Source organism: Octopus bimaculoides, chromosome 12 (assembly GCF_046866305.1).
Source record: "Octopus bimaculoides isolate indiv1 chromosome 12, ASM4686630v1, whole genome shotgun sequence".
NCBI classification, from domain to species: domain Eukaryota; kingdom Metazoa; phylum Mollusca; class Cephalopoda; order Octopoda; family Octopodidae; genus Octopus; species Octopus bimaculoides.
This window is the reverse complement of record NC_142939.1, coordinates 7,836,730-7,908,818: the sequence shown is the minus strand read 5'-3', so window position 1 is coordinate 7,908,818 and position 72,089 is coordinate 7,836,730. Positions and strand designations below refer to the sequence as shown.

The window sequence follows — 72,089 nt, the reverse complement described above, 5'->3', positions numbered from 1 at the left end:
AAAATTACCTAAAATTTGAAAAATTTAAAAGTTATTAACTCTTTATTTACTGATTTATAGCAAACATGAATTTCATGACAATGATTACCATACAAATGTCAATGGTTACCATACATTATTATACCAAATATGAAACAAATTGGAGCAAAAATTGAAGAAATTGGAAAGTGACTGCCAAACAGAAAAGATCCCAAAAATGTTAAATGCCAAAATATATTTCCCAAAAATTAAAAAAAAAGTGGATAAAAGGTAAAAATTTAAGAGAGAAAAACAAAAACACAAAAGTAAGTGATGGCTTTTATCACTTCCACCATGAAAGTGAATCTGTCATAAAAGATATCTTTTTCAGTGTAGTACCAATGTTTGGTAATATATATTCTTTGTTCATCTGGATTATGGGACACTAGTAGTGCTTTCATAGTATGAAGGGCTGCAAAAGAAAAGGATAAAGAAGATTTTGATACTATCATTATTATTATTATTATTATTATTATTATTATTATTATCAGTAGTAGTAGTAGTAGTAGTAGTAGTAGTAGCAGCAGCAGCAGTAGTATATGTTTGTATGTGTGTGTTTATGAAAATGGTAGGGTGTGATTTAAGGATTTTCACTGCTCTCTGGCAGACCAAGCAAGAATGAGTAGAATTTGAGACAAAAGTTTGATACAAATGTTTAGTAATTCACATATTCAAGAGCATCTTGAACCACCAGCACTTTCTTTGGAACCAAATCAGGGAGGAAAAGCAATTCGAATAAAGAAGGGATGGTGATTTGAATCAGAAAGGAAATGCAATTTTAATCCTGAAGAGATTGTTTGTATCAAGGGGGAAGATCAATACTAAATACCTTTGTTCCCAAAATAACTAAGAACGAATCAAGAAATTCTTGGGGCAAAAATGCATTTCAGCAGAAAATACAAATAAAAGCTGTTAGATTATATAAAACTATTAGGAAATAATACATACCAATCAAATGATTTGGAACCGCATGGTGGACATACATTTTGTGGCTGGTCACATGTTCCCGTTAGGGAATTGAATCGTGTTCCATTCAGTTGATTAGTACACTGGGTCAACCCAAGGAACTTCTGTTGACTGCATTCATAGAAGGCAAAGCATTCTGCTTCTGGTGATTTGTAGCGTCCATCAGTTTTGTTTACACAAATATCTTGCATTTCTGCTTTCTCACATTGTTTTGATGAAATGTTGAAGGTCTGACCCTCTGGACATGTTCCAAAATAAATAAACAATCCTTCATGGCATTCATAATACTGGGAGCTTGAAGAATTATAAAGATAAAAGCCAGTCAAACGATTTTGACAAGGATTGTCTTGAATACCGCATGGTTTGATTTGTGATCCGATTCCCTCTACACACCTACGCAGATAAGGGTTGAAAGCATCCTTCATAGAACAAGTACGAAATTCCTGGAAGGCAGATTGGTTGCACACAAAATAATATGTACAACTGCCACCTAAGTCAGCATATAAACCATCCTGTCTCCCCACACAGCTTGGTGGATTACCTGATCCACATGGGGGAGAAACTTGATCTGGTGATTGGCATGTCTTTGAAACAGGATTGAAGGTCATTCCACTACTGCATGGAGTGTAACCTTGAAATTTAGTGTTGTTACACTGGAAGTAGTGATCACAGCGGCCTATTTCATCAGGGTAGTATCCATCAGCACGAAATGTACAGTCGGGTCTCACTCCTCCTTCTTCTTTCCGAAGATCGAGGTACTCAACACACTTATCTTCACTAGGTGAAAATAAAGGTGGTCTTGAGCATGAATGGTAAGCAATGAGTCTTTCGAAATAGCAGGTAATATATGCTCCGGAAGGAAACATTCTTTCTCGTGTGTAATTTCCATCAGGCAGGCCCAGACATGTAGTGTCTCTTATGCAAGGTCTGCAGTGAGAACGCTTACAAGTGAAACCAGAGTAATCACCTTAACGTGGAAAGAAACAAAACAGTAAAGAACAAAATACTTCAGTTAAATTTCAAGAGAGAATCTATTAAATTACAAAATAATAGTAATTTTACTAAATTTTTTCACAAGTCCAGTAATTTCAAAGGGATAGGGATAGTCGATTACATCAACCCCAGTACATGACTGGTACATTATCTAATCAACTCACAAAAAAATGAAAGGCAAAGTTGACCTAAGTGGGATTTGAACTCAGCATGAAAAGAGCTTTAAAAATGCTACTACGTTATTTTGTCCAATGCACTCGTATTTCTACCAACTCAATGCCTTAAGTTGCTTAATAATAATAGTAATAATAATAATAATAATAATAATAATAATAATAATATCTCTGGCTGCCCAGTCCTGGCTAAGAAGGAATATATTCACAGACACGACAGAGCTGGGACCTATATACACTGGAAGCTATGCCAACATTATGGAATAACAACCAAAAAAAGATGGTATAAACACACGCCAGAAAAGGTCACAGAAAACGAGAAAGCAACCATACTCTTGGATATGCCAATACACACAGATAGAGAAATTAAGGCAAATAGACCAGATATAGTTGTCAAAGATCATGAAGAAAAAAAAATGCTTTCTAATTGATGTATCAATACCAGCAGATGACAACGTTTCTCTAAAAGAAATGGAAAAACTTTCAAAATACAAAGACCTGGAAATAGAGATAACTCGAATGTGGAATCTAAAAACAGAAACAATTCCTATCATAGTAGGTGCCTTAGGTATAATAAAAAAATATTCAGACAAATACATAACAAAAACACCAGGACTTACAAATATATATAACATACAGAAAATTGCACTACTGGGTACTGCACACATTCTACGCAAAACACTTTCAATACAGTAAACATAAGAGCACCACAGCAAACCACAGCACATACCCAAGGCGCACAGAGCTGCGCTCGGTAGTGAAGTGAAAGCACGTTATAAAAATAAAACTACTGAATAATAATAATAATAATAATAATAAAAATTTCTACTCTAAGCACAAGACCTTGAAAACTTTTTGGAGGAAGGGGGCCAGTGAAACTGGTACTTATTTTATTGACCGCAAAAGGATGAAAGGCAAAGTCGACCTAGGCAGAATATGAATTTTTCAGGGACCCTTACAATACTATTGTGGATCCTCGATTTACTATTTTGTTGCAGGAACCCTTAAAAATCTATGGACCTTCAGTGGTTATATGAACCTTAATTGAGAACCACTGATTTAGCCTATGCATGTGTTGACTACAATTTTTTCTCTATTTGAAATTTGGACATGTAACCTGGATAATGTAAGACTGGGCGCATTGTGTTTGAGAAATAGATGAGATAGTCATACATGGAATACCTTTGATCAAAGTTCTGTTAAATCAGAGCTTACCTGGGTTTAGAAAATAGTAACAATTTAATAGAAATCTGGGATATGTGTAGCAATGAATCTGCAGATATAATGGGTTGTTTCATAAGTCTGTTCAATTTGGGTTTCCTTGTGGGCTACACAACATCAAGAGCAACAATGAATACAGAAACAGTAGCAACAATGCAATAAGAACAACAACAACAACACATACTTACATCCATCAAAAGGTTCGAAACGGTTACCACAGTTGACATTTGGGATGTCATCACATTTTAATTGTACATCATTGAAAAGTTGAGGGAAAGGGCATTGACGGATTAAATCTGGTTTGTTTGAGCTGCAGTTGTAATACCAGTTGCAGTTGGCATTATATGGTATGAGCCCGTTATAATTTGAGCATGAAAAATCTGTAAAAGAAAAAAATTAGACAAATATATGTATGGGTGTATACATAGATAAACAGGGTGACCCAAAAGTAGGTTTACAATTATCACATAGGCACTTTAAATTTCTCTTAAAACATTGCATTTAAATTGTACCAGGAAGTTTCTGTTTCTGCTTCTATTCTATCTTACAATCATATTGTCTATGCACATCTTAAACAGACAATGTTTAATCTCTCAGATGCTCAAAATGTCCTCCTTCAACATTGCAACATTCTTCAAACCTCTTCAGAACACTCTGGCACTATGTACCAGTCGTGGACCGAAAGGTTTTAATTTCAGCTTATGCATAGGTGTCACAATGATGTTCTTGATATGGATAGTTCTAGAGAAGCACGTTGTGTGGGCTTCTTTGGACTGTTCACAAATGTCATAGCCAATAACATCTCATTTTGTTTTAGTCACAGAAGTCTTAAGGTGTCCAGATTTTGGTAAAAACAAAAACAATTACAAACTGAAAAGGGAGCTTGACAAAATTAACTAAATTAGCATAAAATAATGGTTTCATATTTTTTTGTAATTAAAATCTAAACCATTAATATATGAATGAGAAAGTGATAGCTGAATAACTGTAAACCTACTTTTGGGCCACTTTGTATACACAATACATATATATAGTTGTATGTATGTATGTATGTATGTATGTATGTATGCATGCATAATAGAAATAGAAGCAGAAACTTCCTGGTACAATAATGTACAAATGGGACCCGTGGAAATTCCACAGAATGAAAATGATTAAGAGAAACTGTTTAAGAAAGAAAGGATGATTTGTATTTTTATTTTCATTTTGCTAAGTATTTCACTTCCAATGATATATTTTAATTTCCTTCTACTATACACTTTATATTTCTCTCTTTCTCTCCACTTCTTCAACAAACTTTTTAACCATGTAATTCCCATCTTCATGTCTTTAACATTTCTCTCCTTCTCTTCACCTTTCACTTCCACTAACTCTCTCGCTTAGTATAACTGCCTCTCCTTCTTATTTAATCTCACCACCAGAACATTACCCTCTGTTAAATGTTGTATCCTAAACATATCTCCTCTTTACCTTTCCCTTCCCATCCTACAGCACGTTGTTAACACTTTTCTCTTACTGTCTTTTTCTCTCACTCTTTGCCTCTCCCTTCAACTAACCACATAACACATTTGCCTTATTATACCTCTTTCTCTACTTCTTCCTCACTTCCTTTTTCTCTACTCACACACGCACACACACTCTTACCCCACCTCTCACTCACTCTACCTCCACCTCTCTAACTAAGTAAAGTATAATGGGTGAATGAACAAGTAGATTATTATATAGTTATTTGTAAAAATTAATAAGAATTACGTTTTTGGTCCTTATTTTCTTCTTTAATGATTGGATGTTTACAAATCATATTGTACAACTTGTAAACATCTGATCATTGAAGTGGAAATCATTATCTTCAAGATCCCTTAACTGATGCAGCCAGTCTCTGAGGTACCACTCTAGGTACTGATTAGCTACCGTTCTGTGTTTTGTCATGCATAACAGGATCGTTGTATTGTGACCTGCCCAGTCCTTTGTTGCGAAAAGTTTTTTCCTAGGGTGGAGTTAGGAGTTCAGGAAGATTTACATGAGTGAGCTTTACTTACCCATAACTTTCCGAAAAACGAATATTTTTTATGATTATATCGGAATTTAATATGAAAACAAAATTGGTGGGCTTGCACACATACATAGTAACACACATCACAAAATAAAACTTGAAACTTTGAGATAAATTGTGAAGTCAGTATGTATGTGTGCGAGTCCACACATTTTTTTTTTTTTTTTTTTCATTTCATATTAAACTCGGATACAGTCGTAATCTACACCATCTGAAAGGTATGTTTTAGAAAATTTCATTTAAAAAATACTCCTTTTTCTGAAAGTTATGAGGAAACAAAACTGACTTTTGTGAATTTTCAGAAACTCCCCCTCCCACCTTCAGAAAATTTTTTCCAAACAAATTCTGATGTAATCAGAATTTGCACCAACTGAGGCATAATTTGTAGAAAATTTCATTACAAAAAACAATGGCTTTTTCTGGGAGTTATAAAGAAACAAAATGTAGGTATATAGGTACGTCGCAAGGTAGGTATATCGTTGTAGGTATATCGTTGTAGGTATATAGTTGTAGGTATATAGGTACGTCGAAACAACAGAACGAGATCAATACAGATTAAAACGTTTTGGACTAAAGTCATGTACTGACTGTTTTTTTTGTTTTTTAAGATTAAAGGTCTTTATCAGCTATGGAAGCATAAAGTTTACGCTAAAGAGTTTCGAAGCCACGTTTTTAACCACCACGACTAACCAAGGCAACAATTACTCAACATGGTAGAAATCTCCTTCAATCTCACACTTCATCATCTCGAAACAAAAAATACACATTAGCTAATGTAATTCAAATGACTAGAAAAAGGAATGATAATGACTGAATGTTTTTGATCAGAAGTCTGCTCGAATAGGTCTGACCTGGGACACCAGTGAAATCAATGCTGATAATGATAAAAATCGACTTACTCTTCCTGACTGGTGTTTGCTGACAGTCGTTCAGAGATGAATTGATCTGAACACAGTCTGAACTACCTATAGACCATACATGATCAGATGGACACGCTGACGTTAAGATCGGTTGACCGAAAAAGCAGAAGTAAAACTTGTTACAGTTTTCGGAGTGTCTATCCCATTTTGTCGGTTCGTTTGAAGTACAAGGATAAATTGGATAGTTCATAAGATATGACGTTCGCACACACACGAGTAGAAGCAGAGAGCAGAGCAATAGATTACTGCTGCGATGAAGGTTTAAATACATGTTGCTGAGAGGCTATGTCTTCACATGAGAATTTTCAAGTGTCCTTTGAAATGAATAGAGGAAAGTCGAGAACGTGTAACCACTAGTAAAAAACGAATCGAATGCAGAGGTGTTAACTGAGGTGTTAACTGCAGAAATGAATACTTTAGAAATTACGATTATTCAAAGTGGTAGTGGCGGTATAAAGAAAAATGACTAACATACGTGCAGGAGTGGCTGTGTGGTAAGTAGCTTGCTTACCAACCACATGGTTCCGGGTTTGGCCTCACTGCGTGGCACCTTGGGCAAGTGTCTTCTACTATAGCCTCGGGCCGACCAAAGCTTTATGAGTGGATTTGGTAGACGGAAACTGAAAGAAGCCCGTCGTATATATGTATATATATATATATTTTTTTTTTCTATTATTCAATTGATCTTTAATCATAATTAAATAAACGTCTTTAGCTTTAAATAGTATAGCTTTAACTATTACACCGGTTAAATATGTACTAATTTTATCTTCATTATTATTTTAAACTTAAACTTCGTTCAACTTGTATTTAAAACAATGATAATTTAAAACAATGATAATTTAAAACAATGATAATTTAGGTAAGATGTTTTTTGTATATAATATACATGTTATTATTATGGATGAAGGGATGATTATTGAATGGTTATTATTTTGATATTATGATATTTTTAAAATAATTTTTCTATCTTTATATAATAAGTATTTCATATTAATTCATTTGGTACTTATTGTTGGTTGAGATATATATCTAATTATTGTTCTACTTACGATCTGACGAGTAGCTATATTTTTGAATAGAACTTATTTTCGATAATTTCAATTGATTTTAATCGATTTAAATTTCTTTTCTATTTGAAAATTGGTTATGAAACACGTGTAATCTGTTTATTATATTTATCTTATGATATTTACTTTACTTTATATTATACTCATTTATTGTGCTTTTAATTATTAATTTTTCTATATGTGATAGTGGATTTTCATCGATGAGTTCTTGAAAATTGGTTATTTTCCCTAAAACTATATATATTTTATATATACTTTATCTATAAGGCTCAATTTAATTTTAATTTTTTATAAATTGATTTTAATTGAGTTTTTTACCTGTAATTTTGGATTTTGTCCCTAATAATATTATATATATATATATATATATATATATGTATGTGTGTTTGTGTGTCTGTGTTTGTTCCCCCCCCCCCCATCGCTTGACAACCGATGCTGGTGTGTTTACGTCTCCGTAACTTAGCGGTTCGGCAAAAAAAAAGACCGATAGAATAAGTACTAGGCTTACAAAGAATAAGTCCTGGGGTCGATTTTCTCAACTAAAGCCGGTGCTCCAGCATGGCCGCAGTCAAATGACTGAAACAAGTAAAAGAGAACGGAGCAAACTAATCAAGAGCCATTTCTTGGAATAGGATCTTTTCCCTTTGAACGGCAGATCAAGAAATTAATTTTTTGTAACTAAACACTTTCAGACTTCGGACACTGGTAGAATGTGTCATATAAAGCATCTTTTACTCTTAGTGTTGTTGAGAAAAGTTTCTATTTACGAAATTATTTCGTGTTAAAGTTGTCGTATTTCGGTAATTTCAACCAATCAATAACGTGTATTCAGCTGAATAAAATTACTGCCGTTGTTTGTCAACAACAACCATCGGCGGTGTGTATTTCATTTGTCACTGTTATTTATGACATCGTTCGTGCGTCTGTACTAGTTTTAGCTTTAGGGTTAGAGGGTTAAGGTTGGGGTTTTAGGGTTAGGGTGTGAAAGTGAAAAGATCATATATATGCATAGGTTATCTTTTCTTGTTTCAGTCATTAGACTGTGGCCATACTGGGGCACCGCCTTACAATTTTAGCTACTTACCACACAGCCACTCCTGTATGTATATTAAAGGAAGAGGAAAACAAAAAAAAGCTCAACAGATCATTTAAAATAGGTAAGTTATAACGGTGAATCGAAGCGAAAGTAAAAGTAAATAATAATGTCTTACAGCTGTTTCTGGGGTATTCCAGGTAATGGATGCGATAAGCTTGTCCTGCCTTTTTTTTTTTTTCGTCTTCATTTAATTTATTCCCGCTGACTCGGAAGTAGTCTACGGATGTCCAGCTCCAGCCCCCATTGTGAACTTGGATCCTAGCCATTGACCAATTACAACGCTCACACACCGTACCTACTAGGTTAGATCATCAGTTGCTCTAGACCCTTCCTACTCTGTGTGTGTGTGTGTGTGTGTGTGTGTGTGTGTGTGTGTGTGTGCGTGTGTGTATGTGTACGTGTGTATGCAAGTCTATATATCTTATTTTGTAATGGCATCCACCCGGGATGGGTTAAGCCGGCTCCTATTGAGTTCGTCGCGTCTTGGATCAAGGTAGTCCATGCACGACTGTCGGTGGCTGATTCTGCTGCGTGTTGAAGCCATTCCCGGTTCCAACGATGAACGCCAAAGACACGAGGGCTGGAAACGAGTTCTATATCCGCTTTCACTGTCAGGAGTCAAACTACTTTATCAAAATATACACACGCGCTGAAATCGAAGAAATGAACAAAGACAAAATACTTTTAAAAAGGTTCAGTTGAATATCGGAACGATTTCATGGTCAGCGCTGTAACACGCTATAAAGTCCCTTTCCAGCGTGTGGCTTTACTTATAGTAATTGCCCTTAATGTCATAACGTATTTTAAAACATAATAAACTTAGTATTAATTTTTTACCTTAATTAGTTTTACACGCTGGCTACTAAAATCTTATACCTACATTTAATTGATAAATATTAAACCGGAATATATTCAGTGCTGAATTATTTTGGTTATACACATGTGGCTGAGATGAACAAGATAGAAATCCTTTGGTCATCCCATTGAAAATCATGATATTCTTATTCGTGTTCAAGATAACAACCTTAAACGTGTTTCACAGACGCATCCCTCTTATGATGCTCTCCAGTATAATCTTATTCTGTGGAATGGACAAGATGAGTATTATTTCAATATATTTCTCGGATTGAACCTGCAACACGATTGCCAATTACAAACAAAATGGTGTCGTCAAATGACTTCTATTCTTATTTGTTTATTGCCCACAAGGAGCTAAACATAGAGGGGACAAACAAGGACAGACAAAGGGATTAAGTCCATTACATCGACCCCAGTGCGTAACTGGTACTCAATTTATCGACCCCGAAAGGATGAAAGGCAAAGTCGACCTCGGCGGAATTTGAACTCAGAGCGTAACGGCAGACGAAATACCGCTAAGCGTTTCGCCCGGCATGCTAACGTTTCTGCCAGCTCGCCGCCTTTAGAATGACTTCTATTCTTACCAACTGATGTTAAGACCAGAACAATCAAATCCTTTCTTCCATAGGCACAAGGCCTGAAATCTCGTGGGAGGGGAGCAGTTAATTACATCGGCCCCAGTGTCTCGCTGGTACTTAATTTATCAACTCCGAAAGGATGAAGGGCAAAGTTGACCCCAGCGGCATTTGAACTCAGAATGTAAAGACAGGCGAAGTACCGCTCAAGTATTTTGCCCGACACGCTAACGATTCTGCCAGCTCGCCGACTTTCAGAACAATCAAATCAATTACACATGTCAAATAAACTTTATTTTCATTTACATATTTTCAACGTTATTTCAATAACCAGCTATACACTCCTCTACAACGACCAGGTTTCATTACAAAATGAAAATAGTTTCACACTTTCAATTTCAACCAAAATTACAAAGTGTTACATTACAAGAGTAACGATGTGTGAATAATGAAAGTAATGTTTCTCCGAACTAGTCACATGTGTATTATAATAAGAAAGTTGCTTATTATCTATCTACCAAACAAACTATGTTTTCGACTCAACAACTCTTTTTTTACAACTAAAATAACTTCGGCAACAAGGTTGGGTCGCACAATTTTGGGGTCATTTTCGGACAATATTTTGATTTGCTTCTAATGTATCACTTTCCTCCGATGTTTCACACATGCATAGATTTCTACTCAGACAAACATTTATGAAAACGTACACATAAATATTGTATTAAAATAAGACACAACCAAAAAAATAGCATTAAAAGATATCCATTTTTCCATATGTTATGAGAAAATACAGCCTCACTCACTCTCTTCCCCTCTCTCTCTCAAGAATAGGCACACTCGGTGTTTAGGGTTAGGGTTACGCCGAAAAACGGGTGGTGTACGTATTCTTTACCTCCGCCTATTTATGTATGTGTATAGAAAACAGAGAGAGAGAGAGAGAGAGAGAGAGAGAGAGAGAGAGAGAGAGAGAGAGAGAGAGAGAGAAAAGAGAGAGATAGAGAGAGAAAAGAGAGAGAGAGAGAGAGAGAAAAGAGAGAGAGAGAGAGAAAGAAAAGAGAGAGAGAGCCACTTGCACATATACTCACATATTATTTGTATTATATATATATATATATATATATATATATATATATATATATATACATACATATATATATACGTGCATACATATATATATACATGCATACATATATATATATACATGCATATATATATATATATATACATGCATATATATATATATACATGCATATATATATATATATATATATATATACATACATATACATATATACTTACATATATATATATGGGAGAATTTACGAAAAAAAACAACAGACGAGGACAAGTGGTGTAAACAACAAAAGGATGTATTAGTTTAACGCTCGGGAATAGAGAATGTCTTTAACGTTTCGAGCTTCGCTCTTCAACATACATACATACATATATATAATAAGGGTGGCTTATTAGTAATTTTTCAACCGAAAGGCAAAAATATATACGTCATTAAAGCGACCGAGGGTGGTATTCAGCACCAGTATTGCTAGAAATAAGAGCCAAAATAACTCATAGCCACAATAATTACCATCATATTGACTGATAAAAGAAGCAAGAGCATAGCCAGATCACCACAGATTTCGCATCTACATTAATGCTCGTCAGTGGCTCTTACCGTCGCCTTGGGTTAAACTCAACTCAGTCGCTTTAGTGACGTCTATATTTTTGCCTTTCAGTTGGAAAATTGCTAACATGCCACCCTTGTTATTTATAATTTATACCTTCACCATTTATGAAATCAGGGTATGATTTCTACGGTGATCTTATAAGCTGACAAGGCGAGTTAAGCTTAACCCAAGGCGCTAGTAAGTACCACTGACGAGCATTCATTCACTGGTCATCTGGCTATGCCCGGTGTTTAGGAAGCTTGCCTCCCTTGTTAGTCAATAAGATGGTGCTTATTGTGGTTATGAATCGTTTTGATTCTTATTTGTAGCAATACTGGTGCTGAATAGAGCCCTCAGTCGCTTTACATAGATGTGTGTGCGTGTGTCTGTGTCTGTGTTTGTGTGTGTCTTTGCCTTCCCACGCCACTTGACAACCGGTCTTGGTACGTTGACGTCCCCGTAAACTAGCGGTTCAGTAAAAGACACAGATAGAATTAATACTAAGCTTCAAGAAGAGTCCTTGGACTCATTTGTTCGACTAAAACCTTTCGAGGCGGTGCTCCAGCATAGCCGCAGTCAAATGACTGAAACTAGTAAAAAATATATATAAGACCGGTATGACATAGCCCTCGTTACTCACTGCTCCCAAGACAATTATAGACGATGGGAACGTGGGATGCATAACAGTGGAGACTTTAATGGGGCTTTTTGATCTTCGACAAAGCTTTTCTCATCCGGGCTTCTCGGGATGCTTCAGTTTGTTCAGTAAGCGTTTTGACCGGATCACACGGTTTTCCTGGATCTTATTCGTCATGAACTGCTCTTTTCTAACAACTTAAGATTTGTCTCTGATATCTCTATGCACCATACCTCTAATCGTTGACACCGATACATGCAGATGATTGGCAACGGCCGACATTGACTTGCCAGGAATCTCGTTGACGATGCCCTGGACTTGCTGGTCAAACTTTTCTGACAACGTCTATCTTTCTTTTGCTTTTTTTAGTCACAGCAAATGCTAGGAGCCCTTTTCTGATCTTCAACACAAAGGATCCTTGTGACATTTAAAGTTACAATATCAGAATCACTATGATTGGCGGCTAAGGCGACGAGAACGGCACGCCTTCTCATCGTCTGCGTCAGATTCGAAGCTTCCTTGTTATGGCTGAAAAACAGAGATAATATTTAGTTAAAGTAAGATGAGGAGCTGGAAGAATCGTTAGTACGCTGGGCAAAAATGCTTCGTGGTATTTCACCTAACTTTAGGTTCTGAGTTCAAGTGTCGTTGGAGCTGACTTTACTTTCATCATTCGGAGGTCGATAAAATAAGTACCAGTTGGGCACTGAGGTCGACGCAACCGACTTACCCGTACCCCGAAATTTGAATTCAATATTTAGTTAAAATTCGGGTCTCTTATGGTTCTTAAAACTTTAGATCTCAAATAACTAATGTACCCAAGTGTGCGTGTGTGCATGCGTAACGAAAAGATATTTCTGATTTTTTATAATCACCAGTGTGATGATTCGGTCGAGTTGAAGTCGATGGAAAACAAATTCTGGTTTGATTTTAAATACAACAAACTGCAGTGTCATTACAACGAGCGACAAAAAAGATATTTGCACTGAGTCAGGTAGTTCAAATTTTGTATGAGATGTTATTGTTCTCATTTCTAGTCACTTCAAATTTTGTATGCTTTTGACAGTACCCGTCATCGTGTGATTTTATAAATGGTAGCTGGGTTTAGCTGCGTCATCGTTGTCATCATCAGTTGGTCTTGATACTACAACGAAGCATGTCCCAGTACTACTTTACGAACACTGTATTTAGTGGCTAAGACATGCAAAATATATAGCTGATAACCCTGTCAGATAAAGCGCACCAAAACTGTAATTGTTTTTTGACTACCCCATATATTTTTTTATCTAAGAAATAGACTTGTGTGGTATTGAGCTGAAGCTGTTGAGAAGTCGAAAGTGGGAGAGTTCGTATGTCCTGTCAGGAGCCCCTGAGTTCAGAAGTGCTCAAGAGAGCACGCGCAGCGGGGACAGGAAGAAAGGCAGTGTGCAGCCGGACAGCTGGAAGAGTGGACATGTGTGAACGACCACGTGGGTAGTGTGAGAACGTTTCCCCCGAATCGAAAGGTAAGAAAGCCTCAATTCTCCTTTTTCTATTTTCTCCTTCATACCACAAGCTATTTCGGCTCATTGCGTTGCGTCAAAAAAAAAAAAAAAAAAAAAAAAAAAAAAAATCTACTGTCTACGGTAAAATATGGCATCAAAGATTAGACTCGGCAGCGACGTGTTGAGACTTTTCTATGCCCAAAGGCGACGTGGTGGCCTGGATAAAGAAAGTGAAGCTAGTAGCGAAATTGCAGAGGATACGGGACGTAGCCAGCCTCCTACTGTTGTATCTAGAAGTGCATTGAACCTGTATCTAGAGATGTCGGAAGACGATCAGCAAAAGATCGAAAAGATCGAGGAACGGCTGAAAGTTGCTTACACGGAGTATAGTAAGCTCGGAAGCGTGAAATGTAGAGGAGAACAGGTTGACGACTATGCGAGCGAGATTAGGAGATTGGTAGCTTTAGCAGAGGTTTCCAAGGAGACAATGGAAAGAATTGTAAAGTTGGCCTTTGTGACCGGATTTCCCCCATCACAACTCAATAAGTTTGCAGCAGCTACTGAGTATCGACACCATGCCGGTGAGCGAGTTGATAGAGCGAAGTCGTGTCATGACGCAGAATAACATACGTAATGTAGTTAGTACGACGACGGAAACGAGAACGACAAAGAGGCGAACGGAAGCTGACGGGAAGAAGAATGAGACAAGAGAAGCTGGGTGAAGGATGAAGGGACATTGTTTCAGGTTTCGGGGTCCTCATATAGTCAGAGTCTGCACGGAACCAGAAGTGGTGTACTACCGGTGTGACCAGCCTGGGCACATTGCTAACCAATGCAAACAGGGAAACGAATGAAAGGGAGCTATTGCGCTGGTAGCTACCCAGTCAACCGATTAGAGGCGCACTCGCGGTCACTGCCAATAATAAACGTTTAAGTGGGGTCGAGAGATGCTTGAGCCCTTGTGGATACTGTACTAGTTGCACTACGACCCAGGTGACTGTAAAAATAGTAACTAGCTAGGGCAGTAACCCAAATCTGAGTGCAGTGGATGGCGGGAAGGTTAGGTGTAGAGGCTAGGGCGGAATACAGTTGATAGTGCAAGTGAAGGTTCAGGCAATTGTTGTCGACGAAGTGGTGGACGGTGTTGACATAGTGGTGGGAATGGACGTAATTGTCCGGTTGGATGGCGTAAAAGCAGGCGAGAAGGGAGTGGAATTCGACAACCGATGTGCTGCGTGATATGAGTATGGAAAGGCGGAAGAAGGCTGCGAGAGCGACAGAACACGTGCAGAAAGAGGAGACGATGTATGCTACATTGAAGACGAGGACTTCCGGGCCAAATTCGATGGAACACGACGGACGGTAGAATACTTCTGGAAGGGAGAACCTCCTGTGTTGTGAAACAGGGTGTGCTGTTACGAACACACCCTCGAAGGAGGAGCCAGGAATGAATTCGAGAGGGAGGTGGATCGATGGATAGAGGAGGGTATTTTGAGGCCATGCGAAGGAGAAGAAAAAATGGTGTGTTGCTCTTAATGGCTGTGGTCCAGCCTACAAAGGCAGTCATTATATATATATATATATATATACACAAACACACATACATACGTCGTCGTCGTCGTATAACGTCCGCTTTCCATGCTGGCATGGGTTGGACGATTTGACTGAGGACTGGTGAAACCAGATGGCTACACCAGGCTCCAATCTGATTTGGCAGTGTTTCTACAGCTGGATGCCCTTCCTAACGCCAACCACTCAGAGTGTAGTGGGTGCTTTTACGTGTCACCGGCACGAAGGCCAGTCAGGCGGTACTGGCAACGGCCACGCTCATCTCGCTCGAGAAACCTCATGTGTCACCCGCACAAGAGCCAGTCCAGGGGCACCAGCAACGATCCCGCTCGAAAATCCCACAACAGCCCCACACAAGAGCCAGTTCAGGGGCACCGGCAACGATCCCGCTCGAAGAAATTTCATGTGTCACCCGCACAAGAGCCAGCCCAGGGGCACCGGCAACGATCCCGCTCGGAAGATTTCATGTCGCCCGCACATATATATATATATACACACACACACACACATACATATATACACACACACACACATATATGCGTGTGTGAATATATACCCATACAGTACTTTCAGAAGTCAGTTTTGTCATGATGGGTGGGTTTTCAGAAGCTCACATTGTCAGATAGGCCAGTCCTTTGTTATTTCATTTGTGAGACTCAGTGTTCTGATTTCAGTACTGACCACTTCATCCCAAGTCTTCCTGGATTTCTTTGTCCACAAGCACCAGCCATGTTTATTGATCAGTACTTCTCTATACAGCTGTCCTCATCCATAGGCATTATGTATCTGTACCGGCACTGTCTTCTTTCTTGCACACTACACCTGATTCCTCTTATGCCCAGTTTTTCTTACAGCACATTTATACTATGACATTCATGCATGCTTACACTGCCCATCCAACAGAGCATGCTAATTTCATTTCTTCCCAAAGCCTCTGTATTCAAGACCCATGTCTCACTACCCTGCAGTATTGCACTTCTAACACAAGCATCATATAAACTGCTTTTCACTCTGTGGAAAAAGACCTTTGTTGCCGACAGTGGTGTCAGCTCCTTGAATTTCTTTCCAAACCATTCTTACTCTGCTCCAACTACTATGCTTTCAGAGTAGTCACCTCCTTTGCTAATTATATCTCCTTAGGTAACAAAAGCTATTAACTACATCTAGTGAGCCGCCTGGGCATTAAAGCCTTTAGCATTCAGATTACTCTGCCAAATGCAGTGCTTATTTGTTCATATTGCTTTGAATTAATCATACATTATCTCACAGCTTTAAGATTTCAATGATGTGATTGTTTAATTTTAGAATGAGGTTACAGGGTAGATGTGAGAGGCTGGATCTGGCCAGTTTGATGATAAAGCATGTTGAATATTTTAGCAGGACATGGCCAGCTTTACCTCTTGCAGATGGGAAGTGGTACTGGTCGCATCAAAACCTGTGTGTATGTGAGCAATGCAATGTCTTGCTCTGTGCAGCACCATGTCTTTGAATATACCACACTGAGAAGAATCTGTAAAGACACTAGAAAATTCCTTGTAGGCACAGGAGTGGCTGTGGTAAGTAGCTTGCTTACCAACCACATGGTTCAGGATTCAGTCCCACTGCGTGGCACCTTGGGCAAGTGCCTTCTACTATAGCCTCGGGCCAACCAAAGCCTTGTGAGCGGATTTGGTAGACGGAAACTGAAAGAAGCCCATTGTATATATATATATGTATGTATGTGTGTTTGTGTGTCTGTGTTTGTCCCCCCAACTTTGCTTGACAACCGATGCTGGTGTGTTTACGTCCCCTTAGCAGTTCGGCAAAAGAGACCGATAGAATAAGTACTAGGCTTATAAAGAATAAGTCCTGGGGTTGATTTGCTCGACTAAAGGCGGTGCTCCAGCATGGCCGCAGTCAAATGACTGAAACAAGTAAAAGAGTAAAAGAGTAGTTACTGAATGGCCTAATACCAGTACACAGCACAAACAATCAGTACTAAATTCATTTGCAAGGGGTCAAATGCTAAAGGGTTAAGGGACTCAGTTTTCATTGCGCAAGTACAAACTGATCCAGTCCCATCTATCATGTATTGAAGCCTACATTTTTGTATAGTCTGCCAGTGATTCGATTACATCTCTTGTAGCTGAAATAGAAAATACATTCAAATGGGATAAAATCAAAATTCTGTTTGAGGTTGGTAATTACTTTCAGGTGTTAAATTTAATATCCAACAGAAGAACTGAAGAAAAAAGGAAAATTGAATGATGCAGGAATCTTTGATTTTGTTTACCAAGTTACACAGTAGATTTACATTCTCTGTGTTGTATGTATTCATTTTTTTCTTTTCTTTTTTTTTTTCTGTAACTGTGTTTATTATGTTTTGTTCCCCTGCCCACTCCCTCCCCCCACCCCTTCCTCTACAAACAATGTCTTTTAGGTGGTTAACAAGTCCAAAGCTTTGTCACTGTCGAGCTTGGAAGTAACTAATGCATGCTGGATCTTTGGTTTTTGAAATCCAAGTTCCACAAATTGTTGATGAAGGTGCAAGTAGCATTCCGCCTGAAAAGACAAAAAAGGGAAAAGGTTATGTTTGTTGATGTGTGTATATAAACTTGAAATACATATACATAGATGAGTCTGTATATTTGTATATATATATATATATATATATATATATATATATATATATTAAAACAAAAAGTTGAACTCTATAGAGTCTGATGAGCTGTTCACAAGGTAGCAGCTTTTGTTGATATGAAACCATTGGTCACTATGACCAGAATTTAACTTATTGGTTTAATACTTGCTGCTCTTTTTTTTAGAGTGTGCTTCTTTTCTTGATATATGTTAGATTGACAATATATATATATATATATATATATATATATATCTATATATATATATATATATATATATATATCATTGTCGTGTATTTGTATATATATATTTATACTACAACATTCATATACACAAAAACACACACACATGCATATATATATCTACCCATGCTAGTATGGAAGGCAGATGTCAAATGATAATGGTACGTGATATATATATATATATATATATATATATATATATATGACAAAGAGCCATCAATAAATGACCAAGGTTTAATGAAATGATTTGGATGTCTTACTTTTTGGATATCATTTTCAAATAAATGTAAAGCATCTTCAACCAAGTGTGGATCATATCCTCCTTCTCCCAGTTTGTCAACCATACACAGATGATCAATCACCTGAAAGAAAAAAAAAACATTCAACATTGAAGTCATTAGCATCAATATTAGAAAACATCCCCTGCATTTATACTGTTCTACTACAATTACTACTAACATCACGCACACCTACTCAAATTAGGGTATATACTGCATACAATTACCATTAAGAAAGAAATGAAAACAAAGTTAGTGAGAAACTTTAGGGAGAGCTGAACAGCAGATCATCAGAGAAAAAGGACCCCCTTCAGACAACTTCTTCTCTAGTTCTGGTAGTGACTCAGTTATTAGAGGAAGGTCATCAGCATAAAGGAGCTCCCAGTGGTATTCTATCTTGAATTCCTCTGTTACTGCCTGGAGGACTATGATGAGCAAGAGGGGGCTGAGGACTGACCCTTGGTGAACTCCTACTTTTACCCGGAATTCTTCACTATACTCATTGCCAACACACACCTTACTGACAGCATCCTTGTACATTGCTTGTATAGCTCTCACCAACCACTCATCTATCCCTAGTTTCCGCATTGACCACCATATAAGGGGACTGGGGAGGGGTCTCCTGTCAAAGGTTTTCTCCATGTCAACAAAAGCCAAGTACAGAGGGTTATCTTTGGCTAGGAAATTCTCCTGCAACTGTCTTACCAGAAATATAGCATCAATGGTGCTTCTCCCTGGCACAAACCCAAACTGCAACTCATCTAAATGAACTCTCTCTCTATAAATCCAAAACACAAAATACATGAAAATATTGGTATGGAGTTCATGTTCTTTCTGACATTCACATTATTTCAATTTGTGTACAGACTTACATAAACACAAATACTTACATCTTTTTCTTGTAATCCTAATTTTTGGACAGCCCTCGCAACTCTGGCCCGAGGGAACCCCATGGAAAGATATTGCTGGGCAAACGTCTGAGCTTCTTGTGACAATGCAGAGAATGGGTCAGTAGCCTGAGTGTAATCTGTGGGACTGTCATCACTACAGCTTGTGTCTACCGAGCCCTGTGACACCTGGCCATTGGACCGTGCTCGGATTGGTGGTAGTGGAGAGTGCCGACTCCAAGACTGAAAGATAACAAACATGGTGTAATTCAATTTGAAAGAAATCACTACAAAAAGAAAATGCATACATAACGACTGAAACCTAAAGCAGACAGTTAATAATTTTCATAAACAATACAATTTCAAGAATATAATTTTTCAGATTGCTGATTAACCTCATAGATCCTTAAAAGCACCGAGTGATGGTACTTGTACCAGTGGAGTACTAAGAGCACCGTTTGAGCGTGATCATTGCCAGAGCAGCTGTCTGGCTTTCGTACCAGTTGCACGTAAATAGCGCCATTTGAGCGTGATCATTACCAGCGTCGCCTTCCTGGCACTTGTGCCGGTGGCACGTGAAAAGACATTCGAGCGAGATCGTTGCCAGTGCCGCTGGACTGGCTCCTGTGCAGGTGGCACATAAAATACACCATTTCGAGTGTGGCCGTTGCCAGTACCTCCTGACTGGCCTTCATGCCGGTGGCACGTAAAAGCACCCACTACACTCTCAGAGTAGTTGGCGTTAGGAAGGGTATCCAGCTGTAGAAACTCTGCCAAATCAGATTGGAGCCTGGTGTAGCCATCTGGTTAACCAGTCCTCAGTCAAATCGTCCAACCCATGCTAGCATGGACTGCAGACATTAAACGATGATGATGATGATATGTTTTATGTCTAAAGGTAACAGTGTGTAACACAATTTTTGTCCTTGGGTAGCAACTGTTATTTCCTATTTGCTTACCCCTAGGAAGTATGAAAAACAGCTAATATTTCCTTCAAAGTTTGCGTTTATTACATTAGTTCAAACCCCAAAGAATTCCTCTCAATACATGGCTATGATGCTCCCCCACTAATCCTGCTCATCATCAGAGGTGCATATATTGTCAGCCACAAAGGGACACACTCAAGTGGTTACAGTCAAACATTTGACAAGCTAATCTGTAGTATTGAGCAGAATATTTGCTATAACGATATTTCTGCTTGAACAACTCAGCACTGAATCTGTCTGAGATGCAACGGAACATAGGTCAGTTTTAAAGCATTGATGTCCAGGTCACAAAAGCAAAGTTTGAAAGGAAACGTAGTCATTTCCTTTGATTTCTAGATAGAAGCAAATAAAAAAGTAACACTTACTGATGATCAAAGAGAAAAAACAAAATTACAATTTTCTTACACAATGTAATGAATTTAACAGCCCCAAAAGTAATAATCTCACATTTTAAAATTAAGTGAAAATTTTCAAATTTGGTACATTGATGCAATTTTTCATGCTGAATCTGATTTGTAATTCCTTTATTTCAGAAAATTTGTTTTTAAATGTTACAGAAGTTTAAAGTTTGACAATTTTCAGAGCGATAGCTATCATAAAATGAAGCTAAACACATTATGGCAACAAAGTTTTAAACAAAATGAAAGCAATTTCATGTCATATCAAGAGAGAGAGAGGGGACTGTAGCCTGCATGAGAGACATACATATGCAAAGAGTGAGAGAGAGTATGGTAAATATAGAGAAAGAGTATGATAAATGTATAGAGAGTGGGGAAAAACGTAAAAACAGATAGGACATATAGAGAGAAATAGATGTGGCGATCTGAAAGTCAAATTATTTCTTATATCAAATTATATTTTTTGATTACTATTTACCGAAAAGCTTGCCTTTGAGATGTAGATTTTGAAAATCAAATCTGTTTTTCTTGAGGACGCAAAGTTCAGAGCTCTTCCATGATATACAAACAAGCATATGCTCTCATTTATATGGAGTGTGTGTGTGAGTGTGTGTGTAACTTACACATAATAAAATGTGTCTCTCAACAGTCATGTTATGGAAAGAAGAGTAAAACAGAGTGGAAGTGGGGGAACAATCACAGATGCTAAAGCAGGTGAATAGTATTCAAAGGCTCTGCTTTGAAGATGCTGATATGTTAATGTTGTAATATCTTGGTTGAAAACATTGCCCACATAATGTATAAACAAACACACACACACTAACATATACATGTACATATAAATACATATATAAATACATATATATATTCTGGTCCCATTGCTAGAAGATGGTAGGGGTTTGTTCCCCTGCTCACAATATATCGGATGCAACTGTGTATCGTTAACCAGCTAAAAATCGCAGTAAATTCCGCTCAAACAGAACAGCCATGTTGAAGTGGCTACAAACATTACTTGCTAGAATAGCTACTACAATCATCTCTTCGAGCGATTTTAGAACTAGCTTTTTAGCTTGTTGCAAAATCAGCAATCCCCAATGTTACTATATATATGTATTCATGTATTGTTCACAATTGAGTCTACATGCTATTTTTTGTAGAATTCCAGATTCAACTCCAACTTTTCTTGTAATATCACACATCTAACGTCTCATACGCATTTTATTTCCTCTCCAACAAAGTGCTCAGAAAAGTTAGTTAATTCCATATGTAAAGTGAATACATGGAATCAAATGAAAATTAAAAATGACAAGTTTGAAGTTGGAATAAAAAATAAAAAAACAGTTAAAGGTTAAAAAAAAAAAAGAATTGAAACCTGATATGAAAAAAATGTTATGGAATTGATTTTTGAAGAATATCAGTAAGAAGAAAACAACTATTAAAACATTTCAGATGTAGAGTGAGTTCATGTAATTATGGAAATGAAGGGTCACATTTTCACCCCAACCCCATCACACAGTTTTCAGCCCTTTCTTTGAATATCCTAGATTTGAACACTTACAAGAGGATGGAAAATATTCTGATATCCATACCACAACACTTGGGTGTTGGTACCTTTTTTTTCATTTTAAACAGGAGAGAAAATGGAAAAAAAAAAACAAAACATTATTGAAAGAACAAAGTAAAAATAAATATCCTCACCTGTTTCCTCGGTACTGGAGACGCTGGGGACTTAATTTGCTTTCTTGGAGCTGGTTTAGAAGGGGAATGGAAGGGGGAAACAGTCTCAGCATCTCTATCAGATGACGCTTGATGGATGTTTGGTGTACTGTGGGTACTACGCAATTTGGTTAAATCTGTTCTGGGAGGGATAGCTGGAGGGTTAACAGTTGTGTCAACATCAAACGCTACAGAATGTCTCGACCTCTGTGGTAAAAGACAGTTTTCATAATTGTCCGTGCTAGAAATGGGAAGGTTTTCGTAAATACTTTCATTCAGTTGATTAGGGTCAAGAATACTCCCAGTGTTCTCCTGACTGGCAGAGAACTTCTGGTTGAAATAATTAGATAAAAAATTAGGTTTGGATTCCTCATCTAATGATAATTGTTTTGTAGTTAATTTTGTTGCATCATGCACCAAACGACCATTTGCATAAGAGACCATTACGTAATTATTGCTCTCTCGTTTTTTCTGGGAACTAGAAGAGGATTTTTTACGGTAAGGTAAATTACCATAAACAATGTTTCTATCTGTGTTTTCCCCATCTTGGAAATCTGTTTCAGACTTGTTTCTAGTAATTTCTACATTAGAACCTTCATCGTTTGCCAAAGGTTCTTCGGCAGTTATTGGTTGTAATGCAGGAACAGGATTGGGTGATGCACTATCAGTTCCTGCAACAATGCTATCTGGTAATGGTAATGGAGGCTTATTAATAACAACATTCTCATAGTTCCCTTCTGGTGACTCCAGTGACTCAGCAGAGTTCTGAAATACTTGGTTCAGTTCTTCAAATTCGTTGATTACTTGTCGCTCAACATTTTCAAATGGGTCATCCTCCTGCTCAAACTGTGTGACGTCTATCTGTGATTTTGTGCTACTGGTTGTGTTATCTGTGTGAAATGCATTGACACTTGGTTTGATTGGTGTTGGTGTAAGGATTTTGTCGGCCATATGAATATTAACGTACACACCTTCAGATGCTAAAGGCATGGGAACAGGATTCTTCAGTCGACTTTGAGCATTCTTTTTCTGAGCATGGTATTCTTTCAAGGTAGCTTCTCTGTTTTTCTTCATCTGTTGCTGAGCTTTTGCCCAGAGAATAACACCTTCTTCAGTGTGAAAGAAATACTGTAAAAACAAGAAAAGGAAATGAAGAAAATATTATTAATTTTCAGAGAGTCGTGAATAACAATATTCATTTCCTTCTTTTTACATTCTGACTTCAAATCTTTGTGATTGATTTTGATTTTGAATCTGTTGATGGATAAAATAACTACAAGTCCAGCACTGCAGTGAATATCATTAATTGTTTATAGAATTTATGGTCTTGTATGTATGTTAGAAATCAATTTCCAAAAATTGATCCACACCAAAAAATATTTTATCATATTCTGAGTTACTGCCGTCTTAGATAGATCAGAGGACCATGTCTCCCTCATACAAGCCATTTTTGGCATGTTTTCTATATCTAGATATTCTTCCAAAAACCAATCGCTCTACTGAATGTACTTGATGTATTTTATTATGGCACCAACACTAGAAAGATTATCATATCTTTGACAGGACTAAAAGCTCCAAGGTAGTGGGTGATTAATTCAAAACAATTTGAATAAATAGGTATTAAATTTTGACAGAGTAATACGAATACCAAAGGGCTAAATTAGTTAAGGATACATCTGTCAATTAATGCTACAACAAGCAAAGATTATTTATATGGCTCTCCCACTGCCATCCACAAGAGTCCAATATTTACTAACCTCATCAGCAAGGGCACTACGATTTCGTCGGCGAAGGAGTTCCTTAGGAATAGAAACCTAGCAAGAAAAGAGAAAAACAAAAAATAATTTTTAAACTTACTAACATATCACCATACGAAAATATTACCATACTGACATTCCATCTATCAGAATTATATATAAAGAATGATCACTTTAATTATGTTTTTTTAATTATGGTAGAATATTTCAATGTTTCCTGGTTTTTTACTGTTCAATAACTTGTTTCTGCTACTGCAGGGAAAAAAGCAAGAACTATGAAGAAAAGATTGAATGCAATTATTAAAAAAGCAACAAGAACAATGTTATACAAGTTATAAAGTTATAAATTTAGTTACATATTGAAAGAATTAATGTGAAATAAACTGTCGTTCAGACAATATGTTACACACGGAGAAAGAAACTCAATGAAGAATCTTTACCAGCAAGAAATAGTAGCTGAATATTCTCCAAAACACACTCTATTGTCTTAGGGAAAAAAAAAAGAACACATTGTATATTATAGTGCTTCACTGGAAATAAAACAAGATGACTATAGCTGAAACCTCTTTGGTTGTAGTTCTATTGATAACATCTGACCCAGGGTTAAGCAACAACATACATATATGGAGCATTTTATAACATATAAACTTTGAAAAGAATTTTTTTTTTTAAATAAAACTAAAATATTTACCTTGTTGGGCACTTTAAAAGTGGTCCCAATTCTAAAAGGGATGCCATCAAGGGCAGAGTTAGCAGAAGCCAAACCTGAAAGATATAAATTGAATAAATAATTGCAAGTACATTGTATTATTTCTTTTTATATCATAAATATCAAGGGTCAGGTTAGTTATTTTGGCTTTAAGTTACAATAGATCATCTCTACGATGCTGGTGTGTTTACGTCCCCGTAACTTAGCGGTTCGGCAAAAGAAATCGACAGAATAAGTACTAGGCTTCCAAAGAATAAGTCGTGGGGTCGATTTGTTCGACTAAAGGTGGTGCTCCAGCATGGCCACAGTCAAATGACTGAAACAAGTAAAAGAGTAAAAGAGAGATATACTCATATATTTTTAGTTCTATTTTTCCTGTTTGGATCAACATAATTGTATGTATGTGTGTATATACATGTGTGTGTGTGTGTGTGTAAATATTACATATATACATTCACATTCTGTGTGATAGTTCAACCTTTGTTCTATGTGCTGCACTGAAGGAACACTTATATCTCAACAACACAGTCTACTCACCTGTAAGTAGGTACACAGAGCTGTGTTATAATTTACTACTGTAAACAGTAGCAGCACACAGACAAACAAGTGTTTTAATAAGATTATAATCTATGTTTAACCATTAGGACACAGCAAGGAACAGGCATAACCATGTGCTTCGAGAATTCTTTCTCATTGCACAGTGCTTAGGCAAGTATCTTTAATTCTAATCTTAGGCTCACCAATAATAACTTGCATGTGAAATTTGCTTGATGGAAATTGTGCAGAAGCCTCTCTCTGTGTGTATGTGTGTGTGTGTGTGTGTGTGTGTGTGTGTGTGTCTACGCGCGTATGCATACTAGTATAAATCGGTGCAATGAGTTATCTCCCTTTAAGCAAACATTGAAAAAGCTACAAATTAAATCTGATAAAAAAAAGTGGTTTTGTAAAATAAAATCCAGAGATTAAGTAATGGGACTTATAGTTGATGTGATAATCTAAAACTCTCGAGAGCAGTGCACCAGCATGTACACATGCTTAACAACATAATTCTAGTGAAACATTCATTATTTCATCTTTGGAGGGCGTGGCTGTGTGGTAAGAAATTTGCTTCCCAACCACATGGTTCCAGGTTCAGTCCCACTCCATGGCACCTTGGGCAAGTGTCTTCTACTATAGCCTCAAACCAGCCAAAGCCTTGTGAGTGGATTTGGTAGATGGAAACAAAAAGAAAACTGTCATATGTATGTGTGTGTGTGTGTGTCTTTCCCTCACCACCATTTGACCAACAACCAGTGTTGGTGTGCTTATGTCCCTGTGACTTAACAGTTCAGTAAAAGAGACAGAAAGAATAAGTACCAGGCTTTAATAAAAAAAAATAAATCCTGGTGTCAATTTATTCGACTAAAACCCTTCAAGATTGTGCCAAAGCTTGGCCTGTCAAATGACTGAAACAAGTCTCTCTCTCCCCACCCCCCCGCAAAAAAAAATTATAATCACAAATATATCCATGTATAATGATTACAATAGGTCTACTAAATAAAAACTTCAATAATAGCAAGGCATGGTTTTTTTTTTTTTGTTTAAATTTCAAATTGGAATGTAAACATCAAAAAAAGACCACCAGATCACATGATTTCAGCTTTCCTTGAACCCATCAATAATGTGGTTCTACTTAAAATAATGATCCAGCTGTACATTATCTGCCCCTATATTGTAAACAAGCTCCAGAATTACCCAAGTGCATTGTTATATGCTACATCAGATAACCCTGAAATAACACTTAACTGTAAAATGGCATAAGGCTTTATATATCCTGTTATTTTCTATTAGTTTCTGCAAAGTTCAATCATTGGGCTATGAGCATGCAGGGAACTTCAGTTGATTATGTTGACCCCAGTACTTTCGTCTGATATTTATTTCATCAACCTTACAAAAGGGTAAAGGCTAGATACCCAGGTATAAAAGTTCAACACACTGATTATGCCATCTTTCATGTGTGAGTGTGTGCATGTACATAAACACATACATGTAATCGGCTTCCACACAGTTTCCATCCACCAAGTTTCACAGGAAAGGTTTGTTTTTCACCAGCCTGAGGTTATGCTAGAAGACTATGCCTGCAGCGGAATCAAACCTGGAATCTGGAGTCACATGGTAGTAAAGCAAACTTCTTGATTACAGAGCCGTCGTTTGTGACATAAATCTCAAAAACATAGAGTTACAGAAAGAAAAGAGAATAAAATTAACAGCACTGACCATATATGCCACGGGATGACCTGTCAGATTCCATCCTTCATTGAGCAACAGAATTACTGGTTACCATGGAGAAAAAGAAACAGATAAAGGAGATATATATAGTCACACTTATAAATTAAGCAATAATTAATGTATATATAATATATTGTCATACGCTGCCATATATAAACATATATATAATATATTATCATGTTTGTTTGTAGGAACAAAACATTCTCACAATAAAGTACTCAATACTTCAGGAAGTTGTATCAAATATATAAATTCCTTTATTTTTAATTAGCTAGCAGTTTTGTAAATGTGTTTCTATCCTGTAATGTCTTTAAAGCTTTGAGAAAATCTCAAGTGTACAAACAGATTTATAAAGCAATAAGCTAAAGAAAAATAAAGAAATATATAATTCGTGTGCGTGTGTGTTTTGTAAATATAGTTCCAATGAGTTTTCAAAATTGAATTTGCAATAAAAATACAGAATGTTAAGGTTAGATTTGACAATTTTTTTTTATGTCTCCGTTTTTCAGAAATGATTTGATGTATTGAGGAACAGTCAATGGCATAAAGATTAAAGTTGTAGTTGAGAAAAAGTTAACTGACAAAGAGGACTGGAAGCCATCTGAAAACTAGAAAAGAGTTATCTCTATCATCATGATTCATGCTGGGTATCAAAATATCAGCATCATGATGGCTGCTCAATACAGTAAAAGGCTGTAAGATGTGACATGAACATCATGGAAGCAAAGTTCCTCAAACTACAATGGTCATTGGATGTTATTTCCAGCGAGGACGCCGTCATGCTGCTCCACATCTTTGAACACGGCGTTAGGTTCAATTCAGACAGCTATGTGTAAAGCTGCTGGAGAGAGTTGCAGCTGGAACGACATATGTATAACATGAGGATTTGGCTCCTGGCCATAGCTCCAGCGAGAATCACAAGTGGTTCTCAGGGAATATCAACAACTTCACCAACCCCAATTTCTGGCCTCCCAATTACCCAGGCTGTCATTGGGCACAATTGAGAAAGACACCAACTGCTCTGTCTGCAACACCAAGTCCAAGCTGGTGAAAGATCTTCCTGGAGACACATTGAGAAATGCATGTCAGATTCCAGAGCCATCTTGAGGCCATGGTGGAAGTTAAGGGTGGCTAGTTTGAGTAAGCTGTTGGACGGGATACTGTGCTTTCTTTTCCTTTCATGCAAGCTGTCAAATTGAGCCCAAACACCCAATAAAGCAATACAAAAGAAACAATAACAGTAATAAACCACAACAAATATAAAGAAATATTGACAACTGACACACATTCTTTTGAACAAAAGTCTACAAGTATCCTTCTCCTCCTCCTCATCATCATCACTTTAACATCCACTTTTCCATGCATGCATGGGTCAGATGGAATTTATTGAGGCAGATTTTCTACAGCCAGATACCTTTCTTGTTGCCAACCCTTACTTGTTTACAAGCAAAATAATATTTTCCAGAGCCAGACATGTTTTTCACAGAAAACTCAAAGCAAATAACTTTGCGTGTATGATGCCCATTTCAATCAGCGTGGGATGTCTAGACAAAGATACACACAAACACTGTTTCCATCTACCAAATCCTACCATAGCCAGGGGCTATGGTAAAAGATGCTTGCCCAAGGTGCCACGCAGTGGGACTGAACCCAAGACCATGGTTAGAAAACAAGCTTCTAAACCATACAGCCTGCCAGTGTCGCCTATAGCCATGCCTGCACCTCTTGTATCCAAATTACATTTACAGAAACTTCTAATATTTATAGAAAGCAGGTGAAATGGTTGTGGTGGTTTTGTAGCGAGGGTGAAAGCAGCGAAGGTTATGAAATTTTAAAAATTTCAAAAATGATGAAACGGAAAACAACCCCCCCACACACACCCAGCTTCTCAGAAATAAATTTTCAAATTAGAAATAATCTCTTCAGCTCATTTCTCATATCATCTCGCTTCCTTCTCCACTTTTCACTTCCATGTTTTCTCTCTTTTTACTCTTATCATCTCTTCACCCCCACTCACTCCGCTGCCCAGCTTTCCCCAATCTCCTCCCCCCAAAAAAGTATTCATAAATAATTTAGAATATTCCCTGCTTGCCCCATTTCTCTCTCTCTCTCTCTCTCTCTTTTCCTTGATCCCTTTATTTTTCTTACTCTCCATACTCTCTCACCATGTTATTCACTCCTCCCCACCGCCATGCTCTTACCATATATTTACATATGTTCCCTTTCCATTTTTATCCTTCACACTTTTTATAAACATACCCTCACACTTCTTACATGCTTTTGTTTATTCGGTTTAGATTTTAATCTTCCACTACTCACCTCTCCCTCTCTCTCTCACACACACACAGAGTACCTCTCTCTTTCTCCTCCTCTACAGTAAAAGTACATCAAATATGTATATCTCCATCCACTCCTCGTCTGCCTTCATCCATACACACACACACACACACATACATATATATATATATATATATATATATATATATATATATATATATATATATACAAACATAAACACACACGCAAAAGTTCACACATAAACATAATATGTAACACGACTGTTCACGTATATGTACGTTCACACATGTACAAACACATAAATACCCACGACTCTCTCTCTCTCTCTCTCTCTCTCTCTCTCTCACACACACACATACACAGAGCATAATTTCTAAATCTGGAAACCATTTTAAATTATTAATTTAACATCCAGTCAAAAGATAATTCAAGTAAATCATTGTAATTGACGTGTTAATCAGTAATCTAATTAGATAGTTTGTTGGAAAGGGGTGCTTTATTTTCTTCCTAACGCTTCCATTTCATCACAACCAAAACCACTGCCGTAATCATTATCAAGATGTAAACATTAACCCATTTGTCATTTATGCTGGCATAAAGTTCAATGTATGTCGGCTATATATTCTGTTTTTCAACCCTGTCTATGAGGGAGCTACTACTTAGCAAACAACCTGCTAAAAATACCACGATAAATTCTTTGAAATCATGCTTTTACGCACTTGACAAAGGAAAGACACACCGGATAATGTAGTCCTAGATACACTACGACAGACGAAATTTAGATGGTTTACAGTCGGAAGAGAATGCCTTTGAGCATTGGTTTTCTCAATCGGCGTTGAGACTTCGGGCCAAACAAAAACATGAAAAGCAAAAACACGTTGGACAAAGTAAGACTCCATAAAGTACAAAAACAAAAATAAAACAACTCAGTTATCTCCCCCTATGTGTTCCACTGTTAAATTGGTCCTTGCAATTCCGGGTATGGTACAGGAATTCTTATCCGACTTTCAGGAATCCGAGCAATACCATGCAATATACTATACCCTGTATTAACAAGCCTTGTTTTTGAAATTGATTAATCTGCATTGTGTGTTAAGAGTTTTTTTGTTTTTTTTTTGTGGATTAATAAATATTATTAAACATACTCTGCTTTAGAAAGGTATTAATGTGAACCTGTATCTGCTAAATAAAATCATTTTCTTTACTTTTCGTTTAATTTTCATCCTATTTGTTGTTGGCACTCCGTCGCTTACGACGTCGAGGGTTCCAGTCGATCCGATCAATGGAACAGCCTGCTCGTGAAATTAACGTGCAAGTGGCTGAGCACTCCACAGACACGTGTACCCTTAACGTAGTTCTCGGGGATATTCAGCATGACACAGTGTGACAAGGCTGACCCTTTGAATTACAGGCACAACAGAAACAGGAAGAGAAAGTTGTGGTGGAAGAGTACAGCAGGGTTCACCACCATCCCCTGCCGAAACCTCGTGGAGCTTTAGGTGTTTTCGCTCAATAAACACTCACAACGCCCGGTTTGGGAATCGAAACCGCGATCCTATGACCGCGAGTCCGCTGCCCTAACCACTGGGCCATTGCACCTCTACTTTCATCCTATAAACAAGACACTATGTACATTGTACAGAATAATTTTTTTTTTTTAATCTTACATGAATTTATTACCAAGTAAACTTTGCTTTCGAAATGTATTAATTTGAATCTGTCAAATACTATTCTTTACTTTTCATAGTTTATTTAAATTTTAAGTCTATATTTAGGCTGCCACCAGGAAATCCCAAAAGCTGGAACACTACTGGGCCCAACAATGGTCCGGTACTGACTACAAAGGAGGGGGTTGTCTCCCCTCTCTTACAACTGACCTGTCACTATCTCGAGTCATTTTTTTTTTTAACCCAGTTTTTTTTCTGCCGATTTTGTGATCAGATTTCTAATGAAACAGTGAGATCGTGTTTTTTTAAAATTAATTTGGGATATAATCAAGCGTTTGAAAAAATATATAAATTAGTTTATTTGCCCAGATAGAACGGATGCCAGCACCTTAAAAGTGAATGGTTTAAAACGAGGTTTTCTATCGTAAAACCAGACGCAGTGTCAGGCGGGTTGGTATCAGATTGAAAGGGTTAAGTCAACACTGCCACACACCCAGAGTCCACCTGTCTTGATATGCGAGGGAATGCTGAAAATTTCCTGGCTTTAAAAGTGTCGCGAAAGGCCTGGTTGGAGGCCCAGCCTTCAAAACCATAATTAACTGATTCTTCTGTATTTTCTTTTACCCAAAGCCTCGAAATTTTCAGTAGGCCCCTCGTATATTTAATCTATATATTTGTGATGTTGATAATCACAGTTTATGTTATAATAAATACCACTGCACGAATTAAATTAGTTACTTGTCAACACAAATCTTATTGCTCGTGTCGCTCAGCAAAGCAGCAACAACATCACAATACTGAGAAAAACAAAATATAGTTAAAATTGAAATGATTTACTTGTGTGTGTGAGAGAGAGAGAGAGAGAGAGAGATAAACAGAAGGTGAAGAGAGGAGAGAGATGGGAGACAGAGAAATAAACAGTGAGGAATAAATTTACATTAAAAATTAAGTTTTAAATTTGTCAAAAACAAATGAAATAAAACCGACATCCAACGAAGTGATGATGTATGATGAAATTTAAACAATGCAGTGCAAGTTATCAAATAGCAATTTTGACAGTCAGAGAGGGAAAAAAAAAATAAAAATGAGGGGTGGAGATGTTAAAATGATAATGAGAATGTGAATTATTTTGAAGAGAAGAGAAATTGATAACCTGACCTTTGATAGTGCAGTAAATATTTTTACGAAAACACACATTTCACAAGGGAAACGGAATGTAGGGCAAAATTAACATGGAACACACATAGGCCACAAAATGCCTATAGGCCACAAAATGCCTCCCCAAACTAACCACCCAGCTATCAATGCAAAATTACTTGTATTAGATCTCAAACATTTGGATGCGTGTATCAGTATCATAACCATTTTCTATCCGGTCTGGCATGGTGTGGATAGGTTTCCACATACTGGCTGCATTTACCATATCATCAGCACTGGAGAGAAGACTTAAAGAATCCCCTCTCTCCTGTATCAAAGCTTATATATCCAGAGATGCAGCTCTCTGAAATGTGTTGCCAGGGTTGCAGAGTGCAAAATCCAAGTCTACTGTATTTGCATATTTGTGTGTGTGTGTGTGTGTGTGTGTGTGCATGTGCGCATGTGTGAAGACTGTTTGCTACAATATAGCGCTATTCTAATGCCCAGTATGGATATTTCTTAAAGGAAAATATATCCTTATGAAATCATCATCATCATCAACATCGTTTAATGTCTGCTTTCCATGCTAGCATGGGTTGGACGATTTGACTGTGGACTGGTGAAACCAGATGGCTACACCAGGCTCCAGTCTGATTTGGCAGAGTTCCTACAGCTGGATGGCCTTCCTAATGCCAACCACTCAGAGAGTGTAGTGGGTGCTTTTACGTGTCACCCGTACGAAGGCCAGTCAGGCGGTACTGGCAACGGCCATGCTCAAAATGGTGTATTTTATGTGCCACCCGCACGAGAGCCAGTCCAGGGGCACTGGCAACGATCTCGCTCGAAATATTAAAAATAAAATAGTTTTTTCCAGCCACCGATGGGGTATACATTTTTTTGGAAAGTTATGGTGGGGCCTAGGGAAAACTAGGTTGGGAAACACTGCTTTAGACCAAAATCTCAAAAGGAGCATCAGTCTTTTAGATAATCATTTGAAGTACAGCCAATGAGTTAATGATACTTGCCCAAGAACCCCCACATTGATGAAAGCATTCAAAGAAAGACAAGAAGCTACTTCCAGTCTGAATAACAATCTCTTATCCTTTACAATGATTGTGCTTAATCTTGACACAAATAGCTCCAGTACAAAAACAAGGTTCAATGTACAAGTGTAAAGATATTAAAAAAAAAAATTGATATGCACAAATTTTTGCAACTGCAAATACGCTGAATATGAGGAATTATAAATGCTTCCAACTCAGGTAACATTGATGAATAAATACTTTCTACCATTTATAAAACTATTTAATGCATTTAATCTTTGTCTTTTTTTTTTTCTTTTTACTGATGATGCCTTTGATGATTTGCGGGTGTGGTCTTTGATATTACATTTAATGTTATATTTTGTTTTTGGTGGTCTTTTAGGTTTTTTTTTTCTTCGGCTCCTAAGCATTTCTAAATTAACTCTACAAATAACCCCATGTTAAAGGAACTGATTCCATCATAAAAAAAAGGTACCTTTTACAGATAAAATAATTAGGAAGGTGATGGTAGACTTTCATTTGAAAGCAAACGATATTAAAAACATTTAGATCAGATGATCAACTCAAACATTAGAACTGTATATATAAATTTTTATATTGTGTTTTATGTTGTATTTTAGTTTTTTATATATATATTTTCTTATGTATTTGTGGACTTTGATGTATTTCTTATATCTGACCGTTTATTGAGGGGACTGTTGTATGTTGAGTCGTTGACCCAAATGTAATGCTTTTATTCTGTAACTAATAATTTATATAATATATATATATATATATATATATATATATATATATATATACACACACACACACACACATATAAAACATATAAAATTCTGACCTTCTATGGAAACTTTTGATGTGTGTGTAAAAAACTGAGCTCTAAATCTTGTACTGAGTGCTTTTTATTTTAGTCTAATTTGTAAAGGCAAGCATTTACCTAATTATAAACATAATATATGTACAATGAAGACAATCAGCATACATAGCCTTCGCACGTATACCCTAACCCTAACCCTAACCCGAACCCTAACCCTAACCCTACACACATGTGAGGTCAGTGCAGTTAATATTCAGCATGAACCTCTGAAAGTTGGGTGCTTTGGCGCTTTCTACCCACTTCATAACCAGCTTTGTTAACTTAAGACACGTATAATTTCCACCACCAGCCTCTATTCACTCATAAAAAAAATGTCACCTTCAGCTCTGCAGTGCTTGGCTGGTGCTAGGCAACAGCAATCGGTCGTCAGAGATAATAACTTGCCCGCTAAACTAAGTGACTTAGTGTGAAACTAATTCACCATAAGGCTTTCAACACTATCATCAGAGCAGTAACATTTTACTAAATGACTTGCAGCATTATTGTTCTCCCTAATTGTTTTTATCAGCTTCCTACCTGGTCCCTATAGTTTTTTTTTCATTTTAGTTCTACTGAATCCTCTTTATCCTCTTATTCCCTAATTGTTTTTAATCAGCATCCCAGCTGGTCCCTTTTGTTGGCACAACTGAATTAAAACAGCCTCTTCCTTAATATCTCAATCGTTCATTGTGACATTTCCACGCCCATTCTTTTTTTTTTTTTTTCTTTGGGATATCTGAATCCAAATACATTACAGTTACTTCAGGTACAGTTCTATCCAGAATAATTTTTCCTTATTCATGCAAGATACACTGGTCTTTGTGAGATTTGAACCTAAAACTCTGAAACTCATTTCACTATTTATGCAGCAAAGCACCTTCTTACACACAATAAAAGCAAGCTGGAAAATTCAGAGAAGTCATAATTAATTCATTTTATAATTTCTTTTAAAAATTTATCAACTTACTACTTTTTATTACTACTGTTGAAAGATGATGGTGAGCCGGCAGAATGGTTAGCATGCTGGGCAAAATGATTATTGGCATTTTGTCCATCGTTCTGAGTTCTAATATTCTGCCAAGGTCGACTTTGCCTTTCATCTTTTCAGAGTCAATAGAATAAGTTGACTATGTGGTTCAAATATTTGGGTTGATATAATCGACCTAACTCTTTCCCCTAAATTACTGGCCGTGTGCCAATATTTCAAACCATTATTTATTATTATTATTATTTACAGAAGCAAAATGTTTGTGAAGTGGGATGACCTACTGATTTCTTGGTTATAAATTCAAATTTTACAATAGCCACTGTGTTTGTACTCTGTTACGCAAGTCACCTGATTTTGTTTTTGCCCTAGTTTGCCAAAGACCAGAGTAGATTACTAACTACTTCATGACAGATAAAGGTAAAAATATGAAAAAGTTGCTACTTGACTGTTCGACTAAATAGAATATCAACATTTGCAATGCAAGAACAGGCAATCACAGCTAAAAAACAACGAGAGGAGTATCTACAATTCTTACAATATAAAAAACGAATGTGGTTTATCTGATGTATTTTTCTGAAGCAATTATTCTACAAAGATTCTTCCACCAGTTCTGAGAAAACATACATAGACACACAATAACTTAGCAAAGCTGCTCTGCAGATGCCGTCCCACCAAATTTTAACTCCTAAAAGTAAAAGCTCTGAGGTATTCATATAGACAACCATCAGTCAAAAAAAAATATGACAATGTGAAAATATATATATATATATTAGCAACAGAGGCAGTATTAATTCTGAGAGGTAATATTTATCCCTACTTAAATGTGGATTTCTATTACTGTGGTAGATACCATGAAAAAATCTTTCATATTAGCTTTTCGTGCAAAATGCACTTTTGTTTATATTGCTAGTGGAGAAATAAATCCCTGGCATCTTCCAGTACCAAGATCACCACATCTCATGACTTCAACCTTTTTTAACAAGCTCACTGGCTAATCATGGCACCAGTACCTGTTCTGGCTCTGTTTTTCAATACATCGCTGGCAGGGAGATATGTTGCTGCTGACTCTGGCAGTCAAGCATCTACACTGATGAAACCAAGGAAGGTTGAAATCACATGACCAGGTGATCTCAGTGCTGGAGATGGTGGGGATTTATTTCCCTATTAGCAATATAAACAAGAGTGCATTTTGTACCAAAAGCCAATATGAGAGTTTCTCTCATGGTATCTACCACAGTATAGTTTGTTCTAATAGAACATCCATGTTTAAGTAGGGATGGATATTACCTCTCGGTGCAAGAATACTATGGAACTTCAGTATTGAGAATGACCACCAAATGGCACATAAGCCTACCAATATTTTCCTTGATTTTTTTCATGCCCTTACTTGAAAAACAGATTAGCAACAAGAAGGATATCTGGCTGTAAAACAATGCCTCAAAAACGTTTTCATCAAACCCATACTGGCATGAAAAAAATGGATGTAAAAGCAACAACAGTGTATTAATAACTAACACAGAATGACTACAATGTTGTGCAGCAGCTGGTTGAAACAATTAAGGAATTATTCCCAAATAGCTGTTGAACAAAAAACATTCTGACATTTAAGGAATGCATCCATCATACCATTTGTAATCAGCACAACTACAGTGACACATGACCATTCCTGTGAATGCATTGAAAGATCACCCAGAAGAATAGACATGGTCACATTCCAGAAAACAAGGCCCTGCAAATATTGTTAAGACAATCTCAGATATTAGTTAATTATGAACACTTTCATGTATGTTTTGTTTTTTCCCAGCTGAAACCAAATCAAGGTCTGTAGTTGAAAGGAGACAACCAATTCAGTCATCACTGCCCGACTCAGGCAAAGTGTACAGGCTAAGGGGTGAAATGAGATACCTACTGATAATACAGAAGGGTTTCCAACATTGTGACCCACTTGCAATACCTCTGAGTACCTCCTGCAGTTTCTGCAGAGAGCAAAGCATCTTTGATGTTTATTTTGCTCGAAGAAAGAAAACTGACAATGTATTTCTCAACGATGATAATAATAGCAGCCGTGATGATATTGGTAACAAAAGCAATGATAACAATTTCTTTTGATCAAAACATTTACTTTCTTTGCCAAGTGATTTTACATACTGTTTCATTAATCCCAATTCGATATGCAAGGGAAGGAAGATGATTTTTTTTTCTTTTGGAACTAGCGCTGCACTAATAACGTTCTTTTCACTGACCTTCAACTCATAGGAGTTTCAGCTGGGTATCCATGCCGGTGACATATAAAAGACATCCAATACACTCTGTGGAATGGTTGGCATTATGAAGGACATCCAGCTGCAGAAACCAAGCCAAAAGAGATTCCAGTCTGTTGCAGTTCTGCCTGGTGCAGCTCTATAGCTTGCCAACTCCAGTCAAACCATCTTACCCAGGCCAGCATGAAAGACAGACACTAAATGACGATGCTTTCCAAAGCATGTTAGTGCTACATTATCAAGTGAGTACTTTGTTTATGATAGCAAAATTTGATTTGAAGGAGTTTTGACTGTTATCTCAAGCAAACTGCACAGAGAGTCATATGTTGAGTAAACTAGTACTGTAAGTTAGTTGGTGGAAGAGACCTGTGGTAAAACACAGCTTGCAGACGATTTTGGAAGGAAGTAGACAGGTAGATTTGATTGAATAATGGCAAAGAATTAATTTTAAAAAAGTGGAGTTTGAAGAAACAAATAATGGTATGTGCTAAAAAAAAATTAAATTAAAATACAGTTACTAGAAGCATCCTGCCCTAAATGTCACAACATACATGTATTCAGGGCACATGAATTTGTCTTAATTTACAAATTTTCATGTGTAGCTCAAGATAAACACTGAAAACCTCACAGATAAGATGATGTAAGGACCGTGAGATTAACGGAGAAGGGCTGCCGTATAAGTTGTATTATAGAGCAGATACCTAATTCCTGACACCATGGAATTAAAAACCGAAATGGATGATGAGGAGGAGGAGATGGATACAATGAGGAGGAATACTTCTAAGAAATAAACAAAATAAAGTAAAAAAACAAATTTTAAAATGATAAAACAAACAAACTCAAGTAATTTTTTTTTTTAATATTACAGTAGACAACTACCACATACTGTCACATCACATACATAACAAATTGGGGTGGAGTGAATCAGCACAAGTGGGAAATGGGTGGAAAGGAGGGAGGGGAGAAGATATGTAAATAAGTAAGTAAAAAGTCTTTTGTGAAAGTTATGCGGAGGGGGGGGGGTAGTAAGGGGTTGTTTTTGCAGGAGCAAAGCATGTGAAAGGATGCTATGTTCCATGCTCAACTACTCACCCACACTCCCTCTCTACACCAGTACAGAAAATAAATGGACATGGCAGTGATAATGATGATGGTGATGATGGTGGTGGTAAAGTTTTTAAAAATTTCTGCTATTGCTGCTGATACAACTACTATTGATAGGAATCTAAATTTTTTCAGCTAAAGTAAGGATGCCTTCCTAATGTAAATTACCTAAAGTGTCACTAAACTGCCACTCTGATCAGCAAGCAGCTCTTGTTCAACAAAGTTGCTTGGTTTATGTTGGCCATGCTACATTGAAATTAGGTTTAAGTATCTAGTACAACCTTAATTTGTCAGGGCCAACTCTGACTTCTGAAACAGTGTGTGTGTGTGTGTGTGTGTGTGTGTGTGTGTGTTAAGCTGAGTGGCAATGCCAGTGACCTTCAAAGGCTCCTATAAATTGGTGAGATTTAAAGCAGTTGATGTTCAACTTGAATATCTCTAGGACCCTGTCTGCAAGTAACAAGAAAAAAAAAAAAAAACCCCCAACAAAAACAAACTTTAAAAAAAAACTCTAAGTGTAGGAAAGAATTCTGAGGGGGCTGCAGTCTTGGAAAAGAAGGATTAGAAGTGTTCAAAGCAGCAAGTGGGGAGATAAAGTAAGGGTTAATGGAAGAAAAAGATGGCAGGGATAAGTAAGCCTGGCAGGAGAGTGTATGCAGATTATTGCTTGAGAGGAAGGGAGACCATTGAAACAGTCGTGGAACAGAGAGAAAAACACTGTCTGTATGTCGGTGTGTGGGTATTTGCCAATTGGCCAAATGATGTTTTGCCTTTTTATTTTGATAATGTAATCTCAAATGTTTGCATGCATGTAACAGCAGTAGCATCCTAGATATGTAAGTAGTACTTGAATGTAGGCCACACTTGACTTATGGAGAGGTTCAACAACAGATTACAGCTGCAGTATTTCTTGGTTCTAAAGAACAAAACCTAGTCTAATGTAGTTTTGAAAATGGTATGGAAGTGATGTCAGTAGGAGAGACCATCAAAAGACTGTGAGGTGCTCAAGTATTTGCAACAGATTTGAGATTTTTTTTTAATTGTGCTTCACTCTTCAAATTTCTACTATTCATAACATACTCTCCTCTATAAATATTCTCTGGTAAAGAGCAAAATGAAAAAGAAGAAAAACCTTAAAACATACAAAGCTTAAATCTACCTGTCTAAGTTTAAAGCTTCGTTACAACCCACCATCTCAAACCTGATTTGCATCTTAAAAATCTTTATGAAAGTCTCAGATATCAAAGCCACAAAACTCTCAACTCTCTTAGGAGTGGCTGTGTGGTAAGTAGCTTGCTTACCAACCACATGATTCCGGGTTTTGTCCCACTGCGTGGCATCTTGGGTAAGTGTCTTCTACTATAGCCTCGGGCCAACCAAAGCCTTGTGAGTGGATTTGGTAGACGGAAACTGAAAGAAGCCCGTTGTATGTATGTATATACATATGTATATATGTGTGTGTGTTTGGGTGTCTGTGTTTGTCCCCTAGCATTGCTTGACAACCAATGCTGGTGTGTTTATGTCCCCGTTACTTAGCAGTTCGGCAAAAGAGACCGTTAGAATAAGTACTAGGCTTACAAAGAATAAGTCCCGGGGTCAAATGACTGAAACAAGTAAAAGAGTAAAATACACACACACACACGCAATATGCAACCTGTATAGAAGAATAAACTAAGTCATTTAGTAAGCAAACATTCCTTCATTCTGATTCAGTAGTGATAAGAACCAACTAACCCTGTATCAGAAACCCTGTATCCCATATCATATAAAATAGGTAAATTAACAGCAGCATAAATAACATCTATATACTACCAAAGATAAAAACCGATAAGAGAGAAATTAAGCAAAACCTCGCCTTTAAATGAGTATTTGCACATGTCTAAACACATTTTATTTGTAATGAAGGCGGCAGAGGACAATGCCAGACTGATCCAGCATCATCATTGCAAGTCTGCTTTTCCATGCTTGCATAGGTCGGATGGAATTTGCTGAGTTCAATGATGTGCTCTTTCTCCTTCAGGTCTACTTCAAATTTGTTTGTTTTATAAGAGACAGATTTAAAGCAGACCCAAAGAAGTGAGGGCATGTCATTGGTGAGGTTGCGTATGGAGTCAAGAGGACTTTGACAGAGAACTGACCGATTGGTTAACCAACTGATTAAGTGAGGAAATCTCAGAAGTTTATGATTCTAGAGTTGGAAAGGACTTGACTAAGTGTTTAATGGGGGACTCTGGGACATACAGTAATAATGAAAGAAGATAGGACTATGGGAAGGGTCAAACCTTAGTGTGGTGATGGGGAGAAGCATGACAATGTGGGTGATGGGAAGAAGTGAGACACAGTAAGGGAAAGGGTGAGACTCAAGGTGAATGATGGGATGAAGTGAGAAATGTGAATAATGGGAGGAGGTGAAATGTAGTACAAATAATGGGAGGAGGTGAAACAAACCAAATGATGGAAGAGGTGAGGTGCAGTGTGAGTGATAGAAGGTGCAACTATGGTGGCAGGAGGTGATATACAAAGAGTGAAGAGGAGAGATGAGGAGGCAGAGTGAAGGAAAGAACAGAGACAAATGGAAAAGAAGTGGTCTGAGTGAGTGAGGATTTGAATGCTGTATACAACTTTCTAATTCAGAGGAGCAGAGGCAGTCTTTAATGAAGAAAGCAGATGCTGATTGTTTGGTCAGATCTTGATCTGTGTATATTGCACTATTTATTGATCAAAAACATCTATGGTGCTTATATCTTCTACCTTTATTGTAGTATTGAATTTCGAGGATTTCATGTCAATCTAAAGATAAGAGAACAGTAAGAAATATGTTATAAAAACAACAATGTAAAGAAAAAAAAAAAAAACAGAAAGAGAGAAAAACTTAATAGAAATTTTGGAGAAAATTTGCCAAGAGAGGTCAACCAGCAACAGAGGAGGAAAGAAGTGGAGAGAAAAAAAACAGAATATAAGGGGGGGGGGGGGGTGCTAACAAAAAGAATTAGCAAGAAGTAGTTAGCAGTAAGAAGACCTGGGGGCTCTACGTATGTAAATAGAAGGAAGAGGAGCAGGAAAAAATCAAGGTAAGCTCACAATAGAAGGAACTAGAAGGTGGTGGTGGTGGTGGTGAGCAGCAGCAGACATATATCTAATGGTTTATATCTCAATTTCTCGGAACAATACTATAAGGGAGAATTTAACCAAGCTGACACACATCAGAAGACAGCAAAGCAGATTGCAAATATGCAAGATATATAAATAGCCAATATAAATAAATCATATTTTATCTTTATTCTTTAACTTGTTTCACTCACTGAACAGCAGGCCATGCTGGGGCACTGCCTTGAAGGGTTTAGATGAACAAATCGAGCCCAGGGGTTGGTTTTAAACCTGGTACTTACTCTGTTGGTCACTTTTGACAAACCACAAGAATCTGTTTACAGGGAAATCAAGAAATCAACAATGGTTGTGAAGCAGAATGTTTCTCTCTACTCACTCCTGTCATTATCATTGTTTTCATGTCCACTTTTCTATGCTTGCATAGGTCAGATGGAATTTGTTGAGAAAGATTTTCTATAGCTGGATACCTTTCCTGATGCCAACACTCAGCAATCTCCAAGTAAGGTAATATTTGTCCATAACTAGACATGTTTGGAAACAAAGGACAGCACTTGTGTGACAGTGATGCTCATTTCACAACTATCACGTTATGTCAAGAGAAGGAGACACTAACACACACACACATGTATACATGTATATATTATCATCATCGCTCAATGCCTGCCTCGTTCTGCTCTCTTGATTGTCTGCAACATCTTCAATCATGGATCTGTCCTATCAGACTTGACCACAATATGCACACACACATAACTACACATAAACACAAATGGAATTTACTCACAAAGCATTGGTGAACATGCAGCCTATAGAAGGTGCCACACAGAGATTGAAACCTAAAAATACACAGATGTGAAGGTAAACTTGTTAACCACAAAGCTATTTCTGTGTATAAATATATGTTTGTGTGTGTGTGTGTGTGTGTGTGTGCATACAAGTTACTCTTACAAATAGAAAATATGTGTGTGTTTGTGAGTGCATACAGCACAATACAAGTGTATGGTGCATATAGCACTATACAAGTGAATCTATATAAAAATATATTTGTGTGAATACAATAGATGTAAGGACATACACATGAGTTTGCATGATGTATGAGTATATCTGTTAAGCATGAGATATACACGCGAATCTGCAGTGTATACATACACATATGGGTTTATATATCCATGGCTACAGACTCTCAGTGGAATCTAAGATGGAAAATTAATTTGTTGTCGAGTCCTGTACTGAGGAAATTATAGCTGTGAAAAGTAGTGACTGTTGTTAAAAAGTAGACAGCAAGTTCATGACTGTTCTTGATGTGTGCTCTGGTAAACAAACACAGCTGGTTTCAAGATTGGGCTGATCAGTTCTGAATAGAATATCTTGAGGCTTGCAGAAAGGCATCTGAGATGATTGTAAGACCCTGTATGTTATGTCTAGTCTTCCGTGTAAGCGACTGCTACAACAGCTGTAACATGACTATGGTGACCAGAAACAGTGAGATGGTGAACAACCAGACAGATCCAGTTATATAAGCCAGGCACTATATGCTGATTAGTCTAGTAGACTAACATAGAGCTGCTGCTGCTGCTGCTGCTGCTGCTGCTGCTGCTGTTGGCTGCAATTACCATGCAAACAGGCATGCCAATTGATTGGTTGAGAAAATGTCTGATACAGGCTGGTGGGGGAGTTAGTTGATCTGAGGAGATGAAATTAAACTGTAAATCAGAAAAATTTAACTTCACATCATTGACACACTACAATACACGAGTGTGTGTGTGTGAGAGAGAGAGACATTTCAACGGCTGCAACAAGAAGCAAAAAGTCAGTGCAACATTCTACCTCATTACATTGGCAAACTCTAGCTGCTGTCTGACAGTATCGAGGAAAATACCCAGAGCATGTAGAACAGAGAGAGAATGAATGAGAAAATAAATGTCCCAAGTTGTTGTAATTAAATACATTTGCCTGACCTGCTTGATAATTCAGACTGAAATTAACGAGAATAGAAACAGTTTATAAAACTTCACTGAGAAAACAGGCAATTACATACCTGCCTGAAATAATGGGCTTCAACCATTAACTTAACCTTTTTTTTGTAACCGCATATCTAATGAAATGTGTTTATATTAATTAAAAATGTTCTTTTTTATTTTTATTTTGCATTAATGTAATATTTGGAATATTACTTAAACAAAAAGTTTCTTACATAAAAATTTTGAAAGACGATTTTAATTTAGTTACAAAACACTTTGAAATAATGAGGCTTAGAATTCTAGAATCAGAGATGGTCTCAAGCAATTTTGGTCTTAAAACAATTTAATAAGCATTGTTAAAATAATGACTTCTCTATGACACAAATCTCATTTCATAAAGCATAAGAGCCACATTGAAAGTATATGAAACAAGTGTTTCTCATAGAACACAGGATCAGGTTTTAAGTTACCAGTAAATGTTAGTTCAAGAAAGGGCCTACCAAAACTAAAAATGCATCTTGCAATTTCATCTGTTTTATAGGCCATCAAATATGGCAATAACTGAAGCCAACCTCTGGGATGAATTATTATAGATCCCAGCTTACTTGTTATGGACTTGGAACAATCTTGATCCCTGAAATGAAACACCAATGGTAATTCATGCAGTAATCTAAATGGATTCCTTAGAAAAATAAAAGAGTGTAATTATCAGTTTCAAATTTTGGCACAAGGTCACAACTTTGTGGAGATGGCGGGAGTCGATTACATCAACCCCAATATTCAACTGGTACTTATTTTATCAACCCCTCCAAAAGACGAAAGGTAAAGTCAACGTCAGTGGAATTTGAACTCAGAATATAAAGACAGATGAAATGCTATTAAGATTTTTGTCCAGTGTGCTAATGATTCTACCAGCTTGCCACCTTGAAATGGAAAGTGCATAATTATTAAGACTAGATCTATATCAGTTTATCTCAAGCAGAACACATTACACAATGTAATGCTTATAGACCTCTAAACAGATGAGATGGTCACAGGTGAAATGCCTTTGAATACAAGTTTGCTTTATCAGGGTTGATCTAAGGTTTAACAACAACCCTTACATCCTGGACAATGAGGAACCCTCTCTATATAGTTAACTTAACATGCAGAAATAGCAGTCAAATTTCTCACATATCCTATTCTATCATCTTGAATAGGGAAGTGAACTTTAGATACTGCAGTACCAGATAGCTATAAAAAAAGATAGTTTCAGCTTAAACATGCCTGCTCTAACAGGATTAGCCAGGAGTAAATAACAACATATGAATTTGTCTGTCATCTAATTTTAAAATGCCTCTTCAGATTATAGAAAGACAAAACTAAGGATTGCTGTGTAAATTGTATTATCATCACCTAAATGCCAACATGTCCAGTTATATGTGATACATAATGGATGAGATTAACAGAATAAAGGCAAACATCAGAGAAGCCAAGTTTATCCAATCACATTTCAATACTTGATTCCAAGCATTCCACTTCATTAATAACACTATATTCCTTAAGAAACATAGAAACATCAATCACATTGGTTTCATCAGTTGTGAGGTGGGGCATACATAAGAGATGGACACAGTGAGATGATCCGAGAGCTTCTTTGTGGTTGCCAAATGTGCTAGATACAACAACCGGATCTCATATTACATCCTACATTGGGAACATCGGAAAGATGTGTTTTTTGGAAAATGTAGTGATAAATATACACATAAAAAAGATGAGATAGTCATAAATAGGACATCAAACACAGATCTACTTAAAAAACAATTTGAACATAGCAATTTAAATTGTAATAATAGAAATGTGCAATCATCACACAATCATGTTTCATCTCCCACCACCACCACCACCACCACCCTATCTCTGATCAATATGAAACATTGTGCTCCAGTTTGAAATCAATGTGTGCCACATAGATAAAATAAAATGAAAGTGAGTTTAGTGGTTGTCAATACAGATCTCATTTCCATTCAGACAACAGAAAGAATATGGTCAATCAAGCTAAAGACACATACAATACAAAGAAAAATAGACTGAGATCAATACCTGGTTAAGACATTTAAATTACACAATGCCTGGTTTGATCTCACTGGACGGTATCATGCACAGGCATTATCTGTTGCCATCGATAGATATCATCAATATCATGTTTGCATATCCAGCATGGGTTGAGCAAAATGCATTGAAGTAGACAGGTGCTCTTCCTATCACCAACACTAACTTGTTTCCAAGTAAGGTAATATTTCTCATTGTCCTTTAAACAATGAACAGCTCAATGGCCAGGCATGGCAGATTGTAAACAATGGTACTATGTGTCTGGGCAGTGACTTTGTTTCCAAGATTACAAACAGGCATACATTTATTGGTGACTTTGTTTCCAGTCACTGCCTTAAAGAGTCTCACTGCCTTAAAGAGTCTCACTGCCTTAAAGAATTTAGTTGAACATATTGACCTCAGTATTTATTTTTTTAAATCTGGCACTTATTCTATCGGTAGCTTTCGCCGAACCACTAAGTTACAATCTCATAACAAGAGCATTAAATTTAAATTTCTTCTAACAATGTTTTGTATTAAGTTTCTTGCATTATATGAGAATAACAATGACTTGTAGGGACACAGTATTTCGTTATGCAACCATAATATTAATATCTACAAAGTATATTTATTTCTTTATTACTTTTTCCCGGTGTGCTACAAAGTGTATTAAATGCTTTTATGAGTCAACACTGTGTTCTACTGTGTTAGCAATGCTATTACATCACTTATTAAGGTTATCTCCACAGATTTTCTATAGAAATTATAGCCAACACTGATTTTGTTATGCTTAATTTGGAAACGTCAAAACAAAATCAGAGCTACAGAAAATTTGTAGAGATAACTGTAACAAGTTATATAAGGATAAATACTGTAAATATATTCTTATTAAAATTTGTATAGAATAAAATCCATGGCTTGTAATATTTAGTTTCACAACATTTATTTTCTTCACTCCAGTGTATGTATTTTTAGCTAAATCCTCTTACATTACTTGCACTGTTGTACTATGCCACCTCAGACACATTCTTCATTTAATTTACACAATGTGGGTCAGTCTTTTTTATTTATTTAAATAGAAAAACTCAATTTTTATAGGTTACAACAAATAAAATTTGTGTTAAACAGCTTTAATCATGATTGAATGTGTTAGACATTGAAAAGAACTGCAGTCAAGGCCAGCAACAGTACAAAGTTCTTGAGTACCCTACAATTTTAAACATGATTAGCTATTGCTATGTGTGTTTTTGTTTCCTGTAAAACTGTTGTTGGTGACTTGTTTTATTCTTCCCTATTGTCAGTAAAAACAGGTCTGGCAATTCTAAAAAATGTCAGCAAACCAATTTATTATGACAAAAAATACAAAACTGTTGCTACATACAAAACATATTCTTGTAGATATCCCAGTTTTATCTGCCAGGGTGTACAAAGCTGAAATGCATTTGAGAAGTGGGGGAGGTATGTTGTAAAATAAAGCATTAAAATAAAAACACAGAAGTACAAATAGTCTTAGAGATCACTGATAAGATAAGACGGCTCTGCAGTTAACATGTCCATTTTACAACTACATAGTTCTGTGTTCAGTCCCACTAAGCATACACATTGAGCAAACGTCTTCTTCCATAGTCAAGGAAACAGTCCTGGTTCTTGAATAACCCTTTTACATTCAGATGACTCTATCAAATGTCATAATTTAGTGTTAAATCTCGGTAGAAAGTTTTTTCCCTACATAGTTTTAGCTTTGCCTCATGTATAAATCATGCCTCAGTTTTGTCAATTAAAATCAAGCATAAAATAGAGTGACATCTACAAGTAAATACGGTAATTCAAAATAGGTTTGTTTTGTTTATACACCTTTCTTTTACAAGATTTAGATTTGTCTAAAATCTATATATTTATACAAATAATGCAACAGATGTACTGCAGCTATTACAGTTTTCAAGTTAGGCAAACACACACAGCAATTCAGCTGTTACAGCCTGCTGAAAACATCAGCCAGAACTCGTACAAATCACACCCAAATCCTGAAATGAAGGCTAACTGAAGAATATAAGTTGTTCTTGATATACAAACAATGGGGCTATCATTAGCAGTATGCACTTCCTCATAGTGTTTTGACAGTGGCTGATATAAGACTACACGACAACACCAAAGGTTACTTTGAGTGAACAAAAGTTTCTGCTTGGGTATGTAACCTGCTAGATGTAACAGCCAAATTTCTCTCAAATCACTTCTGTCTATCTTAAATTAGCAATTTCCTGGATTGTTACACAACCGTTTTTTATGACAATTCACCAAACCTTCTCAATCAGTTCCTCTTGTGAATGGCCAGCCTGAGCATTCCTTGCTCTCCACTGAAGTGCGGCCATATTAGAAATGGTTGTATCACTCCTTGATCTGAGTTTTGCCTATGAATTCAATGAGCAAGCATCATATGTTTGCACTCTAAATGTAACAGCTTCAAACTGACACAGCCTGCAGGTGTGAAAATTTTCATGCATGCACATGAAGAGTGACATCACCTCCCACCCAAAGGATTTTGCCCATGTGACATTAGTCTTGGCAGGAAAAAGTAAAGTCACATGATTTTTGAACATACCTCATATTATCATCATGCTATCAAAGATCACACTCCCTCTACCTTACACTCCATATCTAATTCATTAAAATTTCAGAGTTGTCTTCCCTAGCAAGTTTCTTTTTCTTACTAGAATTAGCCATTTAGAAATGATTGTTCCCATCATTAATGGAAAAATTTAAATCCAAATTTCTTTCTTTACAACATTAAGTATGCTAGCACTCATTTTACTGATAATAAGTATGTAAATAGATTGGTAGATAGTTTAGATACAGAGATAATATTAAAAATACTAGTAATTTTTTTTTTTAATTAGGTTTTTTTTTTTTTTGTAGTTTCTGTTGTTTTATACTCTGTAGTAATCCTTGATATTTAATTATTAGACGAGGGGGAAAAGAAATGGAGTGATTCAACAATAAGCAAAACAATGTTGTAGTCTATTGCAGTTATTGTAGTCGAGTTGTAAGGAGTGGACTGAAGAGAGAAAAGAAAGTAAGAGAAAATGGGAGGAGAAGTATGAGGGGAAAAGGCCATGTAACAGTAAATGGATACAAGTAAACACTTAAACACACACACACACATATTGATCTATCATAATAACTTCTCAGAAAAAAAAAAATTTAGAATGTCAGCCACTAGCCTTAATTATATAGGTGCACAAACACACACACATGTAGAGTTTAGTCAGCAGTATAATTGACATCAGGAGGGAAAAAATAGTAATTACAGGCAAAGGTCAAAGGTCACATACATGTGACCTTTCAGTTTGCTAGCCAAAATATATTACTTCTTACTAAAAGCTGAACTTAATCCCTCTTAATCTTACATATAATAGTTAGTTTTTGATGAGCCATCTGACTAACAAAAAAAAAAAAACCTTGTGCTAAGACTATCAAGTGTGTTTTGCGAACTAACAAGGCTACACACATACACACACTGTCCCCACCCTATCTGCAACTGTTATTCCTACCCTACCACATACAGCCTCTATGATGGAATTAACAGCCAAATCTTCCGTCAAACTATCCACTTATGTCTTTCTTGAATAAACTTATAGTCATGCTAAGTATTAAATGTTGTACCTAATAACACAGGAGGGCCACATGTGGAAGCTGAAATAACCTTGGTGACAGGTCTATTTCATCAGCAATAACCTTGTTAGTGTATCAACATAAACATGACCAAAACACGTCAACACCTAACATTGTCATATAATCATAAAACCAAGTGTTTTGTTTTACTCCAATCATGAATCAGCAGCTCTATAGTCAAAAGTATTTCAGCTCTGACCAATCTACTTATTTTCAAACAGTGTAACTAAGACTGTACATTATCAAATGTCACTTTTTTTTTTAATGCCTCGTGATCTTAAGTCAGTTTTGATCTAGCAGGTTAATGAGAAAAGTATTTCAACTGTGACCATCCCACCTTGTTGTCAGGCATAATGTATCTAGGACTATATGATCCAATACGTCTTACCTTTCCACCTTTTTTTTAAAATGATATCGATGTCTAGATAGGTTTGACAGGTCAAATGATTACATAATTGGTCCCAGATTACATAATTGGTCCCAGATTACATAATTGGTCCCAGATTACATAATTGGTCCCTTGCTGTTAACCCTTTGACATTCTGATTATTCCGTCAAATGTAATGCCTATTGATTCACATAATTTTGAATTAATTATATATTATCTTATAGCTTTAAGATTTCAATGATGTGATTGTATATTTTAGAATGACATAGCAAGAAAGGTGTAAGAGGCCAGATTTGGCCAGTTTGAACATAAAACTGGTAGAATATTTGGGCCAGATATGGCCAGGTTAAATGTTAAAGGATTAAGCTTCAGGTCAGCTCTAACCCACCAAACTTATGAGCAAAAGTGTTCCATGGTACTGGCAATGGCCAAGCTCAAAAAGGTGTTTTTTACGTGTCACCTGCACGGGAGCCAGTCCAGTGGCACTGGCAATGACCTGGCTCGAGTGATTTTCTAACGTGCCACCAGCACAAGTGCTAGAAGGCAACGCTGGTAACGATTAAGCTCAAATGGTGCTATTTACGAGCCACTAGCACGGAAGCCAGATAGCTGCTCTGGCAATGAACACACTCGGACAGTGCTGTTAGTGCTCCACTGGTGCAGATGCCAGTCATTGACTATATATATATATATATATATATATATATATATATAGAAACAGGCACGGCTGTGTGGTAAAATCATGCTTCCCAACCTCATAGTTTCAGGATCAGTCCCACTGCATGACACCATGGCCAAGTGCCTTCCACTATAGCGTCAGGCCAACCAAAGCCTTGTGACTGGATTTGGTTGACAGAAACTGAAAGAAGCTCATTGTGTGTGAGTGTGCGTGTGATTTGTGTCTGTATTTGTCCCCCACCACCGCTTGACAATCAATGCTAGTGTGTTTGCATCCCCATAACTTAGTGGCTTGGCAAAAGACCCCAACAGAATAAGTATCAGGTTCAAAAACAAATATAAGTACTAGGGTTGAATCATTTGATTAAAAGTTCTTCAAGGTGGTGCCCCAGCATGGCCACAGTCTAATGATTGAAACAAGTAAAAGATAAAACATATATGTCATTCTTTTACTCATAACACTGATGCCATGTTTGGATTCAACCGCAGGACTTATAGTATCTTATTTTACCATTCTCTAAATAACACTGGTTTCTAGACTGGTGTATACATAAACACCAAAAACAGGAAAATATATGGCAGACTTCCACATAGTTTCCATCATCTACATTCCACTTACAAGGCTATGGTTGACATAACCCAAAGACAATGGTTAAAGACACTTGACCAAGGTTCAATAAAAGTGGTATTGAACTCAAATCCATTTGATTGAGAAGTGAATTTACTAACCCACAGCAATGAGTTTATTTTTATTTTCAAATATTTAAAATAAAATTTGGACAAAAAATGAAAAAGAGAAGATATAATGATGATAAGAATGAAAGTTAATTAGTACAGAATATGAATGGGACAGATGAAAGTGAGTTACTATATAAAACTTATATTTAATATTTAAATTTTTAAAAAATAACCAAAATAATAAAGCAAAAGTTAAAAATAAAAAAAAAAAAAGACAAGAACAATTAATAAAGTAGTTCCATAAATTAATGTATAGTGGAAGAGAAGTTAAATAGTGACAGAAACAATAGTGGATTATCACCCATGATAATATGACATCATACAATGAACATAGGAGGACCTCAATGAATAAAAATATTAGACTTGTACGTGTGGTGTTAGCAAGATTGGAGGGAGTGAGACAGTTGAAGAAGCAGCAGGACTGAAAGTAGGGGTGTTTTATTTATATCCTTTGTAGTCAGCTGATAAAAATTCAGTCAAAGTAAGTAAATAAATTCAGGTTCATGCTTTTGTCATGACTCAAAAACAGGTCATAGACTCTGATTTGTTGGTTTTTCAGTTTGTTTGTTTTATTTTTTTGTGTTTTTTTATAAGTTTGTTGTTGCTGTTGTTTGCCCCAGGTCACCCTGGCTACAGTTCTAATGCCTGAAACAATTAAAAGAGTAAAAGATGAATTTATTGGGCATCAGCTCCACTACGGATCACTGATGAAACTTCGAAGCAATTGCTCAAAATTCCACTACAGCAACCAAAAGTCTAAACAAACTACTCAAGAATCCTGACAAATAAGAAAGTTGAGTCAATGAGGGATAATATAAGTGGTCACTTGAATGGTTAGAACTAGCAACCAAATCTCCCTAATGTGTTATATTAAGGACAAATCAGATGACAGAGCCATACATACTCCTAATATAAAGGGATGGTTAATGCTAGACTACTCAATCTGGACTGACCCCTAATTAAACCTTACAATCTCAGGCAAAAAAAAAAGTTTATCTGGTCGCTTGACAGTCTAGAAATAACAACTGAATCTCTAAAATTACAGGCTACCATCTTGAAATATACCCCTAGATAGACAATACTTCAGATGACAGTGTGATCATGGCTGGAATGCCTTCCGTCACAGATGTGCTCCGTTGAGCTAACCTCGGACTTAAAAACAACAATAACAATCCTACAATTCTTAATACATTAGTGACCTAACTAACGACATGCCTTAGTTTTAAAGTTCAAGACAGCTTGGGATATTATAAATAAACAATGAGTAATAACCAAAGAGAGACGAACAGACATAGAAATGGAGAGAGAGAGAGAGAGAGAGAGAGAGAGAGAGAGTAAATAATTGTTGAACAAAGGGTGTGTCAGTGATACACTTGGATTGGTAGAAGTGAAGAATTTAACTAATAGTTTTGAAACAGGAGAGTTCATAGATTTCTCATAAATGCAATTGTGATGAAAAATGAAGAAATATTAGAACGTTTCGAGGTCTTTGCCTTTAGTCTGAGAATGCAGAAAAGGAGAAAAACAGTCTTGTCAGTTCTGCTGCCAGGACAGGAAGAAAGTATATGGCAAGGAACTGAAATGAAAGTGAGATGAGAGAATCAGAAATTGACAAACAATGATTAAAATGAGAGGATCAGAAGTCGGTGATGTGAGGTGTGAGAAGTAGGAAGAAGCTAACAACAAGAGAAGGTAGAATGTACCAATATTTCAAAGAAGGCAAAATGAAAAGGAAGATCTCAAGTAAGTTTTAAGGTTTTGTGGTGTTTTTTTGATTTTTCACTAGGTGATTCATATTCAACAGTGGATGTGATTATAACTTGTTTTTAAGCATTTTTAGCATTTAAACCGGCCATATCCAGCCAAAATATTCTACCTATTTTATGTTCAAACTGTCCAGATCATGCCTCTTACACCAACCCTACAATGTTTATTTACTCAGTTTTACCTTTTATTCTTTTATTTATTTCAGTCATATGACCCCAGGACTTTTTTTTTTTTAAGCCTAGTACTTATTCTATTGATCTCTTTTGCTGAACTGCTAAGTTACAGGAACGTAAACACACCAACATTGGTTGTCAAACGGTGATGGTGGGGACAAACATAGACACATAGATATATATATACATATATACATATATATATATATATATATATATATATATATATATATATATATATATATATGATGGGCTTCTTTCAGTTTCCATCTACCAAATCCACTCACAAGGCTTTGGTCAGCCCAAGGCTATAGTAGAAGTCACTCGTCCAAGGTGCCATACAGTGGGACTGAACCTGGAATCATGTGGTTGGGAAGCGAGCTTCTTACCACACAGCCATGCCTTCTGGATTAATCATATATTATTATCTTATAGTACTGACATTTCAATGATGTGACTATTTTTAGAATGACATTGTAGCGCAACAGTGAGAGGTTGAATCTGGCCACATTGAAATTTGGGGTGCATAGAATATTTAGGCCAGATATTGCTGGTTAAAACGCTAAAAGCTTAAAGACTCATCTAGTTAAATCAAACCTGCAACCACATAATTGTGAAGAAAACTTCTCAACCACATGACCATGCGTCCACCTACTATAAGTGACAGACACACATGAACTACATTCATCTTTCAATTTAAACTCACAAAGCTGATTATAGTATTTTGTGATCTTATCCCCACTGTAAAAAATGAACATGAAAACAACAGCTAAGATTAATTATTAGTCATCTCAATCATAATTATATTATTCATAAGTCATCATAGACTTCTTAAAAGAAGAAAACCAGTCTTAATATTTGGGTAAACATATTCAATGCAGTTAATATGACTAAAATTTAAAAGAAGCAGAGAAAAAAAACGTTCCTCTCATTTATTCTGTTGGCCTTTGCTTTTAAGCAGTAACAATGATTCTTCACAAAATCTGAGAGAGAGAGAGAGAGAGAGAGAGAGAGAGAGAGAGAGAGAGAGAGAGAGAGAGAGAGAGAGAGAGAGAGAGTTTCAAACGAGGGACCAAGACCAAATGCTTTTAAAAAAAAAATAAAGACAGGGTGATTACATCTAGAACTTCTTTGAATATAGGACAGCAGGATCGGAGCTGGCCTAGGGTTATATACAAGAATAACAAGACAAATACTGATAAAGAGCAAGTACCTCAGATGCGACAGGCTCACTGGAGTCTACAGCTAAGAGGTTAATAAAGCATCACCTCACATACAACAACTACAGCTGATTGGTAGAAGAGAACCTGTCTAGCCACCAGGAGTTAATCCCAACTCTAATCTCTCACATTATATATATATATATATATATATATATATATATATATATATATATATATATATATAAAAACTAATCCAGTCTTACATGTTTTCACTTCCCTGTTCACAATTAATAGTGTATAAACACAACATTGTTTATTATAGCTCTATCAGACAAAATTAAATTCAGTCATCTATATATGGAAATTTGCCAACATACATTTTTTTTTTTTTTAGCTATTTCCATGATTCAACTAAACTTAGCTTGGCATCTTTTAATAGATTAACTAATCACAGCTTAGTGAAACCTCTGATCTAGGAATCTGAATCAGGGAACAACATCACTGAGGGTGGAGGTGGGGAATTTAATGAAGAGGATCTAATGAAGAGGATCTTCACAGATTTTTCTATCTTTTATTTGCTTCCATCATTGGACTGTGGCCATGCCAGGGCACTACCTTAAAGGATTTAGCTGAACAAATCGACCCCAGGACTTATTTTCCAGCTGCAACTATTCAATATTTTGTTTCAAACATAGCCCTTTGGTACAGCCCAAATGTTAGCATCTGAATTATGACTTCCAGTCATGACTACATGGTAATAAGCTTGCTTCCCAACCACATGGTTCAGGGTTCAGTCCCACTGCATGGCATCTTGAGCAAGTGTCTTCTGCTATAGCCTCAGGTTGACCAAAGCCTTGTGAGTGGATTTGGTAGACAGAAACTGAAAGAAGCCAGTCGTATATATGAAGCTTTAGTCAGCCCAAGGCTATAGTAGAAGAAACTTGCCCAAGGTGCCATGCAGTGGGAGTGAAATCAGAACCATGTGGTTGGGAAGTAAACCTCTTACCACACAGCCACACCTATTAGTCAATGTATCTTCTTTTTTATTTTCTTTTTAAGATAATAAGGTGTAATTTGAGAAAAATCTGTGAACAGGTTCTCTTGGAGGATAGAAACAAAGGATTATTTAATGACATGTGACAGTGTGAACAGCTGTCAAAATGCCAAAAATAAAGGTGACATAGTCACAGCTGAAACATTTTTTGATAATTCATGGGTTCTTTATGGCTATTCTGGGACTAGACAATTACAGTACAGTAGAGTACACTACAACAAACCAACAAGAGAGCCTCTACATGATTACTTGAACTGCAAGAACCAGCAGCCAAAATCTTCCTCAAAAAGAAAGAGATATCAGACATCTCATCCATGTAAACATAAAACAATGTCTGAATTTTTTAAAATAATTTAACTAACTTTTATAATGTTATCATGCAGCATGTTATACACTGTAGTTTCATCATAAGGAACCATCTGACAAAGAACCTCAGCATAGAGGTTCAACCAACTAAAAATAACAACCAAACCTCCGTCAAAGCACATCTTACCAATATACAAAGCATGGATAATGTAGTCACTGATGCTATGTCTGGGGAAAAAAGTAGATCAGTAACTGCAAGAAGAAAAACATTCCTTTGAGTGGTAACACCATCTTGGAGAAAGCACAGAGATTATACCAGCAGTTCAACAGAGGAGATGGAGCAGAAGGCATCGGAGAACTGCAACCAAGACCATTGACTGCACAGGATCCCAAAGACTTTCAAGTCAGCAAGGGATGATTTGACTATTTTCGGAAACAGTTTAAAATAAAGCGTGTTTCCCTGCATGGAGACACAGCATCAGTTGACAAAGAAGCTGCCAAGAAGTACCTTGAGACCTTCAGGCAGATCATCAAGGACAAGGGATACAAGCTGGAACAGGTTTTCAATATGGATGAGAGTGGCTTGTTCTAAGAGAAGATGCCTTCCAAAATATACAAGAGCCCCAGAGCCCCAGGCAGAGAAGGACAGAGTGGTGCTAATTATGTGTGGCAATGCTGCTGGTTTCATGATGAAACCAGGACTTATCTACAAGTCCACGAACCTGAGGGCGTTCAAAAATAAGAATGAAAATCTGCTGCCTGTCCACTGGATGCACAACCCCAAGGCCTGGATTACCAGAAGTCTAACTTTGAATTGGTTCCACCAATGCTTCATCCCTCAAGCCAAGGAATACTTCCAAAATGTATGCATGGCATTCAAAATGTTGCTTGTTATGGATAATGCTGGTGGTCACTCTTTGGATTTGAATTATGAGGGAGTCCAAGTCGAGTTCCTCCCTGCTAACACCACCTCCCTCATCCAGCCTATGGATCAAGGCGTGATCTGTGCCTTCAAGGCACTTTACACTTGGAACTCTCTCTAACACCTTGTGGACACAATGGATTCAGACAAGAATTTCAAGTTATAGGATCTGGCCAGTTTGAACATAAAACAAGTAGAATATTTGGGCTGGTTTGAATGCAAATAGGTTAAAACATCTGAGACCTGAATGAATAGCTTTTAATGCACATGAAATTCAAATTTCCAATTACAGATGCTACATTATGAAATGAAAGGAGAATCTTTAGATAGAGTAACTTAATTGAGAATGTTGGAGGTCATCCCATCTTTTAGAAAGGAAGGTCAGCTGATGATGATGTGTACAGATGGAGTTGGTTTCAACATAAGAATAATTTGGGAAAAAGATATTCCATATTTTAACAATCTCTTTTCTCAGTCCTCAGTGATAATGTTTCAATTTGTGTGAATGATAAAGAAAATATTGATGTTTCTTATGAATTATTGTGAAAAATCCTACAGCCTATTTATTAATCCTATTGATAAAATTTTTCTTACCTGAACTTTAATTCTCATGTTGTAAGAAACTACAGATAACGGTCAAAATACTGGAAGGAATGAGAGTATTTAAATGCAATGAACATGGGCTGCTACTTCTGGAACTTAATTCGGATTTTGAATTTATGGTAACTAGCAGTGTTTTCCACTATATGGATGCATCACCATTCTAAGTATTGGCTTTTTATTGATTTTGTCATCACATGGAGACAAGACTTATCAGATGTGTAGCAGAGTAGATCAATACAATCTGTTCATGATAGTTGTACAGATCACCAATTAAATAAAAAAATTCAAATAAATCATTCAAAACTGGGAGGAAGAAATTAATTGTTAAATGTCTTCCAAATTCCAATATTAGCAACAATTATTGTACCACCTTCAACAAAAGATTTTGTAATCAACCAGTTTGTGAAATCACAGCTGAAGAAGAGTGGAGTTTTTTAAATTATTGATACTTGATGCTACAAAAGAAAATCTTGGTTCACCCAATTGGTTTGATGAAATCTCTTAATTACAGAGACAAAACTTATTAGAATTCTAAAATCAAAGACAGAATTTAGTCAAGCGAAATCAAAGCAGAAACAAAAGACTTAGAATTATGCAGAATCAATGGGGAGTTAATGAAGCCATAGAAATACAAGATTATGCAAAGAGGAACCAATGAAGAGACTACTTCGAATTTCTAAGGTTTTGGGGCCCAAAAAAAAAAGAGAGCCAAGTCAAATACTTCTGCAGACAGAAATTTCTGAGACAGATACTATGCTGGAGAAATGGCAAAAACATTTCAAAAATTCAATCATTCATCAAATGTGCCACTTAAAAGTACTGGCAATGTCCTATAGCAAATTATTTCTCTACAACTGAATGTCTCATCTTCATTGCAAGAATTTGGTAATGATAGTCTCAAAGAAATGAAACAGTAAATCTGCAGAACCAGATAGAATTCTAAAGAACTTATGAAATGGGGTGTTCAACTTAACTAAGATTTACCACCAAATCCTCTGTATCTAGGAAAATGTTAAAGTACTTGAAGGTTTGAAAAATATACCATTACAATATTATTAACGAAGTGTGAAAACTGTGGGAACAATGGAGAGATGACAGAAATTCACATATCTGGTCATCGCTCCATTGTTGGAAAAATTCTTGCAAAAACTCTTCTCGATAGATTGGTTCACATTGAAGAATAAATTCTGCTAGAAAACAATATGATCAATAAGGCCATTTCTTTGTGACAGATCCAGGAAAAAGTAAACAGAAAAGCCTTGACAACAGCATGGAAAATTTAAATGGAGAGAATGATGATTTTCTAAACTCTTTTCCAGGATCTGAAAGGAAAGGTCAAACCGACCATTCCATAATCAGGTCTAAATCTACATAATATATTAAGTGTGTCTATGCATGTATATATCATAATGAAGATCATCATAGTTTTAATATGCAAGTTTCCATGCTCACATGGGTCAGACAGAATTTGTTGAAGCAGTTTTCTCAAGGCTAGGTGTCCTTCTTGTTGCCAACCTTCACTTGCTTCCAAGAAGGTAATATTTCCACATGATCAGACACGTTTCCATCAGAGATTGGAAACATGTACTTTTACAACAGTGATGCACTTTTACAACAATCCTGCTAATATTCAAGGAGACAGGAACATACACACACATGTATGTGTTTATATATATATATATATATATATATATATATATATATATATATATATATATATATATATATATATATATATACACAAATTAATATTCAATTTTTCACCCTTATTATTTAAATTTATATATATATATATATATATATAACATACATACATACAAACAAACATACACACACAGGTGCAGGTATGGCCATTGGCTTGTATTACGCACGTGTTTATTTATGCTGCTTCCCCAAAAATCGTTGAGTGACATTGTTATTTCTCCAACCAGCAAATAACCTACTGGCTTTGCAACTTCAAAGACATGGAAAAGAGAGAATTTACTTGAAAAGTAGGTAAATGTTAGCAACATGAAGGCCATCCGGTTGTAAAACAATGCCTTAATAAGACATGCATGTAACCCATGCTAGGATATAAAAATGGATGTAAAAATAAACAAATGAATATGCTCCAGTCCACTCAGTTGTAGAAATGAGTTTAACCTGGCAAGAGATGGGCTCCACCAAACTTTCTCGCCCAAGATACGTTGCATGGCTGCAGCACCTCAAAGCCCCTAAGGTGTTAATGGACTTGACAATTGTCAAGCCTGTTTTATATATAAATAAATAAATATATATATATATATATATATATATATATATATATGTATATGTATGTATATATATACAGTACATTCTGTATCATGGTTGGTGATAGGAAGAGCATCCAGCTGTAGAAACTACACCAAGACAGACACTGGAACTTGGATCAGTCCTCTGGCTCACCAGCTTCTGTCAATCCATCCAACTCTTGCTTGTATGGAAAAAGGGTGTGTGGTGATGATACCATCGTTGTCATCATAATTTTAGCATCTACATTTCCATGCTTGCATAGGTTGGGCAGGTGTAAGGTGTACATCAAGGCAGTTTTTCTACAGCTAGATGCCCTTCCTAAAGCCAAGCCCCTCCAGCTCTTCCAAGCAAGATAATTATCTCCCAATCTATCAAACATAAAAACCCAAACATGATTGTACAGAGAACTGAAAACAAATAACACTGTTTGAATGAGCCTTTTGTTTACTATCAAGATACCCAAAACTTTGTTTTGTAGTAGAATGCAAGCAAACAACACCATTCAATAGGCTTTTGTATATATTCAGTGAGCATATGTGCAGGCATGGCTGTGTGGTAAGAATAGGTGCAGATATAGCTGTGTGAACCACATGGTTCCAGGTTCAGTTCAACTGCATGGCACCTTGAGCAAATGTCATATACTATAAACCTTGAGTTGACCGAAGCCATGTAAGTGGATTTGATAGATCTGGGCGACCAAGTTAGTAGTGGGGGTGGGTGCGCTGAAAGTGTAGCTGCTAGAATAAGAATAGCCTGGGCAAAGTTTAGAGAGCTCTTACCCCTGCTGGCGACAAAGGGACTCTCACTCAGAGTAAAAGGCAGACTGTATGACGCATGCGTACGAACAACCATGCTACATGGCAGTGAAACATGGGCTGTAACTGCTGAGGACATACGTAAGCTCGCAAGGAATGAAGCCAGTATGCTCCGTTGGATGTGTAATGTCAATGTGAATACCCGTCAGAGTGTAAGTATCTTGAGAGAAAAGCTGAACATTAGAAGCATCAGTTGTGGCGTGCAAGAGAGACGATTGCGCTGGTATGGACATGTGGTGAGAATGGAGGAGGATAGCTGCGTGAAAAAGTGCCACACCCTAACAGTTGAGGGAACCCGTGGAAGAGGTAGGCCCAGGAAGACCTGGGCTGAGGTGGTGAGGCAAGACCTTCGTACATTGGGCCTCACCGAGGCGATGACTACGGACCGAGACCTTTGGAAATGGGCTGTGCGTGAGAAGACCCGGCAAGCCAAGTAAGATCGTTGCCAGTGCCCCTGGACTGGTTCTTGTGCGGGTGGCACATGAGATGCACCATTTTGAGCGTGGCCGTTGCCAGTACCGCCTGACTGGCTCCTGTAGGATTTTCGAGCGAGATCGTTGCCAGTGCCCCTGGACTGGCTTGTGCGGGTGGCACATAAAAGACACCATTTCGAGCGTGGCCGTTTTCGTGCGGGTGACACGTAAAAGCACCCACTACACTCTCTGAGTGGTTGGCGTTAGGAAGGGCATCCAGCTGTAGAAACTCTGCCAAATCAGACTGGAGCCTGGTGTTGCCATCCGGTTTCACCAGTCCTCAGTCAAATCGTCCAACCCATGCTAGCATGGAAAGCGGACGTTAAACGATGATGATGATGATGATGATGATGAAACTGAAAGAAGCCTTTTGCATACACACACATATATAAATATGTGTGTTTGTGTTTGCACCACCACCACAGCTTGATAACTGATGTTTGTGTGTTTACTTCCCCATAATTTAATGGTTCAAAGAGACCAACATAATAAGTACCAGGCATAAAATTCTCCTAGGCAATACTCCAGCATGGTCACAGTCTAATGACTATAACAGATAAAATATCAAAGATATGTATGTATGCATATCTCTGTTTACATTTGTACCTCTCCAAAAATCTCAAGTTACAATCGGTGATAATGATGTATTTTTCCCCATCAGTAAATTATCTGCTGGCTTCGCATCTCTGAATGTGTAAAAGAGATGCTAAAATGGAGGTGGGCATAGAAACAAATGATGCTTGTGTGTGTGTCCTTGCAGTCACATTGTGTACTGATTGTAAACAAAGTTACTGGTCATATAAAAATGTCATTTGTTTGTAATCTTCTATCAGGCGCAGGAGTGGCTGTGTGGTAAGTAGCTTGCTTACCAACCACATGGTTCCGGGTTCAGTCCCACTGCATAGCACCTTGGGCAAGTGTCTTCTTCTATATCCTCGGACCGACCAATGCCTTGTGAGTGGATTTGGTAGATGGAAACTGAAAGAAGTCCGTGTCTGTGTTTGTCCCCCCACCATCGCTTGACAACCGATGCTGGTGTGTTTACATCCCCGTAACTTAGTGGTTGTGAACTTCTTAGCATACAGCCATGTCTATGGGCATATATACACACACACACACATGCATACACTCATATATATATATATATATATATACACATACATATACATATATATATATATATATTTGCTTTGCGGGAAGGACTGTTCCAACGAAGTCACGTAATGTCCTTGCCTTCGAAACGCGGAGTAGATGGAACAGGGACAACTGAAGAAGGGTAATATTCTTTATGTTGCATGTCTCGTTTCTTTGTTTGTTTTTTTCGTTGTTCGAAAAAAAGTTCGTTTTCTGTCTTCCTCTTTATGTTTTCGTTTCTCATTGTGTTTAACGTTTCTTTGTGATGTCCTCTACCCATATATGCATGTATGTTTACATATAGATGCAGGTATGTACATATATGTATGGATATATGCATGTACATTATATATATATATATATATATATATAAGTTCAAAAAAACACGAAAAACAATAACAAAAAAACAACAACGTGAGGACGTGATACATACACACTCACACATGTAACGTCACCGTTATTTTAGGTCTACTATCAATGCTGGTGCTAAGAGGAGTTGAACAAGTCACAGCAATCTGAGTCAGTTGACATTTTGTTTGTTATTGCCTTCCCAGATGGATCAGACGACAATATCTGACTTGTAAACTCAATTTGGGATTTGGTTTCTATAGCATGATGCTCTTCCTTTCATCAACCACATTACAGGACGTACTGCATGCATTTTAGTAGGGCACCAGCACTGGTGAGTTTCCCTTGTAAGACTAAAGAGTCATCGTTACTCTGTGACGTGTTCATTCATCCATGGCAAGAGACTGAGAAGGTGGATGGAAGAACCAGGATGGATGGGTGAGTAGAAGATGCGAGATTATGATGGGAGAAACAGTAATTGAGATGAAAGGGTGGCAAAGGATGAACGGGTAGTAATAGAGGTGGACAAGAGTAAATGAAGAGGTGTTACAAGATAGGTAGAAAAAGTACTGATAGAGAGTACCAGGTACTAGCATTACCAACACTAGGGAGATGAGTGGAAAGAAGAATGATAAGAATACACACACACACACACACACACATACATATTTAGACTCACTCAAGCACGACACACACACATACTAACACAAACATGTACACACAAAATGGGTAGGTACAATATTTACATAAACGATATACATACATATATATATATATATATATATATATATATATATATATATATATATACACACATTCATGCGAACGTGTGTAAAGATATAAATACATAAACGTGTGGCACAAAGAAATATGTACTCAGGTAGACATATACATAGATTGACAGACAGAAAGATAAATAAATAAATAAATAAATAAATAAATAAATAGTGTGTTAGAGTAAGAAAGTGGCAAATACAAACAAAAACAAAAAAACACATACTCGCTAAAGCCTGTTTATAGTGGAATGTGATGGGTTTGTAGGTAAACCATGACAGGACAGCAACATCGCTTTCTCTGTAGGATATACAAGTGATTATTGGTAAATCAGCTGAGTTGTTCTGTGTGTAAGATGAGTGTGAGTAGAGCAGTTGGAGGAGTGAGAGGTAGAGGCTGAGTAAAGTGGAACGGAATTATGAGAGTGAAAAAGAAATTGCGATGGCGACGAAGAGAAGAGCGGATTTGGAAAGAAAGAGGGAGGGGGAAATGTTCGATGCTGAGACAGCCAGATGGAGAAAGAGTGACGACGACAGAGTTCGTGAGTGAGGTTGGAGATGGATCGACAAGATGCCAGCATTAAAGAGAGAGGCATTGATGTGTATAAAAGGCAGAGAGACATCGATAGACAAACTGACATAGATGAGAGACAGACAGACGAATGGAGAGATAACGATAGACATAAAAGAGGGGGGGGGAGGAAGTGCGATACGTTGGAGAATAGAAAAAAAAATGTTGATTGTGAAAGAGTGATGGAGAGAGGTAGATTTTTGAAGGAGAAAGGGAGATATATATATATATATATATAGTCAGTGATGCTGAAAAGAGGAGACAGACGGATAGATCAGAACAAAGATGCAGAGATAGAAAACAGCTTGTAAATGAGCAAACAACAATGTCTACGTGGTCGCTCGGTATGATAGAAATAGAAGCTAAATCCTTCTCAACTTACACACAACAAACAAGAAAAAAAAAGATGGAAAGAAAAAAGAAAAATGACACACCGGATAATGTAGTCCTAGATACACGATATCTGAATGTAACAAAAAAAGTAGAAATAGTCGCGCTTGGAACGTCTTTGAACCCAAGACTACACAATCAATTGACTCGAGCGATTCCATTAAAACCCTACCTACCACTAAACACGTGAGCTGCTGGAAATAACAGCGAAATCTCTTTCTAAATTTATACGCCACTGTCCATGAAGCGTATGAAAGATACATTGTATGAGGTAGTCCTCGAAATATTGCCTGAATAATCAAAAAAAATGGGATGGTCACGGGGTTGTGGAGGTTTTTAAACAACAGCGTTTTTAAGAGAAGAGGAAGAGAGTGTATGAATGATAAAAGGATGGGGGGGGGAGAAGTGGGTAGATGCACCGGATAAACTTTTAGGACCGTACTTAATAGACTAGACTAAGTATACAGAGTTGCGGGCTGGTGATGAGGAAGAAGGAGGAAGGAGGTGATAAAGAGAGAATCGTTGTATGTTTTGATTTAAGTCAGGAGTAGGAGGTTACTTTCAATAGTATCCAATATTTTAGTGTACATCGTTTGCGTGTGTAGCCACACAGATACATTTAAAATGTGTGAATCAAAGTGAAAATGATTTGTAATGACGTAAAATTATTTCCTTGTATCGAAATGACAATACAAGGAAGTTAAATATTTTAATAATATTAAGTATATGTGTGCGTATACACACGCATATTCTTTACAGACACACCTCCAAATATGTCATCTGTCAACCTCGATAACTCATTCAGTATCGACGTGCTTGGGATTTCCGAATGATTAATACACTTGTTTTTTTTTATGTTTGCTTAGCCTATAGTCAACATTGATCAAAAGTGTTCAAATTGCACCCATTAAAATTTTTTTCTTTTACATGTTTACATAAAATCTGCATTATTTAAAATGTCCTTCCTTTGTTTTTAAGACAGTAGGTTGTGATTTCATATGATTTACTCGTTACTGCTAACAAATCGAGCGACAGCATAGCGAGGTTTTCTCGTTTACTCGTCCATTTCAAAAGCTTTTCCATGGGGCCAGCTAGGGCTGTTTGCTCAACCGACTTTTATGTAAAAGCCACGTGTATGTAAAAGGAACGTTTGTCACCATAGGTTCAACAAATGAAGGCTGAAGTATTGCAAAAATAACGAATTAATTATACACCATGATTGAATTTTACTTTTGATGCCCCTTGCATCATACATATATATATATATATATATATATATATATATATATATATATATATATATATATATAAATAATGCAAGGAGCATCAAAAAGCTAACTACCAAAAATTATGTGATGAGGAAAGAAACAAAACGTTAATCAATAATATTTTGGGTGTTTTAGCAGGGACGGGAGACAACTCCAAACATGTTTTGATCTTTTCGTGGAGCATCTTCAGCGAACCCAAGACTTCGCTGTACTTGTCGGAGTAGAAGTTAAAAATTAATAAGTAAATATATACAAAAGTGCGAGTGTTCGAGTGGTTAAGAAATTGCTCTGCCGACCAAACCCTTCAAGACATTACTCTAGCATGGCTGCAGTGCAGTGACTGAAACAGGGAAGGAATTTCAACCATGTTTCGTGGTCTGCTACCACAACAGCTCCTTTATAGGATCCAGTTAGCTCAAGACATCATCAGGAGAAACCACGTCCGGTTTCGGCCCCTACTCTACCGTTTTGACGTGGCACATAAAAGATATCTCAGAACTATGAGTTCGATTCCTAATTGGAATAAAATCGTCAGTGAAACAACACAAACTGTTGTCATACAGAACTAGTAGCTGCAACTGTTTTCAAAGTAATTGTAGAGTTAATCAAAAACAGGGCAAAAAAGGATTTTAATGACTGTTGATTGGCTGGAGACAAACTGTTTCTGCTAGAATTAAGCAAAATCGAAGAATAAACTATTGCAACTGCTGCTGGGCCAAAACTTTTTGTGGAAGTCTTCAACCACAACATAATCGGGTATTATACAAATGCTTGTATTTGATTAGGTGCAATACCATCCGTGGCCACACCGACATTTCTTTCAGGGTTATATATTGGTTTTAAATTTTGGTACAATGCCGGCAAATTCGGAGGAACAGGTAGGTCAAATACATTGAACAGAGTGTTCAACTGGTACTTATTTTATCAACCCCATATGGAAGAGAAGTAAAGTAGACCTTGGTGGAATATGAACTCAGAACGTAATGACAAACGAAATGCCACAAAGCATTTTGCATGACGTGGTGACGATTCTGCCAGTTAAGTACAGAGAAAGTTTGACATCTTCCACTTGAAATGTTTTCGTTATATTCAGGTAGAAGAAAAGAGGAAAAGAACAATTGTAGTCTGTACCCTTTGAGGTGCTTTGAAAGAAAGTCTAGAGGCAAATTAATAGTCGTTAATCGACAAAGATGGCATTTAAAGTGAATCCAAATATCCAGCCTTCGATAAAGTTCTCTCTCTCTCTCTCATATATAAAGATAAATGTGAATCTACACAATCCAATTGAGTGTGTATGTATGTATATATATATATTATATACATACATACATATACACACATATATATACATACACATATACATATATATATATATATATATATATATATATATACATATATATATACATATAATTAGACACATACATATATAGACACACATATATATACATATACATACTTATATATATACATACATCTATACATACATAGATACATATATATATATATATACACATATATATGTACACATATATATATATATATATTCATATATATATATACATACATATACATATTCATATATATATACATACATATACATATTCATATATATATACATACATATACATATTCATATATATATACATACATATACATATTCATATATATATACATACATATACATATTCATATATATATACATACATATACATATTCATATATATATACATACATATACATATTCATATATATATATATATACATACATACACACACACAGGCTATCCACAGTTGCCAGGTACTTTCGTATTCCAAGCACGATAAAATGAAAACTTGCATAAGAAATATTAAGAAGGAAAAATCCATCATTTCTTGATTCACCAAGAAAATATCACATCAAGGAGACAGACATGCCCAGAGGGAAACGCGTGTTAAATGTAATAACCTCATTGTTTATACAATAATTGTTCTAAGTCGAGACTCAATCACAGAACAAAACGCACAGCTGCAAGAAACACAGAACAGTGACGGAGTTAGTCGCCAAATGGAACGAATAATATCTTTGTACAGGCATTGAAGACTATTTCATTTGTATATCCAACAGAACAGTGACGGAGTTAGTCGCCAGCTTGGAACGAATAGACTCTTTGTAGAAGCATTGAAGACTATTTCATTTGTATATCCAAAACAGATGTATAGATATGTTCCGTCGTTGCGACAAGACTTTCTTTCACACATATAGAGAAAATCATGTCATTTGACCAGATAGATGGATGGCCAAGCAATACGGGATAGATACACACAGACAGACGAACAGGATAGCACAAGATAGTGACAGAAATAAACAAGACAAATTGTTGGGGTTGGCATTTAAACAGGACTGCCATAGTCAGTCTTTTTTTCCCACAAGATAGGGATGAAGGAATTTCAACAATCGCGTATTTATAGGGCGGATAAGGGGAAACAAAACGTCTGCAACAAGGACTTATTTGACATGGAAATAAAAATAGGTGGAAAAACACAGGATGAAAAATTCCAGCGAAGGCTCATCTGCCGAAAGCAGCTAAGTCTACAAATAACCCTACAAATCCTATATATGTGTGCGACAACGCATACACACAAACACGCAGAAAAAACCCCTCATATACACATTTTGCTCAGCAGGTGCAACAATGTCTATATATAGTTTGTGCTATATAACATACACACACACACATATATATATATATAACAGCCATCAAAATAACAAGGGAGAAATATACATCAGTCAATATTTATGTACTGAGCTATATATATATATGTGTGTGTGTGTGTGTGTGTGTGTGTGTGTGTGCACTCACACACAGCCAGAATATGTAAGTGTTTCCCCTAAAACGAACGCCCGTGTTTGTAGCCTGGAATATAAATAAATATATATGGCTCTGCTCTATTGTAGAACAGTAAATATTGGTAGCTGTCTGCTACTAACAGGAGGTGGGTGGAATAAGGATTCTCTCTGTATTCTAGTCCAAAGACGAATACATCTATTGTCTTGTGTCAGCTTTTAGACTTTTATCATATAGAATGTAGAATATGTATATGTTTATGTGAGTGTGCGTATGTATAAACATATATTTGTATATAAACATATGCGTATAAGCATGTGTGGGGATAAACATTTGCACATACATACATACATACATATAAAACGTGCGTGTATAAACGTATGATTCTATTGTGATTAAACAACATACATAATATAATGTATGAGCTTTAGATAGATAGATAGATAGATAGATTTAAGAGACACTTAGATCAACATTAACTCATTAGGATCAATTCTTAAAATAGTAATACGAAGAAAAACACAGAACAATCCAAAACGCCTCGGTCACTTTCCTCCTTTTTTTCTTTTTCCAGATTTTAATGTGTTATTTTCTTTTTCTAGTTCCTCCCCATTTTATGAATGTTTACAGCTTGTAATTCTCCTTTTTGCTTTCGGCTGAGCAATTTCGTTATCATAGAAGTTCATAGCAACATTATAATAATAAACATAATTATACCTAAAGGAATCAGAAACGAGGTGATTACACACACACACACACACATGTGTGTGTGTATAACATCTATACATGTGTATAGAAAACGTTTATGTATATATACTTTTATCTGTTCCATGTTAACCAGCCGTCGCCAGGCTGGGCGTACACACACATGCACATATATATATATATGTGTGTGAATACTAACAATAAATGGAGCAAAACGCATATAAATAAAAGTTCCTTTTGCGTTTCGCTCAATTTATTGTTATTATTCATATCTACTCAAAATGCATCGCTTTAACTTGGTATCTCTATCTATAAAACGAGTGTGATATCCTGGTTTTTTGTGATTTTTGCTACCCATGGTAACTATTAACATATTTACATTGTCAAGATTTTTTTTAAATGAGATAATATTAATATATATACACACATATATATTGTGTGTATGTAACTCGTAAATGTATATGTATTTGACATACAAACATATTTGACATATGTGTGTGTATAAATGTGCGTGTAGATAGATAGATAGATCTATAAATAGACAGATAGATGTATAAATAGATAGATAGATAAATAGATAGATAGATAAGTAGATAGATAGATAGATAGATGTATAAATAGATAGATAGATAAGTAGATAGCTAGACAGACAGATAGATAGATAGATAGATAGACAGACAGACACATGGAAAGATGAATGGATAGATGCTATGTCTGTCCGTGTCATGTTTTAAGTCCATTAGTTTTCATTTTAAATTGTAACAGGTGCCTTAGTCGTACAATTACCACATTATTGTCTTCACAAAAATGCTGGTGATCGTAATGCAACGTTTGTACCGAAGATGTGGACTTCATCTTATCGGATAAAAGAAATGGGTTAGAGATCGTCGACTATAACACTGGTCTCCACTTACCTGAAACATCAAAACATCTCTGGACGTCGAGAAAGGACATAAGCCTCCATGTTTGTCTGACGTCAGAGGCAAGAGTTATCTACCCCTTGCTAGCAACTAGTGTGTATTTTCCCGTCTCCATCACTAGAGGGTGCCCCCCCTCTCTTGTCTCTGATGAACGTCAAGCGTCGAGAGAGAGACAGAAGCAGAGTAAAAGAGTGAATGCGAGAAGCTTCGTAGCTAGACCACTGTCACACACAGAAGTGATCATTGAACGATAATTTATTAAACAGAAGACATTTCTGAGTTTTTAGTCTTCTATAATTCCATTCACATCCAGAAAGGGCGGAATTCTGGTTTAAGCACCCCCATATAACTCCTCACAACTTTTTTTTTTTTCATCTTTCAATTTTTAACACCTCCACCCATAAATCCTTAAATCTCCACTCTTTTCCGAATTTTTTTTAATATCAGTCCGAATCTTTTGCTTTGAGTGCATCATCATTCCATGAAATGTACTTTTGGGAAGAAAAATATCGAAAGACATCAATGCATGTCAGAGTGAAAAAGAAACGAGGAAGGTATCACGTGGTCGTGTAATGTGCTAAAATCAACAACTAAATCACCTTAAATCACTTTCTTTTTTTTTGCATAATTGTATGTGTGTGCTTATATATGTAAGTCGTCGTCGTCGTCGTTTAACGTCCGCTTTCCATGCTAGCATGGGTTGGACGATTTGACTGAGGACTGGTGAAACCAGATGGCTACACCAGGCTCCAATCTGATTTGGCAGAGTTTCTACAGCTGGATGCCCTTCCTAACGCCAACCACTCAGAGAGTGTAGTGGGTGCTTTTACGTGTCACTCGCACGAAGGCCAGTCAGGCGGTACTGGCAACGGCCACGCTCAAAATGGTGCATTTCATATGCCACCCGCACAAAAAAAAAAGAAAAAAAGATTTCGTGTGTCACTCGCACATGAGCCAGTCCAGGAGAACCAGCAACGATCTCGCTCGAAAATCCTACAACGGCCCCGCACAAGAGTCAGTCCAGGGGCACTGGCAACGGTCTCGCTCGAAAAATTTCTTGTGTCACCCGCACAAGAGCCAGTCCAGGGGCACTGGCAACGGTCTCACTCGAAAGATTTCATGTGTCGCCCGCACATGAGCCAGTCCAGGGGTACCAGCAACTATCTCGCTCGAAAATCCTACAATGGCACTGTACAAGAGCCAGTCCAGTGGCACTGGCAACGGTCTCACTCGAAAAATTTCTTGTGTCACCCGCACATGAGCCAGTCTAGGGGCACCGGCATGTATATGTGTGTGTGTGTATATATATATATATATATATATATATATATATATATATATATATATATATACATATGTATATATATATATATATATATATATATATATATATATACATATGTATATATATATATATATATATATATATATATATATATACATATATATATATATATATATACATATATATATACATATGTATACATATATGTATGTATATATGTATATCTAAAATATATATATATATATTGCATATATATAATATAAAATTACATATGTATATGTATATTTATAAAATGTCTGTGTGTGTGTTCTCTTCTAGAATTTCTCAAAGAAAAACAGAAAATTCTATCTGTATGTGAGAAACGAGGTTCCAGCATTGAAACTGAGACAATATAAACTTAGAAAGCAGCAGCTTTACTGAAGTCACATAGTGAAAGACTTGTATATTTTTACTATCTTCTCCTTGAAGTGACTTTCCAGAAAATTCTCATGAAAGCCAGTGTGTGTACATAGATACACATGTATGTATGTATGTAAGTAGGTGTGTATATTTGTGTGTGTACACTCGTGTGCATGCATGTATGCATAAAGAACGGTCACCATGTTGTGAATTTCATCAAGAAACTTCCTATTTTCTTCTATGTTTGTGAAAATGGCATTTATGAGTCATTAAATGAAATTCATATTTTTGCAAACTTTATTGTTGTTGTTTTTTATTCTTTGTTTTTATTATTTATTTATTTATTCTTCAAACTTTAGATATCACTTGATTCTTTTATTAAGTGGTTTTGAGATAACATTTCTTCAAAGAAAGGCAGGGAATGCTAACCCTAAAAATGCATATACACATGAACATACACATACAAACACATATTATGTATATATACATACGCATAAGATATGTGTACATATAGATACATATAACACACACACACACACACACACACACACACACACATCAGTATCAAATAAAAAGAGGAGAGCCACAGAAAGGGAGTATATATAAAATGACAGATTTGAGCAAATCATATTTCAGATGACCTATCCTCATAGCAAATATTAAGTTAGTGTTAATATATTTAATATATAGAATCATGAGAAAATTAATTAAAAATTAGCATTATGTATGTGTGAAAAAATCTGATATTGGGCAAAGATTTATATTATTTCTTTCATTTTCTGAACAAGTGCTGAGCAA

At 36.6% G+C, this 72,089-nt stretch overlaps 2 protein-coding genes across 20 annotated transcripts; both read right to left on the bottom strand.

Annotated features, from left to right (window-relative positions):
- Positions 1-23: 23 nt before the first annotated feature.
- On the bottom strand, positions 24-6,840 carry LOC106870437 (uncharacterized). The gene is made up of 4 exons (XM_014916516.3): positions 6,324-6,840; positions 3,560-3,751; positions 967-1,951; positions 24-430 (listed from the first exon to the last, which is right to left on the bottom strand). The coding sequence occupies exons 1-4, from the start codon at positions 6,613-6,615 to the stop codon at positions 394-396; spliced, it is 1,506 nt and encodes a 501-aa protein (XP_014772002.1). The 5' UTR covers positions 6,616-6,840; the 3' UTR covers positions 24-393.
- Positions 6,841-17,466: 10,626 nt separating this feature from the next.
- Positions 17,467-69,671, bottom strand: LOC106870433 (uncharacterized). Of its 19 annotated transcripts, none has more exons than XM_089360729.1 (11): positions 69,602-69,671; positions 63,153-63,226; positions 44,081-44,214; positions 42,404-42,455; positions 27,146-27,201; positions 24,872-24,945; positions 24,181-24,237; positions 22,406-23,551; positions 19,327-19,566; positions 18,419-18,520; positions 17,467-17,838 (listed from the first exon to the last, which is right to left on the bottom strand). In XM_089360729.1, the coding sequence occupies exons 5-11, from the start codon at positions 27,177-27,179 to the stop codon at positions 17,713-17,715; spliced, it is 1,779 nt and encodes a 592-aa protein (XP_089216855.1). In that variant the 5' UTR covers positions 27,180-27,201; positions 42,404-42,455; positions 44,081-44,214; positions 63,153-63,226; positions 69,602-69,671; the 3' UTR covers positions 17,467-17,712. The 19 variants fall into 19 exon arrangements, with proteins under 19 accessions (XP_089216855.1, XP_089216852.1, XP_089216863.1 ...); XM_089360726.1 differs by lacking the exon at positions 42,404-42,455 and adding an exon at positions 41,266-41,304; XM_089360737.1 differs by lacking the exon at positions 44,081-44,214 and adding an exon at positions 41,266-41,304.
- Between the last annotated feature and the right edge of the window lie 2,418 nt (positions 69,672-72,089).

Coding starts and splice junctions, on each gene's coding strand:
- LOC106870437 (XM_014916516.3), bottom strand. CDS start 6,615: ATGTATTTAAACCTTCATCGCAGCAGTAATCTATTGCTCTGCTCTCTG. Junction 3,752..6,323: donor GCAAACACCAGTCAGGAAGA/GTAAGTCGATTT, acceptor TTTCTTTTACAG/ATTTTTCATGCTCAAATTAT. Junction 1,952..3,559: donor TTTCGAACCTTTTGATGGAT/GTAAGTATGTGT, acceptor TTCCACGTTAAG/GTGATTACTCTGGTTTCACT.
- LOC106870433 (XM_089360729.1), bottom strand. CDS start 27,179: ATGGAATCTGACAGGTCATCCCGTGGCATATATG. Junction 24,946..27,145: donor GTCATCCCGTGGCATATATG/GTCAGTGCTGTT, acceptor TATATCTTTCAG/GTTTGGCTTCTGCTAACTCT. Junction 18,521..19,326: donor TAGGATTACAAGAAAAAGAT/GTAAGTATTTGT, acceptor TTTTTCTTTCAG/GTGATTGATCATCTGTGTAT.